Raw genomic sequence first — 72,089 nt, forward strand, 5'->3', positions numbered from 1 at the left:
CACATATCACTCCTCTAATGCCTATGTACTTATTCTACCTTGATCTCATGTATCCTCTTGTCCACATCCTGCCTCTTCCCTGAAATGCCCCCCTGTTCATATGCAATAATTGTTCTCTCCCTTTTCAAGGTCCTATTAAAGATACACCCCCTCTAAGAGGCCTTCCCTGTCTAAGCCCTCTTTTTCCTTTTCCTCCACTCCCTTGTGCATCTCCCTGACTTGCTCCCTTTCATTCATTCATTCATTCATTCATTCATTCAATAGCATTTATTGAGCACTTACTATGAGCAGAGCACTGTACTAAGTGCTTGGAAACTACAATTTGGCAACAGATAGAGACAATCCCTACCCAACAACGGACTCACATGCCACCGCCAACCCATAGCCCACGGCCTGCCTCCGACCTGGAATGTCCTCACTCCTCTTATCTGACAGACCACCATTCTCCCCATCTTCAAAGCCTTATTGAAGGTTTATCTCCTCCATTAGGTCTTCCCAGATTAAGTACCACTTTTCCTCATCTCTTACTCCCTTTTGTGTTGCCTGATTTGCTCCCTTTGTTTTTTCCCCCTCCCAACCCCTAAGCACTTATGTACATATCTGTCATTTTATTTGTTTGTATTGATGTCTGTCTCTCCTCTAGACTGTGAGCTCATTGTGGGCAAGGAATGTTGCTGTTTATTGTTGTATTGTACTTTCCCAACTGCTTTTTTCAGGACACTGCACACAGTAAGAGCTCAATAAATATGATTGAATAAATGAATCATAGTCTTGTCCAGAGGAAGGTGTTTCTTATGCCATGTAAAAGGCAGCATATATAGACTTGTAGAAAGAAAGGTTCTTGTGACAGTGTGAATTTGGTTGCTAAAATAGAGTTGAGCCTTGTGAGAATTTGCACCATAGAAAAACCATTTTCTAGTTAGGTTCAAGCCAAAAACTTTAGGCTTAATTGTCAATGCCCTCAGGGATCATGCCAGAGAGACACACACCAAGGCCTTGTTAATATCTCTTTACTAGTAAACATGATCAAGAAGAAAAGCTAAAGAGGGTTTAGCTGTGGAGAAGTGAAGGGGGGGTAGAGGGAGCAGAGGGAAAAAAGGGGGGAGCTCAGTCTGGGAAGGCCTCTTGGAGGAGGTGAGCTTTAAGTAGGGATTTGAAGAGGGGAAGAGAATTAGATTAGGAGGGAGGGCATTCCAGGACCGCGGGAGGACGTGGCCCAGGGGTCGAAGGCGGGATAGGCAAGACCGAGGGATGGTGAGGAGGTGGGTGGCAGAGGAGCAGAGCGTGCGAGGTGGGTGGTAGAAAGAGAGAAGAGAGGAGAGGTAAGAAGGGGCAAAGTGATGGAGAGCCTTAAATAATAATAATAATAATAATGTTGGTATTTGTTAAGCGTTTACTATGTGCAGAGCACTGTTCTAAGCGCTGGGGTAGACACAGGGGAATCAGGTTGTCCCACGTGGGGCTCACAGTCTTAATCCCCACTTTACAGATGAGGTAAGTGAGGCACCGAGAAGTTAAGTGACTTGCCCACAGTCACACAGCTGGCAAGTCGCAGAGCCGGGATTCGAACCGATGACCTCTGACTCCAAAGCCCATGCTCTTTTCACTTGAAGCCTAGAGTAAGGAGCTTTTGTTTTGAGCGGAAGTTGTTAGGCAACCACTGGAGGCGTTTAAGTAGAGGAGTGACATGCCCAGAGCGTTACTGCAGGAAGATGAGCCGGGCAGCGGAGTGAAGAATAGACTGGAGCAGGGAGAGAGAGGAGAAAGGGAGATGAGAGAGAAGGCTGACACAGTAGTCTTGCCGGGAGATAACAAGAGCCTGTAGCAGTAAGGTAGCCATTTGGGTGGAGAGGAAAGGGTGGATCTTGGCGATATTGTAAAGGTGAAACCGGCAGGTCTTGGTAACGGATAGGAGGTGTGGCATCAACAAGAGAGACGAGTCAAAGATGGCACCGAGATTGCGGGCTTGAGAGACGTTAAGGATGGTCGTACCACCCACGGTGATAGGGAAGTCTGGGAGTAGACCGGGCTTGGGAGGGAAAATGAGGAGCTCAGTCTTGCTCATGTTGAGTTTTAGGTGGCGGGTAGACATCCAGGTGGAGACATCCTGGAGGCAGGTGGACATGCAAGCCTGAAGGGAGGGGGAGAGGACAGGGTCAGAGATGTAGATCTGCGTGTCATCTGCGTAGAGATGGTAGTCAAAGCCCTGAGAGCGAATGAGTTTACCAAGGGAGTGAGTGTAAATGGAGAACAGAAGAGGGCCAAGAACTGACCCTTGAGGAACTCCAACAGTTAAAGGCTGGGAGGGGGAGGAGGCGCCGGCGGAGACCGAGAATGACCGGCCAGAGAGATAAGAGGAGAACCCGGAGAGGACCGAGTCCGTGAAGCCAAGGTGAGATAAGGTATGGAGGAGGAAGAGATGGTCGACAGTGTCAAAAGCAGCTGAGAGGTCAATGAGGGTTAGAATGGAGTAGGAGCCATTGGATTTGGCAAGAAGGAGGTCATGGGTGACGTTTGAGAGAGCAGTCTTGGTACAGTAGAGGGGACGGAAGCCAGATTGGAGGGACTCCCGGAGAGAATGGGAGTTAAGGAATTCTAAGCAGCGAGTGTAGACAACTCGTTTTAGGATTTTGGAAAGGAAGGGTAGTAGGGAGATAGGGCGATAACTGGAGGGGGAAGTGGGGTCGAGAGCGGGGTTTTTTAGGATGGGGGAGACGTGGGCATGTTTGAAGGCAAAGGGGAAGGAGCTATTGGAGATTGAGTGGTTAAAAATAGAAGTTAAGGAAGGGAGGAGGGCAGGGGCGATGGTTTTTATAAGGTGAGAGGGAATGGGGTCCGAGGCGCAGGTGGGGGGGGTGGCACTTGCGAGGAGGGAGGAGATCTCCTCTGAGGCAACTGCAGGGAAGGATGGGAAAGTAGGGGAGAGGTTTGGTGGGAGGGGAGGGGAGAGAGGGAGGGGTGACTTTGGGGAGCTCAGACCTGATCGTATTGATTTTTGATGAAGTAAGTGGCCAGATCATTGGCGGTGAGAGATGGGGGAGGGGGAGGAACAGGGGGCCTAAGGGAGAGTTAAAGGTCTGGAACAATTGGCGGAGGTGACGGGCATGGGTGTCGATGAGGGAGGAGAAGAAGTTTTGCCTGGTGGAGGAGAGGGCAGAGTTAAGGCAGAAAAGGATAAATTTGAAATGTACGAGGTTGGTTTGGTGCTTGGACTTTCGCCAGCAGCACTCAGCAGCTAGAGCAAAGGAGCGTAGGAGGAGAACAGAGGAGGTGATCCAGGGCTGTGGGTTAGTGGAGCGAGAGCGGCGGAGGGAAAGGGGGGAGAGAGAGTTGAGATGAGTAGAGAGGGTGGAGTTGAGAGCGGAGACCTGATCATCGAGAGTAGGAAGTGAGGACAGGGCGGCAAGTAGGGGAGAGACGCTTTTGGAAAGACGGATGGGATCAAGAGAGTGGAGGTCTCTGTCGGGGAGTAGCCATCCATCCATCCATCCATCCATCCATCCATCCATCCATCCATCCATCCATCCATCCATCCATCCATCCATCCTTCTACCTATCCACTGTTGCTATTTAGAGAACACCTTCTGAATGTGAATAATTTTACTAACTGCTTAACAAGTACCACAGCAACAAGACACATATCCCCTGCCCTCAAGGGGCTTGTACAAGTAGCAAGCGGTTTGAGCCCCTTAAAACTGATCTCTATGACCTCCAGGGCAAAATGGACGCTACCACCCCACTCCTATATTACCAGGACTCCCAGCAGTCTCTGCTCCAACTGGGGAAGGACTTTAGCCCTGAGATAAAGGGATAGGGAGTATGTGGATTTTCCTAACTAGTCCTCCAATTGTTTTTTGTAGGATACACAGGAAAAATTAGCCTTGCTAAAGTACAAAGGACCAAGAAACTTCTTTGACCATTTATTACCAGATGAAAGGCTGACTTACGGCCAATTATGAAATACCTCCTCTGATTGGTTCCAATAGACAGGATCTTATTAGTGAACATATGTCTCCGCCAGTTGAACTGTGGGCCCATCGTTGGGCAGAGTGTATCTCTATCTGTTGCTCAATTGTACATTCCAAGCGCTTAGTATAGTGTTCTGCACATAGTAAGTGCTCAGTAAACACTATGGAACGAATGAATGAATAGGATCTCTCTCTCTTACTCCCTCTTTCTTTCTCTCTCTCAAGAGCGGAGACTCAGTGGGATCAAAGTGGAACACAGAACCCAAGGAAGATACAGGAATGTTTCTGAAAAATCAAAATAAGTAGTCTTCCCTGTCTCCTCCACGCCACCACACTCACCTTTTCCTGTCTGGCACAGAGAGCAGAACCAGGGTGGTCCCAGCCACCAGACCCAGCATTTTCCCATTCCTGGTTCCCAGTCCCTTTCCGGATTGACTTCACAAACCGTAATCCAAGCTCCTTGGGATGGGGGGAGCTGGGAGAGTTGTTCGGCCGGCTTTGCCAGCCACACTCTGCACTGTCATCTGCTGTTCAGAAGTTATCGTTGTGTGGAGTTTCAGGTTCTTGATGGGAAGCCTTGACAACGGGAGGCAGATAGCTCGATCAATCAAACAATAAAATGTATTCATGGAGTGCTTCCTGTGTGCAGAGCAGTGTACTAAGTGATTGGGAGAGTACAATTTGAAATAATTGGTAGACATGATCCTGACCCCATCCTTTCACACCTAATTAGTAATGATAATCATAATAACTGCGGTATTTGTTAAGCACTTACTATGTGCCAGACTCTGTACTAGGTGCTGGGGAGGATATAAGCGAATTAGGTTGGACACAGTCCCTGTCTCTCGTAGGGCTGCAAGTTTCAATCCCTATTTTACAGATGTGGTAAGTGAGGCAAGAGAAATGAATTGACTTGCCCATGGTCACAAAGCAGAAAAGTGGCAGAGTCAGGATTAGAACTCATGACCTTCGGACTCTCGGGACCACTATGCCATTCTGCTTCTCTGATCAGATCTGCTTCTCCATTCCCTCCCTAACTGCCATCTTCAAATGACCTTCTTCAATGGCTTCTTTCAAACATTCCCATATCTCCTTTATCCTAAAAAAACCTCCCTTGACCTCACGGCTCCCTCCACTTATCGCCCCATCTCCCTCCTACCATTCCTCTCCAAAAAGCTTGTCTACACATGCTGTGTCAAGATCCTTTCCTCTGATTCTCTGCTTGATCCCCTCCAATCTGGTTTCCATCCCCTTTACTCCACAGAAACCTCCCTCTCAAAGGGCACCAATGATCTCCTTCCTGTCAAATTTAACAGCCTACTCTCCATCCTAATCCTTCTCAACCTCTCAGCTGCTTCTGACACTGTTGACCACCCCCTTCTCGTGGATCCAACCTCGGCCTCACTGACACTGTCCTCTTTCTGGCCACTCATTCTGTCTTTTGTGGATTTCTCTTCTGCCTCCTATCCGCTAATTTTGGGGGTCCCTCAAGTTTCAATTCTGGATCCCCTTCTACCCTCCATCTACACCCACTCCTTTGGACAACTCATTCACTCCCATGACTTCAACTACCACATCTATGAGGATGGTACCCAAATCTACATCTCCAGCCCTGATCTCTCTCCCTCTCTGTGGTCCCATATTTCCTCCAGCCTTCAAGACATCTTTACTTGGATGTCCTCTCATGACCTCAAACTTAACATGTCCAAAACAGAACTCTCTATCTTCCCACCAAAACCCTGTCCTCTCCCTAACTTTCCCATCACTGTAGATGGCCCTACCATCCTTCCTGACCCACAAGCCCCTAACCTTGATGTTATCCTTGACTCCACTCTCTCATTCAACCCACATAATCATTCCATTACTAAATCCTGTTGGTTCAGTCTGCACAATATTACTAAACCTACGCTTTCCTCTCCACCCAAACGGCTACCTTATTAGTCAAAGTTCTTATCCTACCCCACCTAGATTACTGTATTAGCCTCCTTGATGACCTCCCTGCCTCCTGTCTCTCCCCACTCCAGTCCATATTTCACTCTGCTGCCCAGAACATTTTTCTACAGAAACGTTCAGACCATGTCTCACTGTCCACATGAACCTCCAGTTGTTGCCCATCCACCTCTGCATCAAATAGAATCTCCTTACCATTGGTTTACCACTCAATCACCTTGTCTCCTCCTACCTCACCTTGCTAATCTCCTACTACTGCCCAGCCTGCACAACTTCGTTCCTCTAATTCTAGGCTTCTCACCGTACCTTGATCTCATCTATCTCACCACCAGCCTCTCACCCATGTCCTGCCTCTGGCCCGGATTGCCCTCTCTCCTGATAGCTGACAATCACTCTCATCCCTTCCAAAGCCTTACTAAAGGAACATCTCTTCCAAGAAGCCGTCTCTGACTCCTTTCTTCTTCAAAATGTTCAGGCTGCTCTTTTTGTTCTAATTTCAGTGCCCAGTGGCCTGTGACCTTTGTTTTATCATCCATTTTTCCCAAGATTCTGAGCATCAGTGGAACTGCCCACAGATTGCTCTCACTCTTTTTTTTCTGCAGAAATGCATTTCAATCCCAGGGAGGAGAAATGGAAAGCTTCCCACAGGATATAGGGAAGGTTGAGAAGACATGCAAGACAGGGGTGTAAACTCCTCCTCTAGACTGTAAGCTCCTTATGGGCAAGGATCATGTCTTCCAACTCTATTGTATTATATTTTTCGAAGGGCTGAGTACAGTGCTCTGCACACAATAAGAGCTCAATAAATGCCATTGATTGAATGATTGATTGGTGGGGGTACTTAGTGTCAAAGACAGCTGAGAAGTTGAAGAGGATTAGGATAAAGTAGAGACCATTGGATTTGGCAAGAAGGAAGTCATTAGTGGCCTTAGAGAGAGCAATTTCTGTGGAGTGGAGCAGAACCCAGATTTCAGGGGGTCAAGGAGAGAATTGTAGGAGAGAAAGTGGAAGCAGTGTGCTTAAACAACTAATTTGAGGAATTGAGAAAGGAATGTTAGGAGGGAGGTAACAATAATGATAATAATAATAATGCAACAATAATAGTTGTGGCACTTGTGAAGTGCTTATTATGTGCCAGGCACTTAACTAAACTCTGGGGTGTATTCAAGCAAATCAGATGGGATAGACTCCCTGCCCCAAATGGAGCTCACAATTTTAATCCCCATTTTACAACTGAGGTATCTGAGGCACAAAGAAGTTAAGTGACTTGCCCAAGGTCATACAGCAGGCAAGTGGCAGAGGCAGGATTAGAACACAGGTCCTTCTGACTCCCAGACCCGTGCTCTATCTACTAGAACACGCTGCTTCCCTAAGCTTCTCCAATGCTTCTTCACTATAAAATCATTACTTTTGCATTGACTTTATATACTTATGTACCCAAACTAGTAGAAATTACCAAGGAGCCCTGGTTTTGAAGTTCTTCTCTTTCCTTTACTTTAAACGTTTTTCTTTCTTTGTGGTCTAGTAGAAAAAGCCCAGACCTGGAAGTCAGAGGAACTGGGTTCTAATCCTGTTTTTACCATCTGCCTTGCTGTGTGACTTTAGGAATATCGCTTAACTTCTCCATGCCTCAGTTTCCTCAACTGTAAAATAGTGATGTTCTTCTTCCCTTTTAGATTTTAAGGTCCCTATGGACTAAGATTGTGCCCAATCTAATTATTTTTCATTTATACCAACACTCAGTACAGTGCTTGGCACATAGTAAGTGCTTAACAAATATTATTTTCATTGCTACTATTTTTATCATGATCATGATCATCAAAACCAAGCTCAAATGCCACATGACCTATAAAAAGTAGTACAAGTATATATATCCTCAAATGCAACCTCATACACTTGCACACAAAGTTATGTTCAGAGTCACATAGTAAAAGGGGATTTACTGTTCATTCCTTCCCAGTCAGAAACGGGCTGAGTTTTGTAATGTCAGTGGAGGTGGCTGCTCTACTGGGCAAGTGGTCTATGGGAGACATTACAACGAAGTGATGGGAAGGGAGAACAAAGTAGGGGAAGGAAGGAAGAGGAGGAATGCAAGCCGACTACCTCTATTTCTCCTCTAGGCAGGGTAGGATGGGGAGAAACACCAAGTCCTCTGGAAGTTTTCATGGGCCATACAAAAGCATTTGACACCTAAGTCCAGTTCGCTTGGTGATGTCAATAGCTATTTTGTTTTCAGTGAAAACTGCATCAAACTACTAAGGCAGTGCTACATCACAGTTTAAGATAACCTGCCTAAGACTTCCCATCATCATCACTACAGCAGGGCATTGTGGGAGATCCAGTGCTCTTTATGCCACCATTTTTGAGCTTTCAATATGGAAGCTGAAAATTGGAAATGGAATTTACTTTGCAACCGCTGTCTCTTTTGTTATCATTTTCATAAGTAGTTGTTAAAGCACTGTTTGACTTTTTTCCCTCAACTTTCAAACATCCTATACATCTCCTCTCCTAAAATAATAAAATAAACCTTCCCTTGCCCTCACCGTCCCTTTCAGCTATTGCCCCACTTCCCACCAACCAATCCTGTTCAAACTTCTTGTACAAGTTGTTTACTCTTGGTGCTTCTAATTCCTCTCCTCCGACTCCCTTTTAGACCCCCTGGAATCTGGCTTCTGCTGTCTCCACTAAAACTACTGTTTCCCGAGTCACCAGCGACTTCTTCCTTGCCAAATCCAATAAATCATATTCCATCCTAATCCTCCTTGATCTCTCAGTCACCTTTTACACTGTGGACCACCCCTTTCTCCTGGAACATTATTTAACCTAGGTTTTTCTGATACTGTCCTCTCCTGATTCTCTTTGTACTTCTCTGGCTGCTTTATTTTGATCCCTGTTGACAATTTCTCCTCTACTTCCCACTCTTAGGGGACCCTTCACATCTTGGTCTGGGTCCCTGTGGGGAGCTCATCTATTCCCACAGTTTAATCTACAATCTCTATTCTGATGACTCCCAAATCTTCATCTCCAGTCCTGACTTCTCCTCCTTTCTGCAATTTTTTGTTTCCTTCTGCCTCCAGGACATATCTACCTAGATGTCCTGCTGGCGAGAAGTTGGCAAGAATGCCCGGAGCCAACTGTGACCCGGGAATGGTTGTAGAGGTTCTATGATATGGGCCCCAAATGCATTTGTTAGAAGCAGCGTGGCTCAGTGGAAAGAGTCTGGCCTTCGGAGTCAGGGGTCATGGGTTCGACTCCCGGCTCTGCCACTTGTTAGCTGTGTGACTGTGGGGAAGTCACTTAACTTCTCTATGCCTCAGTTACCTCATCTGTAAAATGGGGATTAACTGTGAGCCTCACGTGGGACAACCTGATTACCCTGTATCTACCCCAGCGCTTAGAAGAGTGCTCTACACATAGTAAGTGCTTAACAAATACCAACATTATTATGTCCTGCCATTACTTCATAGCCAGTATGCCCGGAACAGAATTTCTCATCTTCCCTCCCAAATTCTCTCCACCTGTCTACTTTCACAGCACTGTAGACAACACTTTCTTTCTTCCTGCCTCACTAGCCTGCAACCTCGGCATTAGCCTTGATTCAAAGATTCCTCACTATTGGCTTCAAAGCCCTCCATCACCGTGTCCACTCCGACCTCACCTCCTTTCTCTTCTTCTACATCCCAGCCCATACTCACCCCACTCCTCTGCTGCTACCTCTCACTGTGCCTTGTTCTAACTTGCCCCTGCATCAACCCCTTGCCTATGTCCTACCTCTGGCCTAGAATGCCCTCCCTCTTCAAATCTGCCAAACAATCACACTTCCCCACTTCAAAGCACAACTGAAGGCTCTCCTCCTCCAGGAGGCCTTCCCAGATTAAGCCCACCTTTTCTTCTGCTCCCCCTCCCCTCCCCATCGCCCCGACCTGCTCCCTTTCCTCTACCCCCACAACAGAACTTGTGTATATATGTGCATATTTATAATTCTATTTATTTTTTATTAATGATGTGTATATACCTATAATTATATTTATTTCTATTGATGCTATTGATGACTATTTACTTGTTTTGATGCATGTCTACCCCCCTCCTTCTAGACTGTGAGCTAGCTGTGGGCAGGGATTGTCTTTCTTTGTTGCAAATATATACTTTCCAAGCACTTAATACAGTGCTCTGCACAAAGTAAACGCTCAATAAATTTGATTGAATGAGTTAATTCATCTCTTCCTTCAATCCATATATTTAGTCGATTATTAAATCTTGTCGATTCCATCTCCACAAAATCTCCATAATTCACTCCTTCCTCTCCACCCATATTGCTATCATTCTAGTACCTTGCTAACCTCTCAAAACTCCTGTCTCTCCCATCTCCAGTCCATACTTGACTCTGCTGCCCAGATCACCATCCTACAAAATGGTTCTGCATACATTTTCCAACTCCTCAAAAATAGCCAGTCATTACCCAGCCATCTCTGCATCCAACAGAAACTCCTCACTATCAAATTCAAAGCACTCAGTCAGCCTGCTCCCCCTTACTTATCCTCACTCTATTTCCACTACAATGGGGCAAGTGCTGCCCACTTTGTTCCTCTAATACTTACCAATTTACCTTCCTTTGCTATCACCTCACCTGCCATCGACCTCTTGTTCATGTCCTCCCTCCTGACTGGAACTCCCTCCCCATACCCTCATTCATTCAATCGTATTTGTTGAGCACTTACTGTCTGCAGAGCACTGCACTAAATGCTTGGAATGTACAATTCAGCAACAGATAGAGACAATTGCTGGCCAATAGCCGACTTACAGCCTAAAAGTGGGAGGCAGACTACCCAACAAACCAAGTAATCAGGCAGCAATACCATCAAGAAAAATAGAATCATAGATTATATATATACATCATTAATAAAATGGAGTAATAAATAATATATACAAATATGCACAAGTGCTGTGGGGAAGGGAAGGTGGTAGAGCAGAGGGAGAGAGTAGGGGGAATGGGGAGGGGAGGAGGGGCAGAGGGAAAGGGAGGGCTCAGTCTGGCAAGGCCTCCTGGAGGAGGTGAGCTCTCAGTAGGGCTTTGAAGACTCCTGACAGACCAGCACTCTCTCCATCTTCAAAGCCCTACTGAAATCGTATCTCTGCCCAAACGCTTTCTCAAACTATGTTCTCTTCTCCCCACCCTATTTTCAGGAAGCAGCGTGGCTCATTGGAAAGAGCCCAGGCTTGAGAGTCAGAGGTCACGAGTTTGATTCCCGACTCTGCCACTTGTCAGCTGTGTGACTGTGGGCAAGTCACTTAACTTCTCTGGGCCTCAGTTACCTCATCTGTAAAATGGGGATGAAGACTGTGAGCCCACGTGGAACAACCTGATTACCCTGTATCTACCCAGCGCATAGAACAGTGCTCTGCACATAGTAAGCACTTAACAAATACCAACATTATTATTCCTTTTAGTCCTGATCATGTCTCTCAAGTGTACTGTACTCTTCTAAGCTTTTAGTGTAATTCTCTGCACGAAGTAAGTGTTCAATAATACTAATAATTGAGTGATCGATTGATGATTGATTGGATAGACAATCCTGCCTTTGGGAGGCTTAACATTTAATGGAAATGAAAACTTTTCTTGCCTATTATTTTGTAAATAAGTTGTGACACTGAAATAAGTATTTTGGAATTTGTATAGAAAGCTCTGGGGAAGTGTTTTCCCAAGTACCTCATAGCAGTTATGTCACTGTAAACAATGTTTTAGTGAGACTGGATGGTGTAGAAGTATTGTAGAAGGGGCAAGTAGGTAAGGGATGAATAGTACAGAAAAAGAACAGATCCTAGATAATCAATGATAATTATGGCAATTATTGAATATTTAATTTGGGCTAAATACAGGGGCATATGCTAGGGAATTGCCATCTATTTTACCCTCATTTTAGAGATGAGGAACATAGGCCCATAGAAGTCAAGTGACTTGCCCAAGGTCATGCAGTGGGCCAGTGGCAGAGCTTGGAATTGAACTCTTGCCTCCTGACTTCCACCCCCCTTCCTATTTCTGCTAGACCACGTTGTCACTACTGCCTAGGATGCCATTTTTCCTAAGAATAATGATCTCTCCACTCCATTTAAGAAGAAAATAGAAGTCTGGACACCTTCATTTTGGATGCAGTGGTGAAAGAGAAGCCATGCACACAGATAGAGGGCGAGAAGGAAGTCCTTCTTACTAGTTCTCTCACAAGAGGTTCCAGCTGCTCTTTCTCTTGGGAGACAGTAAGACCAATGGAATAAAGCTTTCTCCCATATATGGTGGAAAGAGGTGTTCTCAGCTCTTCTCCTGGCAGAAATGACTCCAGGTGCCACCTGCAGTGGACTCAGACTCTTGAGAGTACCTCTGGGTATTAGGTAACAAGATAAAACAATTTTAAGCCAAAAATGCCTTTCCCTTCCCTCTACCACATTCCCTTTCACTAGGACACTTTCTGCTCTCTCCGCATATGTTCCCCTCAGTCTCTCTGGATTCATCCTCCCATCCGGATCCTTTGTCAGGATTTTTAGTTGCCAGGTTGAAACTGCTGCCAAGATACATGATCACTTCCTGCCCACCAGGGGTGATTGACTCAGTCCTCAGAAATTCTACCTTCTGGACATAATCCTGGAGAACCTTTGCTCCTACATGCTGATCCTGGAATCACTCCATCCCAATTAACTTTAAAGTGGATGAGGGGCTTCTTCTCCCCCACTAACAAGTTCCAATCCACTCCTGGGAATGGCTATGCTCTAGGTGGAGCCAATAGTCAAGTATTTGAGCAGACTAGCTTTTCCTTGTGGTGGGAGTCCTTGGAAGTGAGTTTCAAAGTGAGTTTCTAGCAATTCCTGAAGACTCTCGCCCCTTCCTCTATGCATGGGGCTAGCATGGTTGAGTGTCATGCCACAATATGTGCATTCCTTCACTTTAGATCTGTAGGCAGAGAAATAGATAAGGAGGAAGGCTTTAGTTCTACACAGGGATGAATGGCAACTGGAAGGCCTCCTGTCTTATTGGATCCACATTGGGATCTGGGAACCCAGGGATCTTTGCTGATCAGAACCAAGGGTCAGAAGAAGGCATAACCAGAGCCAAGAAACATCGCCAAGAAAAAGAAAATGAGGTCTTTCTCATCTATATAATTTAAAAGAGCAATGCTGCTGGTGAAGCAATAAAAGCAAACAAAGCAGGAGAACAGGAGCAGGATGATCTGGGTGGCTGTAGACTGTGGGGAAAATTTGTGGGTTTGGCTACTGCTGTGAATGTGCTGGACTTGCTTATGGTGTCGATGTAGCACAATCACTATATAGCCACTGGCCCAGCTCATGAGGAACACAAAGAAGACATCTCGAAGAGTCATGCCACGGCCATGTCACTCCCCTCCTCAAAAGTCTCCTGTGGTTGCCTATCAACCTTTGCATGAACCAAAAATTCCTCACTATTGGCTTCAAAGCTCTCCATCACCTTGCCCCTTCCTTTCTCACCTCCCTTCTCTCCTACAGCCGAGCCCACACATTCCGCTCCTCTTCCCGCTAATCTCCTCACTGTGCCTCATTCTCGCCTGTTCCGCCTTCGACCTCTGGCCCACGTCCTACCTCTGGCCTGGAATGCTCTCCCTCCTCACATCTGCCAAACTAGCTCTCTTCCCCCCTTCAAAGCCCTACTGAGAGCTCACCTCCTCCAGGAGGCCTTCCCAGACTGAGCCCTCTTTTCCTCTGCTCCTCTCTCCTCCCCTCCCCATTGTCCCACTCCCTCCCTCTGCCCTACCCCTTTCCCCGCCCACAGCACTTCTGTATATTTGTACAAATTTATCATTCAATTTATTTTATTAATGATGTGTATATATCTATAATTCTATTTATAATAATAATAATGATGGTATTTGTTAAGAGCTTACTATGTGCCAAGCACTCTTCTAAATGCTCTATTTCTATTCTATTGATGCCTGTCTACTTGTTTTGTTTTGTTGTCTGTCTCCCCCTTCTAGTCTGTGAGCCTGTTGTTGGGTAGGGATTGTCTATATGTGTTGCCAAAATGTACTTTCCAAGTGGTTAGTACAGTGCTCTGCACACAGTAAGCACTCAGTAAATATGATTGAAGGAATGGCACTAAGAAAAAAAAAACCTCATAGAAAAATATTATCTGGAGTGAACTAAAACAAGATTTTCAACTGTAATGATTGACATTGATAGTGACATTTTTGGTGACAGCAACTGGTTTTAAAAAATTCACAGCTACCAACATGTTGATGATCCAGAAGAAAAGGAAGGAAGGGAGGATACAACTGGGGGCTCTGGGCTTGAGCTGAGCCCACCAGGAGTTGCAGGAACTGATGGAGACAACCTGGAAAACACTCAGAGGACAGGTAGTGCAGAGGGTAAGGCCCCTAGCCACTACACTGATAAACAGCACTTTTTGACACCCAATATTATCGACAAGAGGCTCCAACCCCAAAAGCCATGACCATCCCTGGGGCTATCTGGGTAAGAAGCATCACCATGTCGGCCACAGTGAGGTGGGTGAGGATCGGGTACCTGGACTTCTTCTGTTGAGTCTGAGAAATGATGCCATTGATGAAGAGCACAAACAATTTTGAATTCCCCCAAAACCCAATTCCAGTGTAGGCCAGGAAGAAAATGTTTAATACCAGGTCACTGAAATGCATTTTCTTACATTTCTCACAACTTCACAGCTTGGAACATCTTGAAAGAGATAGAAAAATCAAATAGGATATACTCAAATTCTCAAATATCCCTCTCTTCCTCTGCAACTGAGGAAAATGTTTCTCCTGCATATGCCCTCAGCACTCAGGACTCAGCTCTTGCTCCACCCACTGCTGTTATGCACCTCTCTACCAACCTCCTGGCATGCTCTAGGAACCCCACATGGAGTATAAAAGCTGATGCTGTGCCTTCCTGACCCGTCTTCAACTCCAGAACAGAACAAAACAACTGACATTTGCAGTTTCACCTCCCTGTGTCATCTCAGCCCCCTTCACCATAACTGGACAAGCTGCCATCGCTCCCAATATCCAGGACTGGTGTCCCCTCCCCTTGGCACCATCAAGGAGACCCCATCCTGTCCTGCTTTCCACCATCCTGGTGGGAATGAGGAAAGCACTTGCAGCATGGGGCTTCAGATACTGTGGAATAGGGCAGTGCTTGTGGTAGCTGTTTCTCTGGACTCTGAATCTTGAGGAAATATTCTACTCCTCTAACCTTGGCTCCCCACTGATTTCAGGTTTGCTAATCTTTTGATGGCAAACTTGTCTTTCTCCCTTTTGGTGTCTGAATGTTTTTGTGTCTCACTGCTCCCAGCATATCTGTCTCCAGTCCTCTTCCCCAACTATATTCATAGATTGTGAGACACTCAAAGGATTGGGTCCTTGTCTAATTTCCACCTGAATATTCTTCTCCAGAGCTTAGCACAGTGCTCTGCACACAATACACACTTAATACATACTATTACTACTACCACTAGAATTTGTGAATCACTGAGTAGGATCAGACTGATTTTCCCTGACCAGAATTTTAGCTTAATTCCCAGGAAATTATTGTACTAGTAGAACCATCCAAAGTAATAGCTACTGAACAATTGTTATTCACAGTTTAATTCAACGATAGCAAGAGGAACAAGTCTCCAGCATTCACTGGAGGACATAAGTGTGTTCTCTTGTAAAATTACTTTTATCTGCCCTTAAGTTATCACAATACTCTTTTCTTTCTTAGGAAGCAGAGATGAATTTCGTACTTTTATTACTTTGGTAAGTTGCATTCTTTCAAGACAGGGATCAGATGCCGTGGTCACTCAGATCAGGGACTAGATGCTGTGGACACCCAGGAATAGGAACTGAAAGCTCTAGTAACTCCAGACAAGGGACTGGAAGGGGCAGCCTTCCCTTCAGAAGCTGGGATCCTCGAGGATTCAGGACATGGTGTAGTGAATAGAGCACGGGCCTGTGAGTCAAAGGTTCATGCTTCTCTCTCTGGGCTTCAAGGGTCTCCATCACCTTGCCCCCTCCTACCTCTCCTCTCTTCTCTCTTTCTACTGCCCACCCTACATGCTTCACTCCTCTGCTGCTCACCTCCTCACTGTCCCCCATTCACGCCAATCCAGCCATCGACCTCTAGCCCACATCCTACTGCTGTCTTGGAATGCCGTCCCTCCTCACCTCTGCCAAACTAACTCTCTTCCCCTCTTCAAAGCCCTACTGAGAGCTCACCTCCTCCAAGAGGCCTTCCCAGACTGAGCTTCCCCTTTTCCCTCTGTTCCCTCTGCTCCCTCTCTGCTCCCCTTCACCTCCCCTCAGCTAAGCCCCATTTCCCCCTTCCCTCTGCTCCTCCCCCTCTCCCTTCCCCTCCCTTCAGCACTGTGCTCATTTGTATATATTTTTATTACCCTATTTATTTTGTTAATGAAGTGTACATCCCCTCGATTCTATTTCTCGTGATTAAGTTGTGTTGTTTTTGTCCATCTGTCTCCCCCGATTAGACTGTAAGCCCATCAATGGGCAGGGATTGTCTCTATCTGTTGCCAAATTGTACATTCCAAGCACTTAGTATTAGTACAGTGCTCTGCACATAGTAAGCGCTCAATAAGTGCTATTGAATGAATTAATGAATCATGGGTTCTAATCCCAGCTCTGCCACTTGTCTGCTATGTGACCTTGAGCAAATCACTTCACTTCTCTGTGCCTCAGTGACTGCATCTGTAAAATAGGGATTGAGACTGTGAGCCCTACCTGGGATGAGGACTGTGTCCAACCCAATTTGCTTGTATCTACCCCACCCCAGTACAGTACCTTGTCAGCTGTGTGACTTTGGGCAAGTCACTTAACTTCTCTGTGCCTCAGTTACCTCATCTGTAAAATGGGGATTAAGACTGTGAGCCCCACGTGGGACAACCTGATTCCCCTGTGTCTACCCCAGCGCTTCGAACAGTGCTCGGCACATAGTAAGCGCTTAACAAATACAAATACCAATACCTTGCATATAGTAAGTGCTTACCAAATACTGTAATTATTTATTGTCATTATTATTATTAACCAGCCCCCATCTCTTTCTTGGATCACCTCATCCTTGTCTTCCTCTCTCAGTGCCATCCTAAACCACCCATCCCCAGTAATGCATCCTATCAGTTCACGCTCATCCAACCTATCCTCAAACTTTGCATTAACCCCATCCATGAATTCAATTCATATACTGCCTGTGGGATGCCCAGTTAATTGTCGTCCAACTGGTCTTCATCCTCAACCTATTTTTAACCCAATCACTGCATCTCCTAGTTATCACCAAAACCTGGGTCACTTCCCTCAGTACTGCATCCTCTATTGCTCTCTTCTGGAGCAGTCCATTTTTCTCCTACTCCTCTGACTCGCTGGAAAAGGAGAAGGATTTGGCCTACTCCTCATTCCCCAATACACGTTTTCACCATTTCTTCTGTTCCTTCTCTCACTATCTCTTCCTTTCAAGTTCATATCATCCACCTGTAATCTACTGCTGCCTGGCCCCACTTCCAATTTTCAGAACGATTTTGATGCCTTTCTCACATTCCCTCTCTCCTTCTCCATCCCAACATTGATCCTTTTGGGTGTTCCCGACGACCTCTGAACCTCCTACCTCCACTCCCTTCTCAACTCTGCGGACCTCCTGCTCCACTCCACTTCACCCACTCACCGATTGGCTGGATGCTGGATCTCATCATCTTCAGGCACTGAACAACCTGTAAACTCACCACTCTGAAATCCTCCTTCTAACAAAACTCCTCCCTCCTTCAACAGGGATGAGGAGGAGGAGAAGGAGGAGAAAGAGAATAAGAAGAAGACCCCTATTTGGCATAATTTAACTATCATTACATTCTTTGGCAAAGGAAATGGGAAAGGTTACTATTTGTGAGGACAGTCGGTTCCCCTGAAAATTTTAAAACTGAATCAGTGAGCAAGCGCATATACAATATAGGTACTATGACTAGGAAATTCAAAGAAAAAACATGGCTCAAATTGTTTATTGGAGGGTACTGGGAAGAGCATCAAGATGGTATGAGGTTAAAAGTGAAAAGGACAGAGCTTCAGGAGGGAAAGAAAGCATAGTTCAGAAAAACAAAACACCAGGTGTGAGTAATGGGAAAATTAAAGAAAAAAGTAAATTATTCTAAAAGGAAAAACCTGGGCATCCAATGAAATACCATAATAGAAGAAGAAATATAAGGAATAAAAGCAATATTGAAAGTGAAGAAAATGGGGAAGGACAAAATACTTTGACAGTGAAAATACAGTGGCTTTTCTTATTCAAGGTTGACCCAAACCCAAGAGGAACAAACAGAAGAAGCCCAACAGAACTCAAGATTGGTGTATGAGAAAGATGTGCCTTAGTAAGATTCGAAGGACTATGGAATTTGTCCCTGAAAGACCATCTTGATCATATTCCATCAGGTGAAAGGATTGCCTTTGGGTTGTTCAGTCTCTGCATTCTTAAATTGATTCCCACACACAGAATATTATTAGTAAGCATATCCTCTAATAAGAGCCACATTTTCTGATTGATTCTTGTACACAGGATGTGTGTGTGTGTGTGTATGTGTGTGTGTGTGAGTGTGTTTTGAGGGAGCGATGGGAAGTCCATGGCTGCCCAGATGTGACTTTCTGGACTGGAGACCTCGGTGGAAATCAATTTTCTGTGAGCACATATATTTTGGTGGAGATCAGGCTGGAGTTCCACAAGGTCAGCCTGAGATTCATTCATTCATTCATTCATTCATTCATTCATATTTATTGAGCACTTACTGTGTGCTGAGCACTGTACTAATCACTTGGAAAGTACAATTCAGTATCAGATAGAGAGAAACCCTACCAAACAACGGGCTCACAGTCTAGAATATATATATTTATATACATATATATATACACAAGTGCTGTGGGGTGGGTGAGGGGTAGACTAGTGGGTGGGAGTAGGGGTGATGGGAAGGGGAGGAGGAGCAGAGGAAAAGGGGGGCTTAGTCTGGGAATGTCTCCTGGAGGAGGTGAGCTTTCAGCAGAGCTTTGAAGGGGGGAAGTGTGTTAGTTTGGTGGATGTGAGGAGGGAGGGCATTCCAGACCAGAGGTAGGACGTGGGCCAGAGGTTAATGGTGGGTCAGGTGAGAATGAGGCACAGTGAGGAGGTTAGCGTGAGAGGAGCATAGTGTGTGGGCTGGGCTGTAGAAGGAGAGAAAGGAGGTGAGGTAAGAGGGGGCAAGGTGATGGAGAGCTTTGAAGCCAATAGTAAGGAGTTTTTGCTTGATATGAAGGTTGATAGACAATCATTAGAGATTATTGAGGAGGGGGGTGACATGCCCAGAGTGTTTCTGTAGAAAGATAATCCAGACAGCAGAGTGAAGTATAGACTGAAGTGGGGAGAAACAGGAGGTTGGGAGATCAGAAAGTTTGCTGATGCAGTAATCCAGTCAGGATATGATGAGTGATTGTACTAACAAGGTAGTGGTTTGGAAGAAGAGGAAAGGGTGGATCTTGGCGATGTTGTGAAGGTGAGACTGGTGGGTTTTGGTGACAGATTGAACATGTGGGGTGAATGAGAGAGCGAAGTCAAGGATGACACCAAGGTTGGGGGCTTGTGAAACAGGAAAGACGGTCCACAGTGAAGGGAAAGTCTGGGAGAGAACAGGGTTTTGGAGGGAAGATAAGAAACTCAGTCTTAGACATGTTGAGTTTTAGGTGGCAGGAGAACATCCAGGTGGAGATGTCCTGAAAGCAGGAAGAAATACAAGTCTGGAGGGAGGGAGAGAGAACAGGGAAAGAGATGTAGATTTAGGAATCAAATTCAAATGGGTCCTGCTGGAAGTTTCCCCAAGAGTTTCTTCACACCAATGGCCAGAAAAGTGCCCGCACACAAGAAGAGGCTGGTATCTGTCCCAGAGGTAGGTGTTGCGATAGATGAGACTGAGGTAAAATGAGTAGGTTGGCATTAGAGGAGCCAAGTATTTGGGCTGGGTAGAAGTAGGAGAGTAGTAGCAAGGTGAGGTAGGAGGGGGCAAGGTGACTGAGTGCTTTAAAGCCGATGGTAAGGAGTTTCTGTTTGATGCGCAGGTGGATGAGCAGCCACTGAAGGTTCTTGAGGAGTGGGGAAACATGAACAGAATATTTCTGTAGAAAAATGATTTGGGCAACAGAGTGAAGAATGGACTTCAAGTAGAGATGTCTCTAAGGCAGAAGGAAATGTAAGACGAGAGGAGAGAGATCAGGCTCCTCCTCTGCCTCCCACCCCCTATCAATGGGATTACCTCAAGGTGTCCTGGGTCCTCTTTATTCTCCATCTACACCAATAGCTTGGAGAACTGATTTGCCCCCATTGCTTCAACTGCTATCTTTAAATGGATGATTCACAAATCTACATATCCAGCCCTAATCTTTGTTCTTCTCTGCTGACTCATATTTCCTCTTGCTTTCAGGACACCTCTACTTATGAGAAACAGCATGGCTTAGTGAAAAGAGCATGATCTTTGGAGTCAGGGGTCATGGGTTCTAATCCCAGCTCCACCACTTGTCAGCTGAGAGACTCTGGGCAGGTCATTTCACTTCTCACATGTCACTATAGTAATAATAATGGTATTTGTTAAGTGCTTACTATGTGCCAAGCACTGTTCTAAGCTCTGGGGTAGATTCAATGTAATCAGGTTGTCCCACGTGGGTCTCAGTTACCTCATCCATAAAATGGGGTTAAAGACTGTGAGGCCCACGTGGGACTACCTGATTACATTGAATCTACCCCAGAGCTTAGAACAGTGCTTGGCATATAGTAAGCACTTAACAAATACCAATGTTATTGTTATTATTACTTGGATAGCCCACCAATACCTCAAATTTAGCATGTCCAAAACAGAACTCTTCATCTTCTCACTCAAATCCTGACCTCCCCCTGACTTTCCCGTCACTGTAGACAGCATCACCATCACCCGTGCCTCCCAAGCCTATAGCCTTGGCATTATCCTCAGCTCACCTTTTTCATTCAATCCACATACTCAATCTATTACCAAATCTTGTTGGCTCAATCTTCACAACATCACTAAAATCTGCCATTCTCAATCCAAATTGCTACCACATTCATCTAAGCTCTTATCCTATCCTGCCTTGATGACTGCATCACCCTTCTTACTGACTTCCCTGTTTCCTGTCTCTCACCACTCCATGCCAAACTTTCTTCTCCTGTTCAGATATTTTTTCTACAATACCATTCAGTTCACATTTCCCCACTCCTCAAAAACCTCCAGTGTTTGCCCATCAACCTCCACATCAAACAGAAACTAATTACCATTGGTGTAAATGCACCCAGCCACCCAGCTAGACCCTCCTTCATCCTTTTGCCCTGCCTCTTGCTGCTTCTGACTAAACACTCAAGTAGTAATATTAGTATCATGGCTTGAGCATCCCCTTGCTATGGTCTACTTTACTAGGCACTTGGGAAATACTGAATAACTAAAGGGCACATCCCTGACCACAAGGAGCTTACATGCTAATAGCAGTGATAGATATAAAAATAGTAACAGCACTGGCAAAAAGAATTATTTGGGTGTGTGTATATATATGTATATACATATCTGGCAGAATGGCCTAGTGGCAAGACCTCGGGCTTGGGAGTCAGAGGTTGTGGGTTCTAAACCCCCCTCTGCCACTTGTCTACTGTGTGACCTGTCCCACACAGGGCTCACAGTGTTAATCCCCATTTTACAGGTGAGGGAACTGAGGCAAAGAAAAGTTTAGTGAGTTGCCAAGGTCACATAGCAGATAAGAAGCAGAGTTGGGATTAGAACCTAGATCCTTGTGATGTCTAGGCAGTCACCCATCTCCTGGGGACAGGTTCATTTGGGAATCAGTGCAGCGAAAGAGAGAGAGAGGCTGGGGATGGAAAGGCTGAGTTTTATACAAAATTTATTCTGAGAGGCAAATTGAATTATTTGATTATTTTGGATGCAGGGAATTGAATCATTTGATTATTTTTCACACAGGACATTGAACCATTTGATTATAGTAGATGCAGCAAATTGAACCTCCCTTTCAGGAGAAATAAAATTATTTAATGATATTAGAGCTTCCCTCTCAAGCAGAATATATCTATGTGTTACTCGCGCATGCCAAAACACCCAGGTCTTATTACCCAGGAATTCACTTATGGTTTGTTCGGACATGGTGAGGCGGCTAGCTCCCCCTACGAACACTCAGCAAGATACCCATCCCAGGCCCCTGTCTCAGTGTGCTGGTCCTGGTTGCAGAGCTGGCGACTGGTGCTCTGGGCAGAGAAAGACACGTGGGATGCTGCTGCTGCACGTCTCAGACCACTGCCCAGAAGGTCAGAGGTGACAGGTATTTAAACCTGTGGTTTGAGCCATCCCAGCTTAGGTCCTCCGCTTGCTCAATCTTCTCCCTTTCTTTCATTCATTCAATAGTATTTATCGAGCGCTTACTATGTGCATAGCACTGTACTAAGCGCTTGTAATGTACAAATCAGCAACAGATAGAGACAGTCCCTGCCCATTGACGGGCTTACAGTCTAATCGGGGGAGACAGACAAAAACAATAGCAATAAATAGAATCAAGGGGATGTACATCTCATTAACAAAATAAATAGGGTAATAAATAATAATAATGAATAATATATATAAATTGAGCAGATGAGCACAGTGCTGAGAGGAGGGGAAGGAGCAGAGGGAAAGGGGGGAAAAGAGGGCTTAGCTGAGGGGAGGTGAAGCGGGGGTAGAGGGGCAGCAGAGGGAGCAGAGGGAAAAGGCCTCTTCCGTTCAGTCTGGGAAGGCCTCTTGGAGGAGGTGAGCTAAGTAGAGCTTTGAAGAGGGGAAGAGAATTAGTTTGGTGAAGGTGAGGAGGGAGGGCATTCCAGGACAGCAGGAGGACATGGTCCAGGGGTCGATGGAGGGATAAGCGAGAATGGGGGACGGAGAGGAGGTGGACGGCAGAGGAGCAGAGCCTGCGGGATGGGCAGTAGAGAGAAGAAAGGAGAGGTAGGAAGGGGCAAGGTTGATGGAGAGCCTTGAAGCCTCAAGTGAGAAGTTTTTGTTTTGTGCGGAGGTTGACAGGCAACCACTGGAGGTTTTTAAGAAGGGGAGTGACATGCCCAGAGCGGAAGATGAGCCGGGCAGCGGAATGAAGAATACACTGGAGCGGGGAGAGACAGGAGGAAGGGAGATCAGAGAGAAGGCTGACACAATAATCCAGCCGGGATATTATGAGAGTCTGTACCAGAAAGAGAGCCGTTTGGGTGGAGAGGAAAGGGAGGATCTTGGCGATATTTTAAAGGTGAGACCAGCAGGTTTTGGTGATGGATTGGATGTGTGAGGTGAATGAGAGATACCTTATTTGGTCGTCATGGAAGTGAGGTACACCTATCTTCCCACCCCGTCCACTCCCAGCCAGAAAGACTAAGTCACAGATAGCATTTTGACCTAGAGATGGTCATTGCCCAGGTTCAGCTTGGCACATACTACCTCTTGGCCCTCGCCATTTGTGTTCACCTGACCCCACCCCTCCCTGCGTCCCCTCCAGGATGCGTGGTGGTGGGGTGGAGTTGGAGGCCGTGCTCTCCAGTGCTGTCCCTCCCTTGACCACATGGGCTGATATCCTTCCATGGCTAGCCACAGGAGCCAGGAAAGTGGATCCGTGGGTCAGGGCAGAGGACAGGGGCCCATGCCCTGGCCAGGGGTGACGGGAGGTGGAGCCCTCAGAGGTTGGGAGGGTTACTTGTAAACTACAATGGCCTTAAGGTAGCTCACAGAGGCAGGAGCCGGGGATGGCTGCAGCTATCATCACATTTGCATGGATAGGGCCGAGCAACAGCAACATAGTAACCAGCATCCTCCCACTAAACCCACTGCCAGAACAAAAGTAGTTGCAGCCCATGGAATAGGAAGCTCCTCAAGTTTTTAAAGAGTCCTTGGAATCAGTCCCAAACTCCTCCATTGGTGTCTTCATCATGGTACTGGTCAACCACATGTTACAGATCAGCAACAACTGCATCCAAGTGTCTAGAGTTGTCTGGGATGAAGGTGCAACATTCCTTTCTGATGAGCTTGCAGACCCCTCCTTGGCTGGGGAGGAGAAAGTCAAGAGCCATCTGGTTCTGCAGTACGGTCATCCGGATGGCTCTCTGCTCGTCCCTGAGAGTCTGAAGGCTGGCAGCACTGGCATTGGTTATCTGTTCAACTAGTTTAGCCAGGATAAGTCCTTCGCGAGCAGGCTGTGCAACCCCATATGCAGTAAACATGATCTCGAAAAAGCGCTCGGTCCCTGAGACTGGGCCTCCCAGCCCGATAGTTTGATGTCGGCCTTCTGGGTGGCTCTTTGTGGCGGACAGCTGGGAGCACAAAACCGAGGAAGCAAGTTCTCCCCGCCCAGCAGGGAGCCACTGATAAGCACAGGTGCCACATATGAGCTAGGCAGGTATGGCAAAGGGGGTGATGTCACAACTGCCAAAGACCCTGTTTGCAGTGAGCAGGCCCTAAGAACAGACATCCACCCCCTTCGCAGTGGCCGGTTGGCCACTGTCCCTGGCCGTGCTTAGTGCCCATCCTGGAGCTTAGATGCATTACATACATGGGAACTCTTGCCCGCCCAGAGTTTGGTGCCAGTACTGTGAAAGCAGAAGGATGAGACAACACGGTCAATCCACCCACTCACCGTAAGGTACATGGTGGCATTTGCTGGTTTGGAGACGGGGTGGTGGGTGCAGGGATGAGGGGGCCCTATTGCATTGAACCAGGTGGAGTTATCACAAGGATGGGCTATATGGGGACACCCCATCCTCCCACATTTAATGGGGCATGCCCACAACCCCCACACTTCAAAACGTTCAGATCCAAGACCTTCAAGAAGGTGTTGTCCTAGGTTCCCAGGGCCAAGATGGCTAGCAGGCTGAGCAGCTTCATAGAGCGATGTTGTCATCTTCCCCCTCTCACGGGTGTGGTCCCTGGAAGAGAAAAGGGTCTAGGTCTTGGAGGATATCCAAACCTCTATTAGCATCAGTCGACAGTTCTCATCAGTATTAGCCACCCAGGATTTCCCAGTCAGGGCCTTTTTAAGGGTAATCCATAACTGGTCCCTCTGGGGATGCTGAATAATGACATGCTACTCAATCTGCCTCTGGTGTTTCTCTCGTGGGAGGATGGCAGGGTGTGTGGTTTCCATGCCATTAAAGGCATGGTTCATGGGGCTGCCAGTGGGCACAGTTCATGGGGCTGCCGGAGGGTGTCTGCCTGTTGTTCAGTGCATTGACTGCCTCCCAGAGGGGACGGCCTCACCTCTGGAGCAGAGTGACTGCGCCTGGCATGTGTCATGTTCCTGAATTAAGTTGCCCCTTCCGGAGTCCTTTCAACTGTTCCACTAGTACATTGGCTTGGGGCCGATATGGTACGTGAAATGTCCATTGGATTCCCTGGGCCTGAGCCCAGGTCTGCAAGGGTCCGTTTGTAAAATGGGATCCATTGTAAGATGTATTTCCTGGGGCACTGGGAGTTGGGAGAACCAGTGGCTCAGCCCCAGTAGAACCTGCTGGCGTTGGGCATGGAAAAGCTTACAGCTCTATGGGGAGGGAGAGAGGGGCCCAATAAAATCAATTTGCCATTGTCCATAAAACCTTACCCTCCCTCAAATTCCAGAAAGCCTGGCCCTGCTGGAACTGATGCCAGTGGAGCTGGCAGGTCTCACAGCTAGAGAAAATTTCCCAAGCCTGCTGCTGTGTTAAGGGCCAGGCGTGGGTGCCACACTGGCATCACAGATCATCTGCACCGGTGCGTCCCACCAATTGGTGACAGGCCTCAACTAGCCTGGAGTCGATTTCCAAGGCCGAGACCAATCGGTCAGACTCATTGTTCCAGTGGGCCCCAAGAGACCCTTTGGTGTGTGGATACATGTCCTATGGCCAGGGCTTTCTCTGACCCGATGGCATACAACTTTCCCCAGATATTCTGTCCTCATACAGAGTGGTTGCGGACCTGCCACCCCTCTGCCTTCCAGTGCCCTAACTACTGAGTGGCCCCTGCCCACACTGCATAGGAGTCGGTATAGATGGTCTGGGCTCCTGCCTCCGCTGCCAACGGGACCACTTCCAGTGCTGCCTCCTGGACAGAACCTTGGATCAGTTTCCAGAGGGTGCAGCCAGCTTGGGGCTCAACGGTTCCAGCTTTGCCCTGCCAAACCCCTCCCGTTTTACGGGCAGAGCAGTCAGTAGAACAGACACCCTCCTGTTCCCCAATCACAGTACCTGGGCAAGACACCGGGGATGCCTCAGCAATGGGGGTAGCTGGGGCCCAATCCTGACCCCCCTACAGCAGCCTGCACTAACTCGGTCAAGCACCCCGGGTTTGTGGTCCCAGCATCTTCCACGTGATGGTGAATATAGAGCGCTTTGGGTGACGCCCGGAGGGGTAGGATTGCCACTCAGTATCGGCTTAATAAATGGGAGTGGGCCTTTAAGGTCACTGAACGGCTGTCTGTGGTACCCTCTGTGTCTAGCAAGGCAACCTAAGAGGCTAAGGGATTTTCTCATAAAGAGCATTCCGGGAGCTGGGTGCTTTGCCAGCTACATGATCTGAATTGGATTGGGTGTTCCCCAGGTGTCCCTGTGTCCTCTTGCCACAATCTCCACTGGTAACCTGAGCTGCCAACACCCACATGTAGTACAAAGGGAGGGGTGTATGGGGCCAAGTGATTGGTACGCCAGGATCTGCTCTATCAAGAGGGAGAGGGCTTCCTGGTATATCTCCCCTTATTCCCACTGGCTGCGTTCTTTCAAAATATTATGAAGGGGCCGAGAAATGGCACTAAACCCCGTGACAGGTGCCTTCCAAAATCTCAGTGTCCCTGGCACCTGTTGGAAGCCCTTCTTTGAGGTAGGGGGAGGAAGGTCCTTCAAAGGAGTCAAATCTCCTGGGGTATCGAGCGGTGGCCTGCCAACCAGCAGACACCTAGGAGACTTCTTGGGCTGGGCCCTGCCTGTTTTTCCTCCAGGACCTGCAGTCCTAATGATTCTAGGTGATGGAGGATCTTGTCCCTTATCGCCCTGACTTCTTCCTCTGAGGTTCCCCCTAACAGGATGTCATCTATCACAATTCGCAATATCACAATTCCTTCAGGGGGTGGAAGGAGCTTCTGCAGCTCTTGGGCAAACATACAATTTCCCAGAGTAGGGCTGTGGGAGCCGCGTAAGGATATACCGAGCTCCATCCCAGGTAAAGGCAAACTTCTCTTGATCCTGCAAGTGAATGGGGAACATGAAAACCACATCTATAACATCCAGGGTGGCCATCCACACGAACCCCCTGTGTCAATATCTCGGACGATATCTTTGATACTGAGGACTGTTGAGTGAAGAGGCCCCATGGCCTTGTTCGGGTGGCGGTAGTCCACCGTCAAACCACACTCTCCATTTGGCTTCTTAACCGGCCACACTAGGGAGTTATAGGCCAAACCGATAAGGTGTATTACTCCCTTTGTCTCGAGGTCCTTGAGTAGTGCTGCAGTGGGACGCCCAGCTTCGGGGGTGATGTATTACTGGGGAATGTGCACATGGTGAAATGTGGGAAGAGGTGGTGCCATCTGCAGAAGTGCAACCACTGCACCCCTAGTAGGAGGCGCATTAGTGGTCGCTTCTCCAGGTGGTATGCCGATAGCTCACTGCCCCCAATCACCGTCCCAGGTTTCTCCCCAGACTACATCCATCACCCAGATGTTCATAAGGCCAATGCAGGGGCCTCCCGCTTTACTCGTTCATTGGCCAGGACTAATTTGGCTTGGGTGACAGGGATGCTCTACCATTTCCTAGTGATCCCAATTGTGGAAACGTTTCCCATAATTGATGGTTGGCCCCTTAGCCAAGCATCCCTCCTAATCATAGATATCTGGGCCCTGGTGTCTCCCGGGAGGGAGACTTCCTGACAATCATTCACGAGAATGGTCAAACACGGGGAGCACCCGGGCTGCAAGAGGGCCACAGCCACCGTCCTTTGGCCGGGCCCGCCGGATCCCCCTTCTAGTTTCCCTGCTCCGCAGCGGGTGGGGCCATTGGTCTACCTTTCCAAGTGAACAGCTTCAAGATATTGGTGGGCAGCCCATCCAGCTTGTCCACAGGAAAGCCCCGCTTCCTTAACTCCCGCCATACGGCCACCTTTCCTGGGTCCCATCTTCCTGAACTGGCCGACTGTGGGGGTTGGTGGGGGTTCTTTCTAGTAGTCTTCCGAGCCGCCCTCCTCAGCCCCAGCCTTTCTCAATCACGGCTGCCACACACCGGGTATTCGGCACCTCAGGAGACTGGAACAGGGGCTGGTCGCTGTGGACCATATTGGCCAAAGCGCTCCAGGTCTGTACCCCCGTGGCCCTATCTCTCAAGTAGTGGGCTAGAGTGCGCTCGGGCCCTGGGGATGCACCCTTTACTACTGCATGGAGCGAGCCCTCTTGGGCGGGAAGGGACCAAGGGCTAGGTTCCCGACTTCTCTCCCTATCATCCAGAAGCTGATCAATTCCAAGCATCAGAAGATGCCGGTTTAATGTAGTTGGTTTAGCCCAATGGAGGGGGCCTTCCCTGCTCACTCCGGTGGACCATCTGGGCCCAGCGTACCACGAGGGTCCAGAGGGTATGGCCTTGAGCGTGGGTCACATCCACCCCTGGGCCCAAATCTAGGCGGCTGCTTTCCCTCGGACTCACATCCACCTGGCTGGCTCCCGCCTTCCACGCCCTAGCCAGCCAGCCTAACACTGGTTCCCCAGGGTCCCAGGAAAACTCCTTAGAGAGCTGCCTGAGCTCAGGGGCTGTGAAACCAGGAGTCGGGGGGGTGATCTTTCCCTTGGGATTCTGCTCTTCCCTGATAACAGGGGCAGGAGGCCTGGGCCGCCCCTCGGGGCTCTGTGGGGCCCCTCCCAATCCCGTGGGGAAGGGGGCGGTTCCAGTTCTGGTAAGGGATCGGGTTCATTCATCCCTTCCTCGGAGTAATTTTCCCCAAACAGCCGCAGGTACACGACCCGCTTAATCTCCCACTCAGTCAGTGGGCCTTTCTTCTGCTCTTCTAATGTCTTGGCCACCCGGCTGGCCAATTTCTGCTCCAAAAGGGTGGCCTGCTGCACTTTCACCTCCGCCGCTGTCTGCAGTAAGAGGCATTTCGTTTCACTTTCCCTTAGTTTCGCCTCCAGGGCCTCATTCTCCGGCCGCCACCCTCTTTGTTCCCGGGCGGCAGCCTGCAGGGCCATGGCGAGGAGGCCGAGGAGGCGGAAGAGGGCCGTTTTTTCCTTCCTCTTCCTGATTCGAGGAGCCTCCCGCCAATCACAAAACTCCCTCACCAGATTGGCTGGATCATTTGTGGGAGTACAACGCAACAAAGTTAGGAGGCATGTTTCATGCCCACAGTAAGTTTTCAGTCTAGAGGGATCTGATCCGTAGCTGGCATTACCAGCTTTCTTGTCTCACAAGTCCATAACCTTCGTGTTATCCTTGTCTGCTCTCTGTCATTCAACACATATTTTCAATCTGTCACTAAATCCCGTAGGTCCCACCTTCACAGCAGAGCTAAAATCTGCCCTTTCCTCTTCATCTAAACTTAAACTTAACCACGTTAATACAATCACTCATCCTATCCTGCCTGGACTACTGCATCGGCCTCTTTGTTGATATCCCAGCCTCCTATCTCTCCCCACTCCAGTCCATACTTCACTCTGCTGCCCTGATCATTTTTCCACCTAAAAGTTCGGGATATGTCATCCCGCTCCTTAAAAACCTCCAATGGTTGTCCATCCACCTCAGCATCAAACGAAAACTCCTCATCATTATCTTTAAAGCACTCCACCACCTTGTACCTTTTTACCTCACCTTGCTTCTCTCCTTCTATAACCCCAGCTGCACACGCTGCTCCTTTTGTTCTAGCCTTCTGACTGTGCCTCAATCTTGCCTCTCGCACCACTGACCCCTAACCCATGTCCTGCCTCTGGCCTGGAAAACCTTCCCCCTTCAAATCTGACTGACAGTTACTCTCCCTCTCTTCAAAGCCTTATTGAAGGCACATCTCCTCCAAGTAGCTTTCCCACACTAAGCCGCACCTTTTCTCATCTCTCACTCCCTTCTGCATCGCCTGGACTTGCTCCCTTTGCTCTTCCCCACCTCCCAGCCCCACAACACATATACATATTAGTAATTCATTTATTTTTAATTGATGTCTGCCTCCCCAGCTCTAGACAGTAAACTTGTTGTGGGCTGGGAATGTGTCAGTTTCTTTTTGTATTGTACTCACCAAGCACTTAGTACAGTGTTCTGCACACATTAAGCACTCAATAAATATGATTGAATGAATGAATGAATCAATCAATGAATGATCACCTCGAGACAAGTAATAATGTTGGTATTTGTTAAGCGCTTACTATGTGCAAAGCACTGTTCTAAGCGCTGGGGAGATACAAGGTGATCACGTTGTCCCTCATGGGGCTCACAGTCTTCAACCTCATTTTACAGATGAGGTAACTGAGGTCCAGAGAAGTTAAGTGACTTGCCCAAAGTCATACAGCTGACTAGTGGTGGTGCCAGGATTTGAACCCAAGACTCCCAAGCCTGGGCTCTTTCCACTGAGCCACGCTGCTTCTCTGCAGCATGGAGTTTTCCACAGGTTGAGTTTTCTTGTTCCTCTGTGATTACTACTATCAATCATCCCCCTACCTTCCCTTTTTTCCTTTTGTAACTGTGGTTTTGAGGCTCCAAGATGGGATCATCTCATTCTTGCTGTAGTTCAACTGCCATTAATGGCTGTTGCCAATAGCTGTTCTGATCCCATCACTCTGCCTTGTGCTTCATTAACTACTGTGCCATGAACGTGTCTGATTCACCCTGTCTATTCCTTTTCATAAACCACTCACCTATACAATTCAAATAATTTGATTATTTCCTTCCCACCAGCCTCAAATGTCATCCATCTTAACAGAACTATCTAGGGAGTAGGAAAGGGACCTAGGAGAGGATGAAAAGAGTTAGTTAGATCAGTAGAAGGGAGCTAGTTAGAGGTATAAGGGAGTTAGCTTAAGATGAGAAGGAACCTAATAGTTCCACAATGCTTTTCAGGACTGTGTTCTGTGACATGCTAATGAAACATAATTTTTTGAGATGATCCCATTGAACCGTGATTCATGGAATCATCCTACCAGGTCTCTGCAAACTTTATATTAGGAGGTCGCTGGACTTTCTGAGCAGGAGGGTTACAGTGGGGAAGAGGGAGATGGAATTTTGTGTTGAAAGTCATGTAACGTAATCCGGATCCCAGGTCTACAATTGATAATTTGTAGAAGCCAGAGTTAGCTTAAAATACAAATCCTATTAATTCCCAAATTCTTGAAAATTTCCGTGAAGGTAACTAACTGACTCATCTTCCACTGGAGCAAGGGAAACTGTAAATTCTCCAGGGGTTAAGGTGTGGATGGGGAGCAGGCAGTTGGAATTGCATCAGATGACTCAAGGAAAGGCAGAGGTGGGGACGGAGGCAGGTCCATGTAGGATAGTATTTCAACCCATTTGCCTCGAGGTTGATAGGTTTGATAGAGTGCAAAGACAAAGTAGGAGGTCAACAACATGGATGTTACAACTCTGTGGCAGCACTGACCCAGCCAAAAGGGGAAAGGAGTTAGCTAGAATGGAAAAGGAACCTCACTGGTTGAGGAGAGGAAAAGATATGTGGAGAGAAAACTATGAAAGCCTGACATTAAGTTTTCATGAAGGCACGTATCCTCCAAGAGGCCTTCCCTGAATAAGCCCTTCTTTCTTCTTCTCCACTCCCTTCTGTGTTACCTTGACTTGCTTCTTTGCTTCATCACTCCCAGACCCACAGCAAGTATGGATATATCTATAATTTTACTTATTTGTATTAATGTCTGTCACCCCCTCTAGACTATATGCTCACTGAAGCCAGGGAATGTGCCTATTCTATTGTTGTATTGTGCTTTCCCGAGCACTTGTTACAGTGCTTTGCACACAGTAAGCACTCCATAAATACAAGTGACTGATTGACTGACTGACTTCATCATTAATGGTACTTACAGTATGTACTGTGTGCACAGCATTGTACATGAGCACTTGGGAAAGTATCATTCAAAAGAGTTGGTTGACATGTCCCCTGTCCTCACTGAACTTACACTCTAAAGAGGGACAGGTAATAGTGCAAATAAATCATTTATAATATATAACTTAGAGATTGGTTATATATTACCTTAACAAGTACAATTATTATTATTACTTATGATTGTTTTGTCAGAGGCAATATGGCTTAGGGTCAACCATGACTATTCATTCAATAGTATTTATTGAGCAATTACTATGTGCAGAGCACTGTACTAAGCAATTGGAATGAACAAGTTGGCAACAGATAGAGACAGTCCCTGCCGTTTGACGGGCTTACAGTCTAACTGGGGGAGACAGGCAGAAAAGAACAATGGCAATAAATAGGGTCAAGGGGAAGAACATCTCGTAAAAACAATGGCAACTAAATAGAATCAAGGCCATGTACATTTCATTAACAAAATAAATAGGGTAATGAAAATATATACAGTTGAGCAGACAAGTACAGTGCTGAGAGGATGGGAAGGGAGAAGGGGAGAAGCCGAGGGAAATGGGGGGAAAAGAGGGTTTAGCTGAGGAGAGGTGAAGGGGGAGGGGTAGAGGGAGAAGAGGGAGAAGGGGAGCTCAGTCTGGGAAGGCCGCTTGGAAGAGGTGAGTTTTAAGTAGGGTTTTGAAGAGGGGAAGAGAATTAGATTAGGAGAGAGGGCATTCCAGGACCGTGGGAGGACGTGGACCAGGAGTCGACTGCAGGATAGGCGAGACTGAGTGACGGTGAGGAGGTGGGCGGCAGAGGAGTGGGGCGTGCGGGGTGGGCAGTAGAAAGAGAGAAGGCAGGAGAGTTAGGAAGGGGCAAAGTGATAGAGAGTCTTGAAGCCTAGAATGAGGAGTTTTTGTTTGGAGCAGAGGTTGATAGGCAACCACCGGAGGTGTTTAAGAAGGGGAGTGACATACCCAGATCGTTCCTGCAGGAAGATGAGCCGGGCAGCGGAGTGAAGAATAGACTGGAGCGGGGTGAGAGAGGAGGAAGGGAGATCAGAGAGAAGGCTGACAGCAGTCTAGCCGGGATATAACAACAGCCTGTAGCAGAAAGGTAGCCATTTGGGTGGAGAGGAAAGGGCGGATCTTGGCGATATTGTAAAGGTGAAACCAGCAGGTCTTGGTAACGGATAGGATGTGTGGGGTGAACGAGAGAGACGAGTCAAAGATGATACCGAGATTGCGGGCCTGAGAGACGGGAAGGATGGTCGTACCATCCACGGTGATAGGGAAGTCTGGGAGAGGATTGGGCTTGGGAGGGAAGATGAGGAGCTCAGTCTTGTTCATGTTGAGTTTTATGTGGCGGGCCGACATCCAGGTGGAGACATCCTGGAGGCAGGAGGAGATGCGAGCCTGAAGGGAGGAGGAGAGGACAGGGTCAGAGATGTAGATCTGCATGTCATCTGCATAGAGATGGTAGTCAAAGCCAAGAGAGCGAATGAGTTCACCAAGGAAGTGAGTGTAAATGGAGAACAGAAGAGGGCCAAGAACTGACCCTTGAGGAACTACAACATTTAAAGGATGGGAGGGGGAAGAGGCGCCTGCGAAGGAGACCGAGAATGACTGGCCAGAGAGATAAGAGGAGAACCTGGAGAGGATGGAGTCCGTGAAGCCTAGGTGAGATAAGGTGTGGAGGAGGAGGGGATGGTCGACAGTGTCAAAGGCAGCTGACAGGTCAAGGAGGATTAGAATGGAGTAGGAGCCATTGGATTTGGCAAGAAGGAGGTCATGGGTGACGCTTGAGAGAGCAGTTTTGGTAGAGTGGAGGGGACGGAAGCCAGATTGGAGGGGGTCCAGGAGAGAATGGGAATTAAGGTATTCCAAGCAGCGATTGTAGACAACTCATTCTAGGATTTTGGAAAGGAAGGGTAGTAGGGAGATAGGGCCATAACTGGAAGGGGAAGTGGGGTCGAGAGTGGGTTTTTTAGGATGGGGGAGACGTGGGCATGTTCGAAGGCAGAGGGGAAGGAGCCATTGGAGATTGGTTAAAAATAGAAGTTAAGGAAGGGAGGAGGGCAGGGGCGATGTTTTTTATGAGGTGAGCGGGAATGGGGTCCGAGGCGCAGGTGGAGGGGGTGGCACTTGCGAGGATGGAGGAGATCTCCTCTGAGGCTACTGCAGGGAAGGATGGGAAAGTAGGGGAAAGGGTTGGTGGGGGGGAGGGGAGGGAGGGAGAGGTGACTATGGGGAGCTGAGACCTGATTGTGTTGATTTTTGTGATGAAGTAGGTGGCCTGATCATTGGGGTGAGAGATGGGGGAGGGGGAGGAACAGGGGACCTAAGGGAGAGTTAAAGGTCCGGAACAATTTGGGGGGTGACGGGCATGGGTGCCGATGAGGGAGGAGAAGAAGTTTTGCCTGGCGGAGGAGAGGGCAGAGTTAAGGCAGGAAGGGATAAATTTGAAGTGTGTGAGGTCGGCTTGGTGCTTGGACTTTCGCCAGCAGCGCTCAGCAGCTCGAACATAGGAGCGTAGGAGGCAGTGTGATCTGGAGGAAAGATCATAGTTTGGGAATCAGAGTTCCTGGGTTCTAATCCCAGTTCTGGCACTTACCTGCCAGGTCACCTTGGGCAAGTCACTTAACTTGTCTTGCCCTCAGTTTCCCTATCTATAAAATGGAGATTCAATACCTATTCTCCCTCTTTCTTAGACTGTGAACCCATTGAAGAATAGGGATGTTTCAGACCTGATTATCTTATACCTACTCTGGTACATAGTACAGTGCTTGGCATATAGTAAGTACTTTTCAAATACCATTATGATTATTATCAAAGGAGAAGCAGCATGCTCTAGTGAAAAGACCAAGAAGTTTGGAGCCAGGAGATCTAGCTTCTAGTACAACCTCTGTCTCTGGTCTGCTATGTGACCTTGGGCAAGTTGGTTGCCTTCCCTAAATCTCAGTTTATTCAACTGCAAAATAAGGATGATAATAATATCTGTTTCTCCCTACCTTCCAGGGATATTGTGAGGATAAAATGAGATCACTGATCTAAAAATATTTTGGAAAAAATAAAATTGATATACAAAAACAAGGTATCATCATAACACTGCTGGAAATCCACAGTTGCTTTCTTCCTTGTGCATTTTACTATGTTTGAATGTGATGCTCTCATATTTAATTGATACTACCAACTGCAATTTTTGGTTCTTGATATTCTATTTCATAAGGAAGTTTTTCAAATTCTCACTCTATCACCTAGGGTCTTGATCTAATTCAATCTATTTCTGATAACATTTGGCCATATAGCCTATTATAGTTCTTTTGCATCAACTAAAATTAAGTTCAAAGACTTGATATATTTCAAGAAATATATCAGGAACTGAATAATCACTTTCTTGGTAAGTCATAGAAGAATTTAAAATGGCTTATGTAAAAAAAATCACCTAAAAATCATAATAAATGCCAAACAATTTTCCATCAGGGACATTATGCTGATTCCATCTGGGTCAACAAGAGCCTTGGATAAAATGTTTGCTATTGTTCTCTTTGACATGTGTACTATTGTATAAAGATGCACAACTTGATATTCTTAGGGTTCCCTTCTAACACTCTAACTTTCCCTCTAATAGCTCATTTTGGATGTCTTGTCCTCTGATTAATTTACTCAAATATCTCAGTCCATTGCTACTCTAGCTTGTACAAAAGACAGTATGTCCTAGTGGAAAGATCACAGGCCAGGTAGTCAGAAGACCTGGGTTCTAATCCCAGATCCACTACTTGCCTGCTATGAGATCTTGGACAAATCACATAACTTCTTCATGCTTATTTCCTCAGCTGTAAAATGGAGATTCAATACCTCTTCTCCCTCCTACTTAAACTGTAAGTCCCTTGTGGGATGGGGACAATTTCAGATCAAACTGCCTGGTATCTACCCCAGCGACTGGCCAAATCAAGAATTTAACAAATGCCTCAGTTATTATTACTATCTGTTTGGAGAAAATGAGTCCCTTTTCTTTTGGATTATCACCTTCCCTTCTGTCACCATGCCCCATTGCTCGCACTATTTCCCCAGGCTGAAGCCCCCTTTCCCATCCAACAGACCACAGCTCTCTCCTGTGTTTTAAGCTCTCCTTCAATATCACCTCCTCCAGTAAATCTTGGAAAATGAGTCTCATGCCTCTATAGTAGTTTTCCAAGTTTTTCCAAGTTCCTTCTCTACAATGACAGCTCCTTGTGGGCAGAGAGCAGGACTATCAACTCTACTGTATTATAGGTCAACTCTTTTTATTATACTCTTCAAGGTCTTAGTTGCATGTTTTGCACATACTAGGTTCTCGATTAATACCATTGTTTGATTTGTTGCACTCGGTGGGCACTCAATAAATATTATTACCAAATATGATTATCACCACCACCACCACTACAACCACATTCAAATGTCATTAGGGATCACTTTTCTATTTGTGTGCTATTAGGTGAACAATGATAGGCTTCCTAAAATTGAGATCAGAAATTCTCCAACATCATGGGATTTTACAATGGCAATCTCTGCCTTTTGATTTATTGCCCATCTTCTTCCTGATAATTCCCAATATTTCCTTGGACTCTTTGGCTTCCACAGCCAGTGAAGATTTAACAATCTCAATAGCAAGTTGTGATGTGAGAACTAAGAGCCAACCGTATCTTAGTGGCAGCTCGAATTATTTTTCCATAGATACATTACTTAGCATTTGTCCATACTAAAGATCATTTAATGTTTACTCCATTCGTGGGACCACCGAGAATATGTACACATGAAAATGGCATTCACCAAGCGTAAAGTTTAGCATCACCTACAAACTTGGTGATTGCCTTACACATTGCCTCTCCCAGAACATTCATGGATATTTTAAAAATACCTCCTATGGTCTCTTTGGCTTCCAGATAGTTTAAGAGCAAATGCAAGTTTTATTTTTGTTTGGGAAGATTGAATTCACCCTTCTGCCTCTCCCCATGTGGACATCATCCACCTCTGGAAGTTGTTATCATGGAACATTAGCTGGGGTTGGACTGGAATAGAGAATTTGGCCATGATGCTGGACAGAGCATTTCAGATCATCCTCCTTGAGTGTTTCCAATTCTTTCTAGCACAGATGAGCCATTTTGGGTTTCTCTTTAAGGTATTCTGAATTCTGCAATTCTAAAGAAGTCAAGAAAATGCTTTTGAGTGACCTTATTGTCACAATTCTTTTCATTCAAAACTGAACCCAACTACCCAATCAGTGCCTGGATCTCTGCAGGTTACACCTTGCATGTATCTCAGCATTTAGTACCGTGTTTGGCACATAATCAATTAATCAACCACATTTATTGAGTGCTTACGATATGTGGAGAACTGTACTAAGTGTTTGGGAGAGTACAGTACAACAGAATTAACAGACCAGTTCAATGCCCATAACAAGCTTAAAGTCCAGAGGGATAGTCGGGCCTTAATATGAATAAATAATTTATAATATGTAACTTAAATATACATATATAAATCAGTCAGTCAGTTGTATTTATTGAGCACTTACTCTGTGCAGAGCACTCTACTAAGTGCTTGGGAGAGTGCTGAAGGGGGTGGGGCAAACATCAAGTGTACAAAGTTTGACAATTAAAGTGTGTAGACAAATCAGAAAAGAGAGCGATGCAAGGAAAAAAGGGCATAATAGGAGAAGGCTTCCTGCAGGAGATGAGATCTTAGTAAGGCTCTGAAGGTGGAGAGAGTGGTGGTCTAACATATATGGAGGGGGAGGGACCTGGGAGTCAGAAGGATCTGTGTTGTAAACCTGGCTCTGCTACTTGTCTGCTCTGAAATCTTGAGCAAGTGACTTCACTTCTCTGGGCCTCGGTTACTTCATCTGTAAAATGGGGATTGAAACTGTGAGCCCCATGTGGGAGCGAGACTGTGTCCAATCTGATTGCTTGTATCCACCCCAGCTGATAGCATAGTGCTGCATCAGCATCATATCTCTTCTCCCAACCTTCTGTCTTTCCCCACTTCAGTCTGTACTTCACTCTGCTGCCTGGATTATCTTGCTACAGAAAGGTTCTGGGCATTTCAACCTCTTCCTCAAAAATCTCCAACGGTTACCGCCTTTCAACCTCCATATCAAGAAAAAGCTCCTCACTACTGGCTTCGAAGCTCACTCCCACCTTGCCCCTTCTTACCTCACCTCCCTTCTCTCCTTCTACATGCCAGCTCACACACTCCACTCCTCTGATGCTAACCTTCTCACTGTGCTTCGTTCTCACCTGTCCTGCCATTGACCCCTGGCCAATGTCCTACCTCTGGCCTGGAAAGCCCTTCCTCTTTAAATCCACCAAACACTCACACTTCCCCCCTTCAAAGCCCAACTAAAGTCTCCTCCAGAAGGCATTCCCAGACTAAGCCCCTCCTTTTCCTCTGCTCCCCTTCCCCTCCCCATTGCCACAATTTGCTCCTTTTGTTCTATTCCCCCCACCCCCGCAGACTTATGTATAAATGTGTATATTTTTAATTCTATTCATTTATGTTAATGATTTGTTTATATCTACAATTCTATTTATTTATATTGATGTTACTGATGCCTGTTTACTTGTTTTGATGCCAGTCTTCCTGCTTCTACACTGTGCGCCCATTTTGGGCAGAGATTGTCTCTATTTGTTCCTGAATTGTACTTTCTAAGTGCTAAGTACAGTTCTCGGGACACAGTAAGTGCTAAATAAATACAATTGAATGAATGAATGAAATGCTTAACAAATACCCTATAATGATAATAATAATTATAATGTTCGTATTTGTTAAGCACTTACTATGTGCCAAACACTGTTCTAAGCACTGGGGTAGATAAAAGGTTGTCAGGTTGTCCCACGTAGGGCTCACAGTCTAAATCCCCATTTTACAGATAAGGTCACTAAGAAACAAAGAAGTGAAGTGACATGCCCAATGTCACACAGCTGACAATTGGTGGAGCCAGGATTTGAACCCACGACCTCTGACTCCCAGGCCCGTGCTCTTTCCTCTAAGCCACGCTGCTTTGCAAATACTTGAAGGTAGGGTCTAGTGAGATTTGAACTCACGACCCCTGGTTATCATTATTATTATTATTATTATTATGTCTGTTCTTCACCCTTGCTAACCCCACCCAGCCTCAGTCCACTAATGGTAGAACCCCAGAGGGAGGGGACCTCCAGGTATAGAAGAGGCCAGAACTGGCCAGGCTATGGAAGTGCCTTCAGCAGTAAGGCCCATGAGTTTGACATTTTGGCAAATAAAATAAAAGTTAAAAGAATTTAACTTGTCTATATAGCTAAGAAAATGTGAATTCAATCCCTTTCTATTAAAGCTAGACAAGAAAGCTAGACCCAAAAAGCTAGACCCTCCCACCTCCTGACAATTCCATATATGTCCCAGCATTTACCATTTTGTGCCCGTTTTGCTGCCATTCCCCATTTTGCTGAGCTCTCCGGCCTATTCCCCTCACACCAGAGGCCCAAGTTTGCTCCTGTGGGAAAGGCCGCTAACCATCCCAGCTCCCATTTGGCAAACCAGAAGACAAAAAACTGAATCAAAGGGAGGGTGTCTGCAATTCTCCTACCAGTGACCAGATAGATCTGGATAGGATCTATCCAGGGAGGGACTGTAAACCCTCTGGCCCTTCCCCTCCCCTCACACGGGAGTCTAAAATTGAGCCAGAGAGAAGGACTGTTGACCACACCGGCACCCACTCAGCAAGACAAGGGGGAAAAGATTGAGGCAAAGGGAAGGTCTCTGCCACCCCCTGCCCTCCCCCCGGCTCTCTTCACACAGAAAGCCCAAGATGGAGCCAGAGAGTAGGGCCGTGACCACCTAACATCCACTCGGCAAGCCACAGGACGAAAAACTCAAACATAGGGAGGGTCTATCTACCCACTGCCCTTCCCCCTTTTCCTCCCCCTGCTCTCTCCCAAACCTCCTGAGGGAGTCCTGGGATCACCACCTTGAAGGGAAGAGAGGCTGAGCCTTGGCAAAAATCTGGAGGCAAGGACTCAGGCTCTCCTCCACTCAAAGAAGTAGGACAGCAACTCACTAGGAGTTAACACCATGTCAACAATCTCCCAACAAGGACTAAGGACTCGATAGCCCTGCTTGCCTATTCACTAGGCAGATGCTTTAATGACTCACTAACCATGTTCCCCCCAGCAGGGAGCTGCTGAGTCTTCCCCTTCTAGAGGAATCCTCCACAGCCCATTGGGTCTACAGATCATCTGCTGCAACTCAGGACTTTGTTTTATGCCCTAACCCCACCGTGTGCCTTCACTCCTCTTCCTCTGGTCTCCCCTTCACTGTTCCAGCACCCCTCTTCATCCCCCTCCCTACAGGCCAGCCCCCTTCAGTGCTCTCCCATCCAACCCCTCCCCACCCCTCTTCCCCGGCCCATACATGACATTCTGTCCCAGCACTTCCCTTCATTCCCCTCTCCACGCACTGACCCCCACCAGCTCATCCCCATTCAACTCCTTCCTAATAATAATAATAATTGTGGTATTTGTTAAGCACTTACTATATGCCAGGAACTTTTCTAAGTGCTGGAGTGCGTACAAGCAAATAGGGTTGGACACAGCCCCTGTCCCCCAGGGGGCTCTCATTCTTGATCCTCATTTTACAGATGAGGTAACTGAGGCACAGAGAAGTAAAGTGACTTGCCCAAGATCATACAGCCAACAAGTAGCAGGGCCAGCATTAGAACCCATGACTTTCTGATTCCCAGGCCCATGCTCTATATAATACACCAGGAAGCTTCTCCTTCTCCCTGCCCATCCCCACCCCATGCACCCTTCCCACATCCTCAGCCACGTACAGCCTGTAGAACCCCAACTCCATCATGGGGAAGCTTCCCTTTGTTATTGACCTGTCCCTGTTCTGGTCACTATTCCTCCTCGCCATTACTGAAATCTAGCTCTTCCCAGGTGACAAGGTCTCCCCTGCTGCTCTCTCCAGAGGGGGTCTCGTCTTCTCCCATTCCCCCAGATTCACTGTGAAAGGAGAAGGTATTCACTTCCTTTTCATGCCCCAGTGCTGCTTTGGCACCATTCCACCTCCCCCACCCCTTTCTAGCCCTTCCTTCGAAGCCCATGTCATCTGCCTCTACCAGTCACTCATGATTCTGGTAATGGGCTTCTACTGCTCCTTCAGGTCCCACCTCCAACTTCTTTAACAATTTTGATCCCTTTCTCACATTCCTTCTCTCCTCCTTGCCTACACTGATATTTAAAGACTTCAATACCCATATAGATGCTCCTGACGACTCTTCCACTGGCCACCTTCAATCACTCCTCAACTCCACTGACCTCCTGCTCCACCCCACCTCACCCCCTCACCAACCTGGACACACAGTCAATCTCATCATCTCTAGCCACTGCATAATCTCTATCCTCCCAACTCTGAAATCCCCCTATCTGATCACAAATTTCTCAGCTGCGTTCTCTTCCACAATCCCCTCCCAATAAATCTGTACTGTTCACCCATAGAGACTTCCGATCTATTGACCCCATCCAATTTTCACAACTCATCAAGCCCTATTTAGCCTCCATACCCAAGCTACCTTCCATTGATTGCTGCTTTTGACACCACCCTTTTTACTGAACCCATCTCACTCTCACCCCGTCCCTATGTCGATCTCATACCACTAACCCAAGCCCTGGGTCCCCTCTACAGTCTACCTCCTTTGCTCCAGTGCACGAGCCACAGAGTGCTGCTTTCAGGAATCTAGTTATCGGGTCAAATTCATCCCCTTCAAGTTCATCCTTGCCTTCTTTAACTCTACCTTCTCCTCTGCCTGGTAAAATTATTTCTCCCTCCTTACTGACACCCATGCCCATCACCCTCACCAGTTGCTCCCCACATTTAACTCCCTCCTTAATCCCCCTTTTCCCCCTGCCATCCAAATCTACATCTCCTTCCCTGTTCTCTCCCACTCCCTTCAGGCTCATATCTCCTCCTGCCTCCAAGATGTCTCCACCTGGATGTCTGCCCACCACCGAAAATTCAACATGTTCAAAACTGAGTTGCTTATCTTCCCTCCCAAACCCTGTCCTCTTCCTGACTTCCCTGTCACTGTGGACAGTACGACCACCCTTCCTGTCTCTAAATCCCGCAATCTTGGTGTCATCCTTGACTCAGCTCTCTCATTCACCGCACACATCCAATCCATCACCAACACCAGCCGGCCTCACCTTTACAATAAAGCCAAGCTCTGCCCTTTCCTCTCCATCCAAACGGCTATCATACTCGTACAGGCTCTCATAATATCCTGGCTGGATTATTGTGTCAGCCTTCTCTCTGACCTCCCTTCCTCCTTTCTCTCCCCACTCCAGTTTATTTTTTATTCCGCTGCCTGGATCATCTTCCTGCAGAAAAGCTCTGGGCATGTAACTCCCCTTCTTAAAAACCTCCAGTGGTTGCCTATCAACCTCCACATGAAACAAAAACTCCTCACTCTGGGCTTCAAGGCTCTCCATCACCTTGCCCCCTCCTACCTCGCCTCCATTCTCTCTTTCTACTGCCCACTCCGCATGCTCCGCTCCTCTGCCGCTCACCTCCTCACAGTCCCTATCCTACCTATCCCGCCTTCTACCTCTGGCCCACGTCCTACCGCTGTCCTCGAATGCCCTCCCTCCTCACCTCCGCCAAACTAACTCTATTCCCATCTTCAAAGCCCTACTGAGAGCTCACCTCCTTCAAGAGACCTTCCCAGACTGAGCTTCCCCTTTCCCTCTGCTCTCTCTGCTCCTTCTCTGCCCCCACTCCACCCTCTGCTCCCTTACCCTTCCCCCCTTCACCTCCCCTCAGCTAAGCCCCCTTTCTCTCTACTCCTCCCCTTCTCCCTTCCCCCTCCCCTCAGCACTGTGCTCATTTGTATATAATTTTATTACCCTATTAATTTTGTTAATGAGGTGTACATCCCCTTGATTCCATTGTTTGTGATTATGTTGTCTTGTTTTTGTCCATCTGTCTCCCCCAGTAAGTTTGCAAGCCTGTCACTGGGCACGGATTGTCTCTATCTGTTGCCCGGATTGTACATTCCAATCGCTTAGTACAGTGCTCTGCACATAGTGAATCCTATTGAATGAATGAATGAATGAATGAATGAATGAATCCCTGGCCCCCAATGACCTGGCCACCTACCTCTTCAACAAAATTGATAATATCAAGCGTGATCTTCCGAAAATATCCCCTGACTCTCTCCAGTCCCTCCCCTCTACTGCCCCTTCTTCAACTCTTCCTTCTTTCCCATCCATATCTCTAGAGGATATCTCCTGCCATCTCTCAAATCCACCCCCTCCACCTACGCTTCCTACCCCATTCCTTCACTCCTCATCAAAACACTTGGCCCCTCTCTTCTTCCCTCCCTATCATCTTCGACTGCTCACTCTACAGTGGCTTCTTCCCCACTGCTTTTAAACATCCCCATATTTCCCCTATCCTTAAAAAAACCCTTCCTTGACCCCACAGTTCCCTCCAGTTATTGCTCCATCTCCCTCTTACTGATCTTTTCCAAACTCCTTGAGTGAGTTGTCTACACCCACTGTCTCAAATTCCTCTCCTCTAATTCTTTACTGGATGCCCTCCAATCAGATTTGCAACCCCTTCACTCCACTGAAGCCACCCTCTCAAAGGTCACCAATGATCTCCTTCTTGCCAAATCCAACAGCCTCTACTCCATCCTAATCCTCTTCAACCTCTCAGCTGCCTTTGACACTGTCAAAAACTCTCTTCTCCTGGAAATCATTCTCTCCCACAGCTTCAACTATAGTCTCTATGCAGATGACACACAAATTTACATCTCTGCCCCTGGCCTCTCCCCCTCCCTTCAGGCTCGTATCTCCTCCTGCCTCCAGGACATCTCCGCCTGGATGTCTGCCCACCACATAAAACTCAACATGTCCAAAACTGAGCTTCTTATCTTCCCTCCCAAGCCCTGTCCTCTTCCTGACTTCCCTATCACTGTGGATGGCACAACCATCCTTCCCATCTCTCAAGCCCGTAACCTTGGTGTCATCCTTGACTCAGCCCTCTCATTTACCCCATACATCCAATCCGTCATCAAGACCTGCTGGTCTTACCTTTACAATATCACCAAGATCCACCCTTTCCTCTCTATCCAAACAGCTATCTTACTGGTACAGGCTCTTATAATATCCCAGCTGGATTATTGTGTCAGTCTTCTCTCTGACCTCCCTTCCTCCTGTCTCTCCCCGCTCCAGTCTATTCTTCATTACGCTGCCCGGATCATCTTTCTGCAGAAATGCTAAGGGCATGCCACTCCCTTCCTTAAAAGCCTCCCGTGGTTGCCTATCAACCTCCGCACAAAACAAAAACATCTCACTCTAGGGTTCCAAGCTCTCCATCACCTTACCCCCTACTACCTCTCCTCCCTTCTCTCTTTCTACTGCCCACCCCGCATCCTCTGCTCCTCTACCGCTCACCTCCTCACTCTCCCCCGTTCACACCTATCCTGCCATCGACCACTGGCCCACGTCCTCCTGCTGTCCTGGAATGCCCTCCCTCCTCACCTCCGCCATACTAACTCTCTTCCCCTTTTCAAAGCCCTACTGAGAGCTCACCTCCTCCAAGAGGCCTTCTCAGACTGAGCTTCCCCTTTTCCCTCTCTTCCCTCTGCTGCCTCTCTGCCCCCCCTTCACCTCCCCTCAGCTAAGTCCCCTTTCCCCCCCTTTCCCTCTGCTCCTCCTCCCTCCCTTCCCCTTCCCCTCAGCACTGCACTCATTTGCTCATTTGTATATATTTTTATTACCCTATTAATTTTGTTAATGAGGTGTACATCCCCTTGATTCTATTTACTGCTATTGTTTTTGACAGTCGGTCTCCCCCAATTAGACTGTAAGCCTGTCAATTGGCAGGGATTCTCTCTATCTGTTGCCAAACTGTACATTCCAAGCGCTTAGTACAGTGATCTGAACATAGTAAGCACTCAATAAGTACCACTGAATGAATGAATGAAATGTTATACAACCTTGGCTTCACTCACACTGTCCTCTCCTGATTATCCTATGTCTCTGGTCACTCAGTCTCCATTTTCTTTGTGGGCTTATCCTCTGCCTCCTACCCCTTAACAGTAGGCATCCATTAAGGTTCCGTTCTGGATTCCCTTTTTTTCTCCATCTACATCCACTCCGTTGGAAAACTCATTCACTCACACGGCTTCAACTATTCATTCATTCATTCAATAGTATTTATTGAGCGCTTACTATGTGCAGAGCACTGTACTAAACGCTTGGAATGAACAAGTAGGCAACAGATAGAGACACTCCCTGCCGTTTGACGGGCTTACAGTTTAATCGGAGGATAGAGACAGGCAGACAAGAACAATGGCAATAAATAGAGTCAAGGGGAAGAACATCTCGATAAAAACAATGGCAACTAAATAGAATCAGGGTGATGTACATCTCATTAAACAAAATAAAATAAATAGGGTGGTAAAGATATATACAGTCAAGCGGACGAGTACAGTGCTGAGGGGGTGGGGTGGAAGAGGGGGAGGAGGAGAGGGAAGGGGAGAGAAGAGGGTTTAGCTGCGGAGAGGTGAAAGGGGGATAGAGGGAACAGAGGGAAAAGGGGGGGAACTCAGTCTGGGAAGGGGTCTTGGAGAAGGTGAGCTCTAAGTAGGGATTTGAAGAGGGGAAGAGAATTAGATTGTCTTAGGTGAGGAGGGAGGGCATTCCAGGACCGCGGGAGGGCGTGGCCCAGGGGTCGACGGCAGGATAGGTGAGACCGAGGGACTGTGAGGAGGTGGGCGGCAGAGAAGCGGAGCATGCGGGGTGGGCAGTAGAAATAGAGAAGGGAGGAGAGGTAGGAAGGGGCAAAGTGATGGAGAGCCTTGAAGCCTAGAGTGAGGAGATTTTGTTTGGAGCAGAGGTTGATAGGCAACCACTGGAGGTATTTAAGAAGGGGAGTGACATGCCCAGGTCGTTCCTGCAGGAAGATGAGCTGGGAAGCGGAGTGAAGAATAGACTTGAGCGGGGCGAGAGAGGAGGAAGGGAGATCAGAGACAAGGCTGATAAAGTAGTCTTGCCGGGATATAACAAGAGCCTGTAGCAGTAAGGTAGCCATTTGGTTGGAGAGGAAAGGGTGGATCTTGGCAATATTGTAAAGGTGAAACCGGCAGGTCTTGGTAACGGATAGGATGTGTGGGGTGAACGAGAGAGACGAGTCAAAGACAGCACCGAGATTGTGGGCTTGAGAGACGTTAAGGATGGTCGTACCATCCACAGTGATAGGGAAGTCTGGGAGAGGACCGGGCTTGGGAGGGAAGATGAGGAGCTCAATCTTGCTCATGTGGAGTTTTAGGTGGCGGGCCGACATCCAGGTGGAGACATCCTGGAGGCAGGAGGAGATGCGAGCCTGAAGGGAGGGGAAGAGGACAGGGTCAGAGATGTCGGCGTGTCATCTGTGTAGAGATGGTAGTCAAAGCCGTGAGAGCGAATGAGTTCACCAAGGAAGTGAGTGTAAATGGAGAACAGAAGAGAACAGAAAAGAACAGAACTATAGCCTCTGTGCTGATGACATCCAAATCTACATCTGCAGCCCTGATCTCTCTCCCTCTCTGCAGTCTCTCATTTCCTCCTGCCTTCCAGGTATCTCTACTTGCATGTCCTCCCATCACTTCAAATAGAAAATGGCTAAAATTTGAACTTCTCATCTTCCCACCCAAGCCATGTCCTCCCACTCACTTTCCCATCACTTGTGACAGCACCACCATCCTTCCTGCCTCACAAGTCCGTAATCTTGGCATTATCTTGACTTCTCCTATTCTAACCCACATATTTAAGCCTCCCCTAAATCCTGCGAGTTTTACCTTCACAACCTCATTAAAATCCACCCCTCCCTCTCCATCCAAACTGCTACCATATTAATGCAAGCACTGATCATATCCTGCCTTGATTACTGTGTCAGCCTTCTTGCTGACCTCCCTGGCTCCTGTCTTTCCCCACTCCAGTCCATTCTCTGCTCTGCTGCCGGGATCATTTCCCTTCAAAAACATACAGATCATGTTTCCCCACTTCTCAAGAAACTCCAGTGGTTGCCCATCCACCTCCACATCAAACAAAAATACCTCACCAATGGCTTTAAAGCACTAAGTTAGCTTGCCCCCTTCTTCCTTACCTTGCTACTCTCCTACTATAACCCATCCCAAACACTGTGTTCTCCTTATACTAATCTTCTCACTGTACCTCCATCTCATCTATCTTGCCACCAACCTCTTGCCCACATCCTACCTCTGGCCTGGAACACCCTCCCTCCTCATATCAGATATATAACTGCTCTTCCCTACTTCAAAGCCTTATTAAAGGCTCATCTCCTCCAAGAAGCCTTCTCTGACAAATCCTTCCTCTCCCCTTCTCCCACCTCCTTCTACTTCACCCTGACTTGCTCCCTTCATTCATCCTCCCTTCTCTCTCCTCAGCCCATATGCATGTATCTGCTATTTATTTATTTATTTATTCATTTATTTATTCATTTATTTATATTAATGTCTATCTCTCCCTGTAGACTGTGAGCTCTTTGTGGGTGGGAAATGGATCTGTTTGTTGTTGCATTGTACTGATGGTACTGATCGTATTGATTAAGTGCTTAGTATGTGCTAAGCACTGTTCTAGTCACTGAGGTAAATATAAGGTAATCTGGTTGGACACAGTCCCTGTCCCACATGGGGCTCACAGTCTTAATCCCCATTTTACAGATGAGGAAACTGAGTCACAGAGAACTGAAGTGATGTTCCCTAGGTCACACAGCAGACAAGTGGCAGGCCATTTGTGGGATTAGAACCCATGTCCTCTGACTCCCACACCCATGCTCTTGCCACTAAACCAACAAAACACACCCAGCTATACAAAGACACAGCTATGGTACGTCTCCTGGTAAGCTTTGGTTGATCTCTTGGTAGACTGAAAGCTCGTTTTGGGCAGAGAAAGTGTATGCTATATTTTTGTGTATTTCATTCATTCATTCAGTCATTCATTCATTCAATAGTATTTATTGAGCGCTTACTATGTGCAGAGCACTGTACTAAGCGCTTGGGATGAACAAGTCGGCAACAGATAGAGACAGTCCCTGCCGCTTGACGGGCTTACAGTCTAATCGGGGGAGATGGACAGACAAGAACGATGGCAATAAATAGAGTCGAGGGGAAGAACATCTCGTAAAAACAATGGCAACTAAATAGAATCAAGGCGATGTACAATTCATTAACAAATTAAATAGGGTAATGAAAATATATACAGTTGAGCGGATGAGTACAGTGCTGTGGGGATGAGAAGGGAGAGGTGGAGGAGCAGAGGGAAAAGGGGAAAAAGAGGGTTTAGCTGCGGAGAGGTAAAGGGGGGGTGGCAGAGGGAGTAGAGGAAGAAGAGGAGCTCAGTCTGGGAAGGCCTCTTGGAGGAGGTGAGTTTTAAGTAGGGTTTTGAAGAGGGAAAGAGAATCAGTTTGGCGGAGGTGAGGAGGGAGGGCGTTCCAGGACCGCGGGAGGACGTGACCCAGGGGTCGACGGTGGGATAGGTGAGACCGAGGGACGGTGAGGAGGTGGGCGGCAGAGGAGCGGAGCGTGCGGGGTGGGTGGTAGAAAGAGAGAAGGGAGGAGAGGTAGGAGGGGGCAAGGTGATGGAGAGCCTTGAAGCCTAGAGTGAGGAGTTTCTGTTTGGAGCAGAGGTTGATAGGCAACCACTGGAGTTGTTTAAGAAGGGGAGTGACATGCCCAGATCGTTTCTGCAGGAAGATGAGCCGGGCAGCGTAGTGAAGAATAGACTGGAGCGGGGCGAGAGAGGAGGAAGGGAGGTCAGAGAGAAGGCTGACACAGTAGTCTGGCCGGGATATAAAGAGAGCCTGTAACAGTAAGGTAGCCGTTTGGGTGGAGAGGAAAGGGCGGATCTTGGCGATATTGTAGAGGTGAAACCGGCAGGTCTTGGTAACGGATAGGATGTGTGGGGTGAACGAGAGAGACGAGTCAAGGATGACACCGAGATTGCGGGCCTGAGAGACGGGAAGGATGGTCGTGCCATCGACGGTGATAGAGAAGTCTGGCAGAGGACCGGGTTTGGGAGGGAAGATGAGGAGCTCAGTCTTGCTCATGTTGAGTTTTAGGTGGCGGGCCGACATCCAGGTGGAGACGTCCTGGAGGCAGGAGGAGATGCGAGCCTGAAGGGAGGGTGAGAGGACAGGGGCAGAGATGTAGATCTGCGTGTCATCTGCGTAGAGATGGTAGTCAAAGCCGTGAGAGCGAATGAGTTCACCGAGGGAGTGAGTGTAAATGGAGAACAGAAGAGGGCCAAGAACTGACCCTTGAGGAACTCCAACAGTTAAAGGATGGGAGGGGGAGGAGGCTCCAGCGAAGGAGACCGAGAATGACCGGCCAGAGAGGTAAGAGGAGAACCAGGAGAGGATGGAGTCCGTGAAGCCAAGGTGAGATAAGGTATGGAGGAGGAGGGGATGGTCGACAGTGTCAAAGGCAGCAGAGAGGTCAAGGAGGAATAGAATGGAGTAGGAGCCATTGGATTTGGCAAGAAGGAGGTCATGGGTGACCTTAGAGAGAGCAGTCTTGGTAGAGTGGAGGGGACGGAAGCCAGATTGGAGGGGGTCTAGGAGAGAATGGGAGTTAAGGAATTCTAAGCATCGATTGTAGACGACTCGTTCTAGGATTTTGGAAAGGAAGGGTAGTAGGGAGATAGGGCGATAACTGGAGGGGGAAGTGGGGTCAAGAGCGGGTTTTTTTAGGATGGGGGAGACGTGAGCATGTTTGAAGGCAGAGGGGAAGGAGCCATTGGAGATTGAGTGTGTATTTGTTAAGCTCGAACTACATACCAGACACCGTACTAAGAGCTGGGGTGAATACAGTTAAATCAGGTTGGTCACTGTCCCTCTCTCATGTGGGGCTCATAGCTTTGATCCCCATTTTACAGATGAGGTAACTGAGGCACAGAGAAGCAAAGTGATTTACCCAAGTTGTCACGGCAGACAAGTGGGAGAGCTGGGAATTGAACCCATGACCATTTTACTCGCAGTACTGTGCTCTATCAACTATGTCATGCTGCTTCTCCATTATTGTATTGTTATATTGTACTATCCCAAGCTAATACAGTTCCCTGAAAGCATTTATTGGTTATTTTGGTTATTATTATTGGTTATTGGTTACAATACATATATTGTATGTATGAATTAATTCTCTCAAACATTTTGGAAGTTGCTCTGCTCTGCTCTCTGCTCTCTGCCCTCTGCTCCCTCTGCTGCCTCTCTGACCCCCGCTTCACCTTCCCTCAGCTAAGCCCCCTTTTTCCCCCCTTTTCCTCTGCTCCTCCCCCTCTCCCTTTCCCTCCCCTCAGCACCGTGCTCATCCGCTCATTTGTATATATGTTTATTACCCTATTTATTTTAATGAGATGCACACCCCCTTGATTCTATTTATTGCTATTGTTTTAATGAGATGTACATCCCCTTGATTCTATTTATTGCTATTGTTTTTGTCTGTCTGTCTCCCTCGATTAGACTGTAAGCCTGTCAGTAGGCAGGGGTTGTCTCTATCTGTTGCTGAATTGTACATTCCAAGCGCTTAGTACAGTGCTCTGCACATAGTAAGCACTCAATAACTACTATTGAATGAATGAATGAATGAATGAATGAATGAAGTCATTTTGAGGGTTCTTTTGGGAGAACTTCTGTTCACAAATAACATTAGTCAAGTTCTAGGAGAGGTAGGGAAGGTCAACAGTCATGGAAGTTGCATTGCTCCTCGAGGTTGGGGGGTCTGAAGCACAACTACATTATGGGGGAGAGCTATGAACTATCACTTTTCTCACCCTTCCTCCCCCAACCCTGCCTTCAATTATCTCCAGCTTCCTACTGGATGTATTAGGGTCACTCAGATCAATCAATAAATCAAAACTCATTAATGTTTAATGAACACTCTCTGAGTGCAGAGTACTGCACTAAGTACTTGGGAAAGTGCAGTGGGTGTGGGAGGTGGCAATGGGATTGTTAGTTGGGGTGTAATGGGAGAGAAAAAATAACCCAGTCACTTAACCTCTTTGTGCCTCAGTTTCCTCATGATTAAATAACTGTTTCATGTCAGTCAGTGGTGTTTATTGAGTAATTACTTTGTACAGAGCACTATACTAAGGATAGAGAAAGTACAATACAACAGGTTGGAAGATTCCACTTCTCCTCATCTCCCAATCCCTTCAGCATCACCCTGACTTGCTCCCTTTGCTCTTTCCCTCTCCCAGCCCCAAAGCACTTATGTACAAATCCATAATTTGTACTGATGTCTGTCTCCCCCATTCTAGATTGTGTGCTCATTGTGGGCAGGGAATGTCACTGTTTATTGTTTACTGTACTTTCCCAAGCGGTTAGTATAGTGCTCTGCACATAGTAATCGCTCAATAAAAACAGCTTCAACTATCATCTCTATGCAGATGACACACAAATCTACATCTCTGTCCTGTCATCTCCCCCTCCTTTCAGGTTCGTGGCTGAGTGGAAAGAGCCTGTGCTTCGGTGCCAGAGGTCATGGGTTCGACTCCCGGTTCTGCCACTTGTCAGCTGTGTGACTGTGGGCAAGTCACTTCACTTCTCTGTGCCTTAGTTACCTCATCTGTAAAATGGGGATTAACTGTGAGCCTCACGTGGGAGAACCTGATTACCCTGTATCTACCCCAGTGCTTAGAACAGTGCTCTGCACACAGTAAGCACTTAACAAATACCAACATTATTATATCTCCTCCTGTCTCCAAGACGTCGCTACCTGGATTTCTGCCCACCACATAAAACTCAACATGGCCAAAACTGACCTCCTCATCTTCCCTCACAAGCTCTGTCCTCTTCCTGTCTTCCCTATCACTGTGGATGGTACTACCATCCTTCCCCTCTCTCAGGCCCGCAACCTCGGTGTCATCTTTGACTCGGCTATCTCATTCACCCCACACATCCGATCCATCACCAAAACCTGCCGGTCTCACCTTTATAATATCTCCAAGATCCACCCTTTCCTCTCCACCCAGGCTTTCATAATATCCCAGCTGGATTATTGTCAGCCTTCTCTCTGATCTCCCTTCCTCCTGTCTCTCCCCGCTCCACTGTATTCTTCATTCCACTGCCCGGCTCATCTTCCTGCAGAAACGCTCTGGGCATGTCACTCCCCTTCTTAAAAACCTCCAGTGGTTGCCTATCAATCTCTGCACGAAACAAAAACTTCTCACTCTAGGCTTCGAGGCTCTCCATTACCTTGCCCCCTCCTACCTCTCCTCCCTTCTCTCTTTCTACTGCCCATCCCGCATGCTCCACTCCTCTGCCACCCACCTCCTCACCGTCCCCCATTCTTGCGCATACAGCCATCAACCCCCGGGCCACGTCTTCTTGCTGTCCTGGAATGCCCTCCCTCCTCACCTCCGCCAAACTAATTCTCTTCCCCTCTTCAAAACCCTACTTAGAGCTCACCTCCTCCAAGACCCTTTCCCAGACTGAGCTTCCCCTTTTCCCTCTGCTCCCTCTGCTCCCCCTCTACCCACCCTTCACCTCCCCTCTGCTAAGCCCTCTTTTCCCCCCTTTCCCTCTGCTCCTCCCCACTCCGTTCCCCTCCCCTCAGCACTGTGCTCATTCCCTCAATTGTATATATTTTCATTACCCTATTTATTTTGTTAATGAATTGTACATCCCCTTGATTCTATTTATTGCTATTGTTTTTGTCTGTCTCCCCCGATTAGACTGTAAGCCCATCAATGGGCAGGGACTGTCTCTATCTGTTGCCGATTTGTACATTCCAAGCGCTTAGTACTGTGCTCTGCATACAGTAAGCGCTCAATAAATACTATTGAATAAATACGTTGAATGAATGAATAGATCTGTTCCTTTATGGCTGTGCTTGAGTTCCTCGATGCAAGAAACTCTGAAGATGAATTAGTCTAGCTTGACCAAAAACCTAGAAAAATCCATCCCTCTGCCTCTTCTTGTATACCCCTTAAAAACCTCCTTCTGCTGCCTAACTCCACATCCCTGTTTTCCGATTGGTTTCTTCTCATAATCCAGTTATGTCCAGAGGTCAATGATTGGCACCTCATGCAAATTTCCAGTGGTGTCAGGTTCAGGAATTTGTCTTGGTAGATGGCTCCAGTGTTAGAAAACCTACCTGACAAGATATTCTTCTTGGTGCCTACTTAAAACCTCCTCTTGATGTAAGTTTAGCTCTTTTTCCTTTCTGTGGAGATCTTGTCAGCCAGATTCTAGTAGGTCATTGACCATTAGGCTATAAACTCATTATAGGTAGGGAACAAGACTGCTAATTTCTCTTTTATCATACTCTTCCAAAAACTTAGAATAGTGCTCTGCACATTGTAAGTGCTCAGTAAATACTACTGATTGATTGACTGATTGATTGAACCATATCCAAAAGGCCAGTAAATGATACAGAAGTCTTCTTTTGTAGGCTTCACCTTACTAGGAGGGCTCTGCACTCTATGCAGCCTGCTGAACGAAACAAGGATTCACCTTCTTTATGCCTCCTGTAGATTGCAAACTCCTGGTAGACAGAGATTGTACTTACTAACTCTATTGAATTAGTACAGTACTCTGCACATAGTAAATGCTCAATAAATACCCCCTGATTGATTGATTAATGAATTTATTGGTTACCTAGGGGTCATCCATATATACAGCAGTGAGATAGACAAAGTTTGTTTGAAAATCATGATTTATACCAAACTCAGAATGTGTTTTGTTCCAGCTCTTAGCTGGACCTTGGAGCTGTCCAGTGGGATGATTCCTTCCCTACTATGGATGATTTAATATAGGAGTGGACAAGTGTTTAAGATAGGTGGTTTAGTCGTTGCCCTGCCTAGGCCTAATGGACTGGATGAATTCACACTGTAAAATCACTCTAGTTTCTGGATTCAGTGACATTGACTAGTCCCAGTGTGCACCTCTGATCAACTTCAAAAACCTGGCCCCCAACCTGAAACTTTCCATTGACTTATTTACTTGATTAATTTATATTAATAACTTTTATTTTTCCATTAGTGCATTGTGAGAGAGAATTTCCAACTGGAAAGAAAGCTGGTTCCTTCTTGGGAGATATCTTAGACTCTCACTTCAGACAGTGTCACAGCAACTACAAGTGACACAATAATGCAGCCCTAGGGATCATATGAGCTCACGGAATCATTCCTATAACTGTTGCCCTGTCTTGGTACCACCTGGCATAACCCAACAAGCTCTTCATTGCACAGAGGTGGCAGGGAGGACAGACCAATCCAAGTGAGTGTCTTCTTGCATGCCAGGTTCTGATATAGAATGATGGAGCATCAGAGAGGGACCTGTGGCACTGAGCCTCTAAATACCTAAGATCTCAGTTTCTCTTCCCAAGTTTTTCTCTGTCCTGCTGCCTAGGATAGGCTCCATCAGGGAGTCAGCACAGAAGAAACATTCAGACAAAAGATATTTTAATCTAGGTCCTTCTAATGTTGCCTATTATTCAATTCATCTTCTAATATTCCTGGTGGACAACAAAATGTCCTCCCTCTTCCAAAATTTATAGGTCCTCTCTCTTTTTCACAGGTCCTACCATGTCTACCCCACATGCTTTTTCTGCAGAGAATTTGAGTTCAGGATTATGGAGAAGGGAGATGGTGACCAAAAGAGGAACAGAAAGCAAAATCAAGAATCAGCAGTGGTCCTATACACTATCTTTAGGGCTTTACTGGTCAAAGAATTTCAGAATATCTCATGGTTAGGAACCACGGGATTCCCCAATATTGATAGACTCTATATCCCTTCTAGTGTCCAACCTAAGAACTTCCTCCTATAATAAGTAACTGAAAAATTAATGCCTGACAGCAAAGCCTTTACCAGAGCTTTTGTCTTGATCCCAATTCTAACTCTTCAAACCTTCAAAATAACTGAAAGCTTAAAATGCCATTTTCTGTAAATATCTATTTCTTTGTTTTATGAGGTAGCAGCGCATGATGAGAAGAGCATGAGACTGGAGATCAGAAAACCTGGGTTCTAGCCCTGGCTCTGCCACTTGAGTTGTGACTTTGGGCAAATCCATTAACTTCTCTGTGCCTCAGTTTCCACAGCTGTAAAATGTGGGTAAAATGTCTATTTTTTCTCCTTGATTACCTAATCTGATTACTACATATCTTCAACATTTATTATTAATAATAATAATAGTGGTATTACCTAAGCACTTACTATGTGGCAGTCACTGTAGTAAACACTGGGGTGAATACAAGCAAATCGGATTGGACACAGTCACACATGGGGCTCGCAGTTTCAATCCGCATTTTACCAATGAGGTAACTGAGGCACATAGAAGTTAAGTTACTTGCCCAAGGTAACACAGCAGACAAGTGGAAAAGCTGGGATTAGAACCCCAGATATCGACTTGGTTAGGCCCATGCTGTATTCACCACGCCATGCCCCTCTTTAGCACAGAGCTTAGGGAGCTGGTAAGAGAAAAATAAATTGCCTCATATTTAGTTTCATTTTTGCCCCTCCCAATACAGGAATGAGTTTTTTTCCCCCTATTTAAAGCCATGTCTCCTTCAAACGAGGAAAATAATTCAGTGCATGAACTGGAATTTTATTCAATTAGTCCACTTCCACCTGCTCTGCTACCCAACTCTGCACTGTGCCCTGTCCCAAATTGTCCTGCTCAGAACTGGATAATTGCCACAAATGCCCATGGCTGTCTTCCTGGCATAAATTTGCTTCTGTGTTTTTCAGTCCCAACTCCTAGGAACCAGGGAAAGTCAGGGTGAGGGAGGGAGGGAGATTTGGGTGATGTGTCTGTTTTCTTTCCAACATCTCTTTCCTCTCTCCATTCTCCAAGTTTCCACTAATTCTTGTAATCATTTCTGCTCCCTTCTTTCAACTGCATTTCTTTTTCTGTATTTTCCTCTTTAATTTATTTCCTGTAATGACCAATTATTTCTTCTTTTTTCTTCATCATGCCCTTCTTTTCTTTCCTTTTCTTCCTGTTTCTTCATTCTTTCATCTTGAAGGTTCCCTGAAGGAACGGTGTCCTTATGAACAGCAATCCTGCTATCAGATTAATTCCTCCAAGGTAATGATAATAATAATAATAATAACAATGGCATTTGTAAAGCGCTTACTATGTGCCAGGCATTGTACTAAGCGCTGGCGTGAATACAAGCAGATTAGATTGGACATACTCCCTGTCCCATGTGGGGCTCACAGTCTCAATCCTCATTTTGCAGATGAGGGAACTGAGGCACAGAGAAGTAAAGTGATTTGCCCAAGGTCACACAACTGGCAAGTGGCAGAGCTAGGATTAGAACCCATTACCTTCTGACTCCTAGGTCCAGGCTGTATCCACTACACCTTCATATACAGCATTGTTGTACCTCTCCAGCATTGACTAGAGCTGGTTTTGTTTTTGTTCAGCAGTGGTTTTGAGGAGGGGGCAGCACGGGAGAAGAGGCAGTGTTGGATTTCTACCCTTTATCTCCCCCAGCCAGCTCTTTCTCTCTGGTGCAGCCAGCTCCGAGCTTCAAGCAACTCTCTCCCCTTCCACTTCATTCCAAGTTAGTCATGGGTTGGGGTGGGCATGGCAGCAGTGGGGCTGGTGGCTGGAGTGGCCCTTAGCCTCTTCTCTAGCCAGTAAGAGATGAGTGTTGTGACAGCAGGGTTGGGAAGGGATGATGTTTTTGGTTTTTTTATAAGCATTCTGTCTTTCAATCTCTGTGTGTCCGACTATGATCCCACTATTACGTGAAAATCAGCAAGTTTAACAAAAGACACCCTAGACTCTTTAAAGTTATTTTATGCAAATTTCAATAAAGTTTTAAAAAATGTGAAGTGTAAAGTCCTTACTTGAAATATTATGTTCCCCTCCCATGCACACACATAGATCTTCCTGAGCCCCAGGGTGCTCCAGGGCCTCCATGGGGCGGTGAGATTCAGTTGAACTCAGGCCCATATCCAATGTGGTGGCTTCCCCATTGGATGCCCACCGCCAGCTCACTCCTGCCTTCAGAGCAGAATACAGGGTACACTTTCAAGGAGATGACTGCTAGGGGGTACTCTTCCAACGGGCTGGGTCAAGCATTAGGACCTAGCCCAGAGTTCTAGACAAGATTCCCCAGGGCCTCTGGTAGCTGTGACATCTACTAGCCTCTTCTTATGTGCAGGCACTTTTCTGGCCATTGGTGTGAAGAAACCCTTGGGGGAAACTTTCAGCAAGACCCATTTGAATTTGATTCCTAAATCTACATCTCTTCCTCTGTCCTTTCTCCCTCCCCCCAGACTTGTATCTTCTCCTGCCTTCAGGACATCTCCACCTGGATGTTCTCCTGCCACCTAAAACTCAACATGTCCAAGACTGAGCTCCTTATCTTCTCTCCCAGACCCTGTCCTCTCCCAGACTTTCCCTTCACTGTGGACCATCTTTCCTGTCTCACAAGCCCCCAACCTTGGTGTCATCCTTGACTCCACTCTCTCATTCACCCCACATGTTCAATCCATCACCCAAACCTGCCAGTCTCACCTTCACAACATCGCCAAGATCCACCCTTTCCTCTCCTTCCAAACCACTACCTTGTTAGTACAATCACTCATCATATACTGACTGGATTATTGCATCAGCAACCTTTCTCATCTCCCAACGTCCTGTTTCTCCCCACTTCAGTCTATACTTCACTCTGCTGCCTGGATTATCTTTTACAGAAACGCTCTGGGCATGTCACTGCTCTCCTCAGTAATCTCTAAGGAATGTCTATCAACCTCCGTATCAAGCAAAAACTCTTCACTCTTGGTTTCAAAGCTCTCCATCACCTTGCCCACTCTTACCTCACCTCTTTTTTCTCCTTCTACAGCCCAGCCCACACACTATGCTCCTCTCGTGCTAACCTCCTCACTGTGCCTCGTTCTCACCTGCCCCACCACTGACTTCTGGCCCACGCGCTAGCTCTGGTCTAGAGTGCCCTTTCTTCTCACATCTAGCAAACCAACACACTCCGCCACTTCAAAGCTCTACTGAAAGCTCACCTCCTCCACGAGACCTTCCCAGACTTAGCCCCCTTTTTTCTCTGCTCCTCCTCCCCTCCCCATCACCCCTACTCCCTCCCTCTGCTTTACCCCACCCCACAGCACTTGCATATATATGTTCATATTTATTATTGTTTTTATTTTATTAATGATGTGCATATAGCTATAATTCTATATATTTATATTGATGCTATTGATGCCTATCTATTTGTTTTGTTTTGTTTTGTTGTCTGTCTCCCCCATTCTAGACTGTGAGCCCATTGTTTGGTAGGGTTTGTCTCTATCTGTTACTGAATTGTACTTTCCAAGTGCTTAATACAGTTCTTTGCATACAGTAAGAGCTCAATAAATATAAATAAAAATAAATAAATATAATTGGATGAATGGATGAATGAATCTCAGCCTGACCTTGTGGAACTCCAGCCTTGTCTCCACCAAAAGATATGTGCTCACAGAGAATTGATTTCCAAAGAGGTCTCCAGCCCAGAAAGTCACATCTGGGCAGCCATGGACTTCCCATTGCTCCCCTGAAACACACACACACACACACACACACACACACACGTATCCTGGGTACAAAAGTCAATCAGAAGATGTAGCTCTTATTAAAGGATATGCTCGCTAATAATATTCTGTGTGTGGGAACCAATTAAAGAATGCAGAGAGTGAACAACCCAAAGGCAATCCTTTCATCTGATGGAATATGATCAAGATGGGCTTTCAAGGACAAATATTTCATAGTCCTTCAAATCTTAGTAAGGTACATCTTTCTCATACCCCAATCTTGAGTTCCGTTGGGTTTCTTCTGTTTGTTTCTCTCGGCTTTGGGTCAAACCTGAATAAGAAAAGCCACTGTATTTTCACTGTCAAAGTATTTTGTGCTTCCTCATTTTCTTCACTTTCAATATTGCTTTTATTCCTTATACTTCTTCCTCTACTATGGTATTTCATTGGATGCTCAGGCTTTTCCTCTTAGAATAATTTACCTTTTCCTTTAATTTTCCCATTACTCACACCTGGTGCTTTGTTCTTCTGAACTATGGGTTTTTTTTTTTCCCTCCGGAAGCTCTGTTCTTTTCACTTTTAACCTCATACCATCTTGATGTTCTTCCCAGTACCCTCCATTAAACAATTTGACTGTGTATCATCCATGTTTTTTCTTTGAATTACCTAGTCATAGTACCTATATTGTATATGCGCTTGCTCACTGATTCAGTTTTAAAATTTTCAGGGGAGATGACTGTCCTCCGCTATTTCCTTTGACAAAGAATGTAATGATAGTTAAATTATGCCAAATAAAAAATTAACAAAATTGAAATCAGTGGGGAGCCATGGTTAGAGCAGCAGAATATTTCCTCAAGATTCAGAGTCCAGAGAAACACCTAGCACAAGCAATCCCCTATTCCACGGTATCTGAAGTCTCATACTGCAAGTGCTTTCCTCATTCCCCCCAGGATGGTGGAAAGCAGGACAGGATGGGGTCTCCTTGATGGTGCCAAGGGGAGGGGGCACCAGTCCTGGATGTTGGGAGAGAAGGCAGTTTGTCCAGCTATGGTGAAGGGGGCTGAGATGACACAGGGAGGTGAAACTGCAAATGCCAGTTGTTCTGTTCTGGAGTTGAAGAAGGGCCAACAAGGCACAACATCAGCTTTTATACTCTACCTGGGGCTCCTAAAGCATGCCAAGGGGTTGGTAGAGAGGTCCACAGCAGCAGTGGGTGGAGCAAGTGCTGAGGGCTGAGGGCATATGCAGGGGGAACATTTCCAGTTCCTCAGTTGCCGAAGAAGAGGGAGGTTTTTGAGAATTTGAGTATATCCTATTTGATTTTTCTATCTCTTTTAAGATGTTCCAAGCTGTGAAGTTGTGAGAAATGTAAGAAAATGCATTTCAATGACCTGGTATTAAACATTTTCTTCCTGGCCCACACTAGAATTGGGCTTTGGGGGAATTCAACATTGTTTGTGCCCTTCATTAGTGGCATCATTTCTCAGACTCAACAGAAGAAGTCCAGGGACCTGATCCTCACCCACCTCACTGTGGCCGACATGGTGATGCTTCTTACCCAGGTTGCCCCAGGGATGGTGATGGTCTTTGGGGTTGGAGACTCTTGTGGATAATATTGGGTGTCAAAAAGTGCTGTTTATCAGTATAGTGGCTAGGGGCCATTCCAACTGCACTACCTGTCTTCTGAGTGTTTTCCAGGTTGTCACCATCAGTTCCTGCAACTCCTGGTGGGCTCATCTCAAGCCAAGAGCCCCAGTTGTATCCTCCCTTCCTTCCTTTTCTTCAGGATCATCAACATGTTGGTAGCTGTGAATTTTCTAAAACCAGTTGCTGTCACTAAGAATGTCGCTATCACTGTCAATCATTACAGTTGAAAATCTTATTTTAGTTCACTCCAGGTAATACTTTTCCATGAGGGTTTCTTTTCTGAGTGCCATTCAATCATATTTATTGAGTGTTTACTGTGTGCAGAGCACTGTATTAAGCACTTGTAAAGTCCATTCTCTCCTGGACCCTGTCCAATCTGGCTTCCGTCCCCTCCACTCTACTGAGCCTGCTCTCTCTAAGGTCACCCATGACCTCCTTCTTTCCAAATCCAATGGCTCCTACTCCATTCTAATCCTCCTTGACCTCTCAGCTGCATTTGACACTGTCGACCATCCTCTTCTCCTCCACACCTTATCTCACCTTGGCTTCACAGACTCCGTCCTCTCCTAGTTCTCCTCTTATCTCTCTGGCTGGGCATTCTCGGTCTTCTTCACAAGCTCCTACTCCCCCTCCCATCCTCTAACTGTTGGAGTTCCTCAAGGGTCAGATCTTGGCCCTCTTCTGTTCTCCATGTATACTAACTCCCTTGGTGAACTCATTCGCTCTCACGGCTTCAACTACCATCTCTACGCAGATGACACACAGATCTACATCTCTGCCCCTGTCCTCTCCCCCTCCCTTCAGGCTCGCATCTCCTCCTGCCTCGAGGACGTCTCCACCTGGATGAAAACTGCCCGCCACCTAAAACTCAACATGACCAAAACTGAGCTCCTCATCTTCCCTCCCAAGCCCAATCCTCTCCCAGACTTCCCTATCACCGTGGATGGTACGACCATCCTTCCCGTCTCTCAGGCCCGCAACCTCGGTGTCATCTTTGACTCGGCTCTCTCATTCACCCCACACATCCGATCCGTTACCAAGACCTGCCGGTCTCACCTTTATAATATTGCCAAGATCCGCCCTTTCCTCTCCACCCAAATAGCTGCCTTACTGCTATGGGCTCTCGTAATATCCTGGCTAGACTACTGTGTCAGCCTTCTCTCTGATGTCCCTTCCTCCTCTCTCTCCCCACTCCAATCTATTCTTCACTCTGCTTCCCGGCTCATCTTCCTGCAGGAACGATCTGGGCATGTCACTCCTCTTCTTAAAAACCTCCAGTGGTTGCCTATCAACCTCCGCACAAAACAAAAACTTCTCACTCTAGGCTTCAAGTCTCTCCATCACCTTGCCCCTTCCTACCTCTCCTCCCTTCTCTCTTTCTACTGCCCACCCCGCACGCTCCTCTCCTCAGCCGCGCACCTCCTCACCATCCCTCGGTCTCGCCTACCCCATCGTCAACCCCTGGGCCAGGTCCTCCTGCCGTCCTGGAATGCCTTCCCTCCTCACCTCCGACAATCTAATTCTCTTCCCCTCTTCAAATCCCTACTTAAATCTCACCTCCTCCAAGAGGCCTTCCCAGACTGAGCTCCCCCCTTTTCCCTCTGCTCCCTCTACCACCCCCCCGCACCTCTCCACAGCTAAACCCTCTTCTCCCTCCTTTCTCTCTGTTCCTCCCCGTCTCCTTTCCCATCCCCTCAGCACTGTACTCGTCTGCTCAACTGTATATATCTTCATCACCCTATGTATTTTGTTTAATGAGATGAACATCACCCTGATTCTATTTATTTGCCATGGTTTTAATATGTTCTTCCCCTTAACTCTATTTATTGCCATTGTTCTTGTCTGCCTGTCTCCCCCGATTAGACTGTAAGCCTGTCAAAGGGCAGGGACTGTCTCTATCTGTTGCCGATTTGTACATTCGAAGGCCTTAGTACAGTGCTCTACACATAGTAAGTGCTTAATAAATACTATTGAATGAATGAATGAATGAATACATTTTGGCAGCACATATAGACAATCCCTACCCAACAACGGGCTCACAGTCTAGAAGGGGGAGACAGACAACAAAACAAAACAAGTAGACAGGCATCAATAGAAGAGAAATAGAGCATTTAGAAGAGTGCTTGGCACATAGTAAGTGCATAACAAATACCATCATTATCATTATAAATAGAATTATAGATACATGCACAATATTATTAAAATAAATTGAATGATAAATTTGTACAAATATACAGGAGTGCTGTGGGCGAGGAAGGGGGTAGGGCAGAGGGAGGGAGTGGGACAAGGGAGCGGAGGAGGAGCAAAGGAAAAGAGGGCTCAGTCTGTGAAGGCCTCCTGGAGAAGGTGAGTTCTCAGTAGGGCTTTGAAGTGGGGAAGAGAGCTAGTTTGGCAGATGTGAGGAGGGAGAGCATTCCAGGCCAGAGGTAGGACATGGGCCAGAGGTCGAAGGCAGGACAGGAGAGAATGAGGCATTGTGAGGAGATTAGCAGAAGAGGAGCGGAATGTGTGGGCTGAGCTGTAGGAGAGAAGGGAGGTGAGAAAGGAAGGGGCAAGGTGATGGAGAGTTTTGAAGCCAATAGTGAGGAGTTTTTGGTTCATGCAAAGGTTGATAGGCAACCACAGGAAACTTTTGAGGAGGGGGGTGATATGCCCGTGCCATGACTCTTTGAGATGTCTTCTTTGTGTTCCTCATGAGCTGGGCCAGTGGCTATATAGTGATTGTGCTACATTGACACCGTAGCAAATCCAGCACATTCACAACAGTAGCCAAACCCACAAATTTTCCCCAGAGTATAGAACCACCCAGATCATCCTGCTCCTGGTCTCCTGGGTTTTTTTGCTTTTATTGCTTCACCAGCAGCATTGCTCTTTTAAATTATATAGATGAGAAAGACCTGATACTGTATGATGTGGCGATGTTTCTTGCCTCTGGTTATGCCTTCTTCTGACCCTTGGTTCTGATCAGCAAAGATCCCTGGGTTCCCAGACCCCAGTGTGGATCTAAGAAGACATGAGGCCTTCCTGTTACCATTCATCCTTGTGTAGAACTACTGCCTTCCTCCTTATCTATTTCTGTGTTTACAGACCTAATGTGAAGGAATGCACATATTGTGGCATGCCACTCAACCATGCTAGCCCCATACATAGGGGAGAAAGACTTCAGGAGTTGCTAGAAACTCACTTTGAAACTCACTCCCAAGTGCTCCCACCACAAGAAAAAACTAGTCTGCTCAAATATTTGACTATTGGCTCCACTTACAGCATATCCAATCCTAGGAATGGATTAGTACTTGTTAGTGGTGGAGAAGAAGCCCCTCAATCACTTTAAATTCAATTGGGATGGAGTGATCCCAGGATCAGTATGCAGGAGCAAAGGTTCTTCAGGATGGTGTACGGAAGGTAGAATTCCTGAGGACTGAGTCAGTCACCCTGGCGGGCAGGAAGTGATCATGTATCACGGCAGCAGTTTCACACTGGCAACTAAAAATTCTGACAAAGGATCCAGATAGGAGAATGAACCAAGAGAGACTGAGGGGAAAAAATTAGATTAACATATACAAAGAGAGCAGAAAGAGTCCTAGTGAAAGGGAATGTGTTAGAGGGAAGGGAAAGGCATTTTTGGCTTAAAATTGTTTTATCTTGTTACCTAATACCTGGAGATACTCTCAAGAGTCTGAGTCCACCTGCATGTGGCACCTGGAGCCATTTCTTCCAAGAGAAGAGCTGAGAACACCTCTTTCCACCATATATGGCAGAAAGCTTTATTCCACTGGTCTTATTGTCCTCCCAAGAGAAAGAGAAAGAGCAGCTGGAACCTCCAGTGAAAGAACTAATAGGAAGGGCTTCAGTCTCTCTCTCTCTTTCTCTCTCTGTGCATGGCTTCTCTTTCACCACTGTATCCAAAATGAAGGTGTCCAGACTTCTCTTCCTAAATGGAGTGGAAAGATCATTGTTCTAGAGAAAAATGGCAATGAGGTTAATCAGTCATCCTAGGCAGTGGTGACAACATGGTCTAGCAGAAATAGGAAGGGGGGTGGAAGTCAGGAGGCAAGAGTTCAATTTCAAGCTCTGCCACTGGCCCACTGCATAATCTTGGGCAAGTCACTTGACTTCTATGAGCCTTGGAAAATAGGGAAAATATGGGAAATACGGAAAGGGGAAATAGTATGGGGAGAAGGGAGAATGTAGTTTGAGAAGGCTTTTGGGCAGAGATGCGATTTCAGTAGGGCTTTGAAGATGGAGAGAGTGCTGGTCTGTCAGGTGTCTTCAAAGCCCTACTGAGAGCTCACCTCCTCTAGGAGGCCTTCCCAGACTGAGCCCTCCCTTTCCCTCTGCCCCTCCTCCCCTCCCCATTCCCCCTACTCTCTCCCTCTGCTCTACCACCTTCCCCTCCCCACAGCACTTGTGCATATTTGTATATATTATTTATTACTCTATTTATTAATGATGTGTATATATAATCTATGATTCTATTTTTCCTGATGGTATTGATGCCTGATTACTTGGTTTGTTTGGTAGTCTGCCTCCCCCTTTTAGACTGTGAGTCTGTTATTGGCCAGGTATTGCCTCTATCTGTTGCTGAATTGTACATTCTAAGCGTTTAGTACAGTGCTCTGCAGATACATTCCAAACGTTTAGTACAGTGCTCTGCAGACAGTAAGTGCTCAACAAATACGATTAAATGAATGAGTGTATGGGGAGGGAGTTCCAGTCAGGAGGGAGAACATGAACAAGGGGTCAATGGCAGGTGAGGTGAGAGCAAAGGAAGGTAAATTGGTAAGCATTAGAGGAGCAAAGTGGGCAGGCTGCATTGTAGTAGAAATAGAGTGAGGATAAGTAAGGGGGAGCAGACTGACTGAGTGCTTTGAATTTGATAGTGAGGAGTTTCTGTTGGATGCAGAGATGGCTGAGTAATCACTGGCTATTTTTGAGGAGTTGGACAATGTATGTAGACTCATCTTGAGGATGATGATCTGGGCAGCAGAGTGAAGTATGGAGTGGAGACGGGGGAAACAGGAGTTTAGAGAGGTTAACAAGGTACTAGAATGAAAACAATATGGGTGTTGTTTTCTGGAGATTTCGTGGAGATGGAATTGACAAGATTTAATAACCGACTAAATATGTGGATTGAAGGAAGAGATGAATTAACTCATTCAATCATATTTATTGAGTGTTTACTTTGTGCAGAGCACTGTACTAAGACCTTGGAAAGTATATTTCAACTACAAATAGAGACAATCCCTTCCCACAACTAGTTCTTAGTCTAGAAGGTGGGGGGTGGGGGGTAGACAGTCATCAAAATAAGTAAATAGGCATCAGTAGCATCAATAGAATCAATGGAAAAAATATAATTAAATATAATTATAGGTATATACTCATCACTAATAAAAAATAGAATTAATAATAATAATAATAATGTTGGTATTTGTTAAGCGCTTACTATGTGCCGAGCACTGTTCTAAGCGCTGGGGTAGACATAGGGGAATCAGGTTGTCCCACGTGGGGCTCACAGTCTTAATCCCCATTTTACAGATGAGGGAACTGAGGCACAGAGAAGTGAAGTGACTTGCCCACAGTCACACAGCCGACAAGTGGCAGAGCTGGGGTTCGAACTCATGAGCCCTGACTCCAAAGCCCGTGCTCTTTCCACTGAGCCACGCTGCTTCTCTAAATATAAATATGTACACATATTCCCAAATTCTGTTGGGGAGGTAGAGGAAAGGGAGAAGGTCGGGGCGATGGGGAGGAGAGGGGGAGCAAAGGAAAAGGTGGGTTTAGTCTGGAAAGGCCTCCTGGAGGAGGAGAACCTTCAGTAGGGCTTTGAAGTAGGGAAGTGTGATTGTCTGGAAGATTTGAGAAGGGAGGGCATTCTAGGCCAGAGGTAGGACATAGGCCAGGGGTCAATGGGGAGACAAGTGAGAATTAGGCACAGTGAGAAGGTTAGCACCAGAGGAGTGGGGTGAGTATGGGCTGGGATGTAGAAGGGGAGAAAGGAGGTGAGGTAGGAGGGGGGAAGATGATGGAGAGCTTTGAAGCCAATAGTGAGGAATTTTTGAATCAAGGCTAATGCCGAGGTTGCAGGCTAGTGAGGCAGGAAGATAGAAGGTGTTGTCTACAGTGATGTGAAAGTAGGCAGGTGGAGGGAATTCGGGAGGGAAGATGAGAAATTCTGTTTTGGGCATGTTGGATATGAAGGATTCATTCATTCAGTGGTATTTATTGAGTGCTTACTATGTGCAGAGCATTGTACTAAGTGCTTGGAATGTACAAGTCGGCAACAGAGACAGTCCCTGCCCTTTGAAGGGCTTACAGTCTAATCGGGGGAGACAGGCAGACAAGAACAATGACAATAAATAGAGTCAAGGGGAAGAACATCTCATTAAAACAATGGCAAATAAATAGAATAAGGGTGATGTACATCTCATTAAACAAAATAAATAGGGTGATGAAGATATTTACAGTTGAGCAGATGAGTACAGTGCTGAGGGGGTGGGATGGGAGAGGGGGAGGAGGAGAGGGAAAGGGGGGAGAAGAGGTTTTAGCTGCGGAGAGGTGAAGGAGGGGTAGAGGGAGCAGAGGCCAAAAGGGGGGAGCTCAGTCTGGGAAGGCCTCCTGGAGGAGGTGAGCTCCATTTCCAAGTACATTCCATTTCCAATTTTCAGATTCCATATTGAGAGCAGAAGAATAGTGGCATAAAGAGCACTGGATCTCCCACAGTGTCCTGCTCTAGTGATGATGATGGGAAGTCTTAGACGGGTTTATCTTAAACTGTGGTATAACACTGCCTTAGTAGTTTGATGCAGTTCTCACTGAAAACAAAATAGCTATTGACACCACCAAGAGAACTGAACTTAGGTATCAAATGCTTTTGTATGGCCAATGAAAACTTCCAGAGGACTTGGTGTTTCTCCCCACCCTATCCTGCCTAGAGGAGAAATAGAGGTTGCATTCCTCCTCTTCCTTCCTTCCCCTACTTTGCTCTCCCTTCCTATTACTCCGTTGTAACGTCTCCCATAGCCCAATTGCCCAGTAGAGTAGCCTCCTCCACTGGCATTACAAAACTCAGCCCCTTTCTGACTGGGAAGGAAAGAACAGTAAATTCCCTTTTACTATGTGACTCTGCATAACTTTGTGTGCAAGTGTATTCAATTCATGTTCTCTAACTGTACAAGTCTCTTTGGCCATGCTAGAAGTACGTCTTAATCTGTTGGAACTCGAATCCGGCAGACTAGTGGCAAAGCAGGGATTAGAACCCAGGTCCTGGGGACTCCCAGTCCTGTTCTCTATCCACTAGGCCATGCTGTTGTCCCTTGGAGCACTGGGAGTTGTGTGCACAGCAGGCATCTCTCTCTGCCTCTTTCCTTCAAATCCCTTCAAATTAGTTCAAATCCCAGCTCTGCCACTTGCCAGCTGTGTGACTGTGGGCAAGTCGCTTCACTTCTCTGTGCCTCAGTTACCTCATCTGTAAAATGGGGATGAAGACTGTGAGCTCCACGTGGGACAACCTGATTCCCCTGTGTCTACCCCAGTGCTTAGAACAGTGCTCTGCACATAGTAAGCGCTTAACAAATACCAACATTATTATTTCCTTGCCATTAATCAGCACTCAGGAGCCATCTGAGAACCATTCTATGCTCACAATGGCTTTTACATGTCGAAATTAAAACTGATTCTTTTCTGATACCCCTGACAGGAGGCAATCCAAAGTAAAATCGTGGAGACGTCTTTGTACCTGAGGTCCTGGAAATGGGAAGATGGGATCACTGGGAGAGAGCTCTTCAGGGATAAGCAGTCATGCCTCCAACACTAAAGCTGTGGTTAGGAGATTCAGACTTTCAACTGAAAGCCCTGAAACCTCATTAGCAGAGAAAGGGTTTTATTAATTCCTTCAATTCATGCAATAATATTTATTGAGCGTTTACTCTGTGAGGAGCATTGCACTAAGCACTTGGGAGAGTACAATACAACAATAAACAGATACAATCCCTGCTCACAAAGAGCTTAGAGTCTAGAGGGGGAGAAGGACATTAATATAAACACATAAATTACAGATATGTACATAAGTGCTGTGGGGAGAGGAGGTAGGATGAATTAAGGGAGCAAGTCAGGGCAACACAGAGAAAGAGGGAGAAGAGGAAAGGAGAGCTTAGTCAGAGACGGCTTCTTGGAGGAGATGTACCTTCAGTGAGGCTTTGAAAGGGATGAGAGTGATTGTCAGCTATCAGGAGGGAGGGCATTCGGGGCCAGAGGCAAGACACGGGTGAGAAGCTGGTGGTGAGATAGATGAGATGAAGGTAGGTTAGGAGCCTAGCATTACAGGAGCAAAATTGTGCAGGCTGGGTTGTAGTAGGAGATTAGCAAGGTGAGGTAGGAGGAAACAAGGTGATTGAGTTGTAAATCAATGGTAAGGAGATTCTATTTGATGTAGAGGTGGATGGGCAACAACTGGAGGTTCATGAGGAGAGTGGGGACATGGTCTGAACATTTTTGTAGAAAAATGTTCTGGGCAGCAGAGTGAAATATGGACTGGAGTGGGGAGAGACAGGAGACAGGGAGATCATCAAGGAGGCTGATACAGTAATCTAGGCGGGGTTGGATAAGAGCTTTGACTAATAAGGTAGCAGTTTGGATGGAGAAGAAAGGTTTAGCATTGTTGTGCAGACTGATCCAACAGGATTTGGTAATGGAATGAATATGTGGGTTGAATGAGAGAGTGGAGTCAAGGATAACATCAAGGTTAGGGGCTTGTGGGTCAGGAAGGATGGTGGGGCCATCTACAGTGATGGGAAAGTTATGGGGAGGACAAGGTTTTGGTGGTAAGATAGTTCTGTTTTGGACATGTTAAGTTTGAGGTGATGAGAGGACATCCAATTAAAGATGTCTTGAAGGCTGGAGGAAATATGGGACCACAGAGAGGGAGAGAGATCAGGGCTGGAGATGTAGATTTGGGTACCATCCTCATAGATGTGGTAGTTGAAGCCATGGGAGTGAATGAGTTCTCCAAAGGAGTGCGCGTAGATGGAGGGTAGAAGGGGATCCAGAATTGAAACTTGAGGGAACCCCAGAAATAGGGAATAGGAGGCAGAAGAGAAATCCACAAAAGACAGAATGAGTGGCCAGAAAGGACAGTGTCAGTGAGGCAGAGGTTGGATAATATTATCCATGAGAAGGGGGTGGTCAACAGTGTCAAAAGCAGCTGAAAGGTTGAGAGGGATTAGGATGGAGAGGAGGCTGTTAAATTTGACAGGAAGGAGATCATTGGTAAACTTTGAGTGGGAGGTTTCTGTGGAGTAAAGGGGAGGGAAACCATATTGGAGGGCATCAAGGAGATAATTGGAGGAGAGGATCTTGACACAGCATGCGTAGACAAGCCTTTTGGAGAGGAATGGTAGGAGGGAGATAGGGTGATAACTGGAGGGAACCGTGGGGTCAAGGGAGGGTTTTCGTAGGGTAAATGAGACATGGGCATATTTGAAAGAAGCCATTGAAGAGGGTCCTTTGAAGATGGCAGTTAGGGAGGGAATAAGGGAGAGGGCAAATGTTTTGATCAGAGAAGCAGAATGGCATAGTGGGCCTGGGAGTCAGAAGGTCATGAGTTCTAATTCTGACTCTGCCACTTTTCTGCTTTGTGATCATGGGCAAGTCAATTCATTTCTCTATGTCTCAGTTACCACATCTGTAAAATAGGGATTGAAATTTTGAGCCCTACAAGAGACAGGGACTGTGACCAACCAAATTTGCTTGTATCCTCCCCAGCACCTAGTACAGAGTCTGGCACATAGTAAGCGCTCAACAAATACCGTAATTTTTATTATTATTATTATTAATTAGGTGCGAAAGGATGGGGTCAGGATCATGTCTACCAATTATTTCAAATTGTACTCTCCCAACCACTTAGTACACTGCTCTGCACACAGGAAGCACTCCATGAATACAATTTATTGTTTGATTGATCGAGCTATCTGCCTCCCGTTGTCAAGGCTCCCCATCAAGAACCTAAAACTCCACACACCGATAGCTACTGAACAGCAGGTGACAGTGCAGAGTGCAGCTGGCAAAGCAGGGCGAACAACTCTCCCATTTCCCCCCATTCCAAGGGGCTTGGATTAGGGTTTATGAAGTCAGTCTGGAAAGGGACTGGGAGCCAGGAATGGGAAAATGCTGGGGCTGGTGGCTGGGACCACTCTGGTTCTGCTCTCTGTGCCAGACAGGAAAAGGTGAGTGTGGTGGGGTGGAGGAGACAGGGAAGACTACTTATTTTGATTTTTCAGAAACATTGCTTGTATCTTCCTTGAGTTCTGTGTGTCCCACTTTGATCCCACTGAGTCTCCACTCTTAAGAGAGAGAAAGAAAGAGAGAGCAAGAGAGAGATATCCTATTCGTGCATTCTTTCCATAGTATTTATTGAGCGCTTAATATGTGCAGAACACTGTACTAAGCGCTTGGAATGTACAATTGAGCAACGGACAGAGATAGTCCGTGCCCAATGATGGGCCCACAGTCTAACTGGGGGAGACATATGTTCACTAATAAGATCCTGTCTATTGGAACCAATCGAAGGAGGTATTTCATAACTGGCCATAAGTCAGCCTTTCAACTGGTAGAAAATGGTCAAAGAAGTTTTTTGGTCCTTTATGCTTTAGCAAGGCTCATTTTTCCTGTGTATCCTACAAAAAGCAATTGGAGGACTAGTTAGGAAAATCCACATACTCCACATCCCTTTATCTCAGGGCTAAACTCCTTCTCCAGTTGGAGCAGAGACTGCTGGGAATCCTGGTAATATAGGAGTGGGGTGGTAGCTTCCATTTTGCCTGGTAGGTCATGGAGATCAGCTTTAAGGGGCTCAAGGCGCTTGCTACTTGTCCAAGCCCCTTGAGGGCAGGGGATATGTGTCTTGTTGCTGTAGCACTTGTTAAGCAGTTAGTAAAATTATTCACATTCAGAAGGTGTTCTCTCAATAGCAGCAATGGATAGGTAGAATGATGGATGGATGGATGAATGGATGGATGGATGGATGGATGGATGGATGGATGGATGGATGGATGGATGGATGGAAAGAGGAGGGGAGGAAGGCAAGTAAGAAGGGAGGATGTCTCTCCCCACTCCAGTCCATACTTCATTCTGTTGCCTGGATCATTTTTCTACAAAAACGTTCAGGACTCCACTGAACCTCCACATCAAACAAAATCTCCTCACAGTTAGCTTCAAAGCATTCAAGCATCTTGCCCCCTTCTAACTCACCTCACTACTCTCCTACTGCAATCCAGCCCACATACTTCGCTCCTCTAGTGTTAACCTTTTCACTGGTCCTCCATTTCATCCATCTCTCCACCGACCCCTTGCTCACACTCTGCCTCTGTCCAGAAATGCCCTCCCTCCTCAAATACGACAGACAGTTATTCACCCCCATCCAAAGCCTTATTGAAGACACATCTCCTCCAAGAAGCCTTCTCTGATTAAGCCCTCCTTTACTCTTCTCCCACTTCCTTCTGTGTCACCCTGGCCTGCTCCCTTTGTGCATCCCCCTTACCAGCCACACAATACATAGGTACATAGCTATAATTTATTTACTTATATTAATGTCAGTCTTCCCCTCTAGACTGCAAGCTCATTGTGGGCAGGGAATGTGCCTGCTTATCATTTTGCTGTACTCTCCAAAGCGCTTAGTACAGTGCTCTGCCCACAGTAAACACTCAATAAAAATGATTGAATGAAAGAGTGAAAGGATAGCAGAAAGAGAGGAAGGGAAGAATGCGTAGCCAAGTTAGTGGTTAAAGAGGTGGGTGAATACAAGGGTTGAAGGAGAGGAAATAGTTATGGATAAAGTTGAAACTTCAGGTTTGTGAGACAGAAGGAAGGTGGTCGTTGGTAGTCAGTGGTGATGGAAGGAGAGGGACAGGAGAAGATTTCGGGGGG

At 46.7% G+C, this 72,089-nt stretch overlaps 1 long non-coding RNA gene and 4 pseudogenes across 1 annotated transcript; 2 read left to right on the top strand and 3 right to left on the bottom strand.

Annotated features, from left to right (window-relative positions):
• ORNANAV1R-PS3539 (vomeronasal 1 receptor ornAnaV1R-ps3539 pseudogene) lies at window positions 12,995-13,285 on the bottom strand (annotated as a pseudogene).
• On the bottom strand, window positions 13,933-14,386 carry ORNANAV1R-PS3538 (vomeronasal 1 receptor ornAnaV1R-ps3538 pseudogene; annotated as a pseudogene).
• On the bottom strand, window positions 23,826-24,955 carry LOC120638741. Its single transcript, XR_005660642.1, has 2 exons — window positions 24,784-24,955; window positions 23,826-24,551 (listed from the first exon to the last, which is right to left on the bottom strand). It is a non-coding gene; the product is annotated as an uncharacterized LOC120638741 (long non-coding RNA).
• On the top strand, window positions 59,900-60,457 carry ORNANAV1R-PS3456 (vomeronasal 1 receptor ornAnaV1R-ps3456 pseudogene; annotated as a pseudogene).
• On the top strand, window positions 62,864-63,121 carry ORNANAV1R-PS3455 (vomeronasal 1 receptor ornAnaV1R-ps3455 pseudogene; annotated as a pseudogene).

The sequence above is a fragment of the Ornithorhynchus anatinus genome, chromosome 12 (assembly GCF_004115215.2).
Source record: "Ornithorhynchus anatinus isolate Pmale09 chromosome 12, mOrnAna1.pri.v4, whole genome shotgun sequence".
NCBI lineage: Eukaryota > Metazoa > Chordata > Mammalia > Monotremata > Ornithorhynchidae > Ornithorhynchus > Ornithorhynchus anatinus.